Raw genomic sequence first — 72,089 nt, forward strand, 5'->3', positions numbered from 1 at the left:
GATTAGGTTTGTGGGCCACTTCTATTCAATGGGGGGCTAGCAGTCTGGCCGTGGCCTCCGAGATGTTACTAATGTAGGGGAGGGAGATACGTGTTTTTTGTAGGGGGGATTCTTCTCTTCTTTGGATATCCCAAAGGTGGGATGTTACGCTATATTGTCTGACAAATCGTATTGGGTAGCTGTTATACTGGCATATACGAAAGAGGTGCTTCCTCTCCTCATTCTTATACTCATCCGTGCTGCAGTGGGAGTCAACGCGCTTAAATAATGCTTTAATGCAGCTGATTTTATGGGGAACTAGGTGGTTGCTCTGGTAATGGAGGATCCTATCCATATGAGTCGATTTACGGAATACTTTCGTATGTAGAGATCCATCTGGTTGACGATGGATGGATATGTCTAAGAAAGCAAGGGAATTTTGTTTTTCCTCCTCTACAGTAAATTTTATATCAGAGTAGATTGAATTCAGTATTTCCATAAATACAGCTACATGTTGTTTTTTAACAACAGTGAACGTGTCGTCCACGTACCGGACCCAAAATTTGGGTCGGTATAGGGTCATTGTCTTATGTTCAAGTTGTTGAAGGACTACCTCAGCTACAATACTGGAGATGGGGGAGCCCATAGGAGTCCCCTTAATCTGTTCATGGATGGTACCCTGGAATGTGAAATAAGTCTTAAGACATATTTCTATCAGTTTCACGAGGTCCTCTGTCTGCAGGGAGTCCTGATGATGACCTCCTCCCATATGCGTCAGTCAGTCTCTCAGGACTGAGATGGCCAAGTCCTGGGGAATGGAGGTGAAGAGAGAGGTGACGTCAAATGACACCATCATCTCATCGTCTTCCACTCTAAGAGTCTTAATTTTAGCTAGGAACTCCTCTGCAGATCTGACCATCGTGGTACTGCCATCCACAAGATGGCTAATGTGGGTACTAAGCCATTTGGCTAGTCCCGAGGTGGGTGCGCCCCTGAATGATACAATGGGGCAAAGAGGGATACATTCCTTGTGGATCTTTGGTAATCCGTAAAATCGGGCAAGAGCCATATCACAAGGTTGTATCCTCCTCAGGGTATCATCTCTGATCTTCTTACTATGCTTAAAGCTGTCTAGCAATTTATTAATTTTGTTTCTGAGTGTTGTTGAGGGTTCTTTTTCAATTACTCTATAGGCTGTCCTATCACTCAGGAGTTCTAGGGCTTTAGTTGTATATAGCACTCTGTCCATAACGACAGTCACCCTACCTTTGTTTGCGGGAAGTATGACGATGGTATCGTCTCTTTTAAGTTGTGTAAGAGTTTCAATTTCTTCCCTAGACAAGCTGTGATGGTACCTGTGGCTAGTAAGTAGCCCTGTGATCTGTTGTCTTATAGAACTCCTGGTGTCTTCATCTGTCCCCATATGGTACATGACAGGCTCCAGTGCAGCTATAAAATCTAAGGGGTAGGCGTCCATAAGGACATAACGTCAGAGATGTATTCCGAACACCTGCTGATCAGCTGGGGCCAGTGACACGGTCTAAGAGCCATGTGCAAATGTCGAACAAACCCATTTAAACCATCTTTGTTAGAATGGCCTTTTAGCCCTGATGATGTTGGGAGTTCCCCAACGAAAGCTTGGCAACCTTTTTAGTAAAGTATTTTTTAGTAAAGTATTTTTACTTAAAACTCTCCCGGTGATCGTGTATTATTTATTTTATATATGTCTTTGGTTGTTCGGGTTTTCTCCCGCATAAAATTGGAAGTGTCTTGGCGACGTTTCGACAAAGTCCCATTCGTCATCTTCAGGCTGGTATTTTCAGCTTCATGCTTCGAGGAGCAGAAGCACGTGCTCCTCGAAGCACGAAGCTGAAAACACCAGCCTGAAGATGACGAATGGGATTTCATCGAAACGTCGCCAAGACACTTCCAATTTTACGTGGGAGAAAACCCGAACAACCAAAGACCTACATACAAACACCTGCGAAAACCTCAGAAAACACACCCACCCACCCACCCACCCACACACACACACACACACATCTTAAAAAGGATAAGCCCCATTTTTCTTTCTGTCTTTTTTTACAGAAGCCATATATTATTATTATTTCAATTTCTACTGACATTTTGCTTTAATTTAATGCATTCATTAATTTAATTTTAATAATTAAAATGTATTGTTTTTTGTTATATGTTCAGGATCCTGGATCCCTAGTTGAAAAATTGTGCCCTAATATAATAATTTTATCTTAGAGCTCAGATTTTTCAGCACCAGTACCTGAGCTTTCATTAGTACAGAGCAATCTCTAGTTTCATTTCATTCATTGCCTCCTTCAATTTGACAAATTGGGAATTTTCAAGTTTTGGTCTTGGTCTTTTAAAAACAGAATGATCATTTCTGATTTTCCTCTTTTGTAACAGAGAACAAATACAACTGAGCCTATAATATTTAGATTATATCAGCTCAAAAATCCCATATGTTAAATTGGTATTGAAAAGATAAAATGTGCAATTGATGAACAATAAGAATATGAAATATAGGTTTGGATTAACTGTAAATGTAGATTTGATCAACAATAAGTGAATGAATACATGTGGACTAATTGCATATGGGTGAAATAGCAACAATTTTTATAACACATTAATGTTTTTCAACATAATTATTGTAAATTAAATTGACAATATCATTCTTTTGTTTTTAAAAAGTACTTCTCACACTGTTAGTAATGTCTAAAATAATTTTCACCTCTTCACTTTTTCAATAGAAGTTTCACATATGATTGATAAATCTATATTTTCGTGTGCTCCACTCAATAGACTCTTCACATTTCATCCTATAATTGACCATATATAGAAACAGTGATTCTGACAGATATATAATCTACTGTACTTATGCCTGATCTAATTGTCCTCGTAAATGGAACCTTAATAGAAAATGATTATTTTTGCATTTTGAAAGGAGCTTCTGTTGTATTTTTATGCATTTAAATACTAATAGCTATATTCTACTAATTAATCCTTGCCTGCATTTGTAACCCTTAAACACAATACAGTTGTCACTTTTAAAACATTTTAGTTGATGTTTTCTAATGTACAGAGATTTATTTATTTATGAGACTTATATACCGCTTTAAGTGCAAGCACTCTCTAAGCGGTGTACACCAGTAAGCAATGTAAATATATATTTACATTGCCCCCAACAATCTGGGTCCTCATTTTACCTACCCCAAAAGGATGGAAGGCTGAGTCAACCTTGAGCTGGTGATGTTCTGAGGTGTGCTTTATTTGCCCTCCAGCAAATGTTGTGATCATTTTATTCACATTATAACAAAACTCTTTTGGTTCTTCCATTTTTATAGGGATAATGTGATTGGATATATTAGTGTGATCCTTGTTTAGAACAATGATAAGATACTGATTGTCTAAAGTTTCTTCTGTTCTTCTAAGTGGATCATTCTTGTTTCTCTGAACATTCTTTCATAAGTTGCCCTTGAATGTCCCCTCACAACATTCCAAAGGTTTTAATAGATATTGATCAACAGGAATTAAAATATGATTTTATCTGTTCGCTATTTGCAGAGATGGCTAAGGTTTTACCAGGTAACAGTTTTGAGGCCTCCTTACTTTCAACATTATGATTTCCTGCTTTCATGACTCCATAGCTATCAATGGTGGTGGTGGTTATATAACTACCTATTTCGTTTTTTCCCCTCTATTCTTAACTCTTCATTAAGTTGTACTTGAAGTGCTTTCAAATTTCTTCAAGACCACATGGGAATATTTTAAGTGGCTGACTGCTGTACTTTCCACTCCTTGTCTGAGAATCAATTCCCATCTTCAGCTGAATCTTCACTTTATTTATCTATCCACTTTACAAAGTAGTAATACAACTGAGTACTCCTACTATACAGTATCTTTATAGCAATCTGTCAAAATTTGCATGCAGAAATCATCTGTGTTTGCACAAATGGCCCTGAAAGGCAAAGACAATGCATCACCTCATCTTTATAACTGTTTCTGAAATGTATTGCACTATTTTCACAAAGTGGAAATTTTCTGCTCAAAAGAAAGTTGTATTTCTATATCACTACTTTAAAGATACTAGAATTTTATCCATATTTCAGGAAGATATAAATCAGTAATGAATTATTATGTCCTTGAACTACACATGATGACCCAATCATAAGAAAGATTCAAAATTCACAATTTAGTTGTCAGAAATGCAATTTCATTAGGATTTTCCATATAGCTGAAAAAAATTGACGTGCTGTGCTGATAAGGACAACATTTTTTGTTTGCCTCCCAAATGTATTTTATAATTTCCTTTTGTAATGTCTTCTTGCTCCAGGAAACTGCTGCTTTGAAGTGATGCTATCTGGCTTCTTGAATGTTCAGCTGTTTAGAAAACATAGAAATATGCTGAAGCCTTGTGAAATATTCAGTTGTGAAATATTCAGTTGTGAAGTTCTATAGCAAAGGGTAACTTCCTTTTTAAGGCTTCATACATTTTTGAATACTTCACTGTTTTCTATGTTGTTGGAGGCTCTGTGTGATGTCACTAAAGATAACAGACTATATATATAGTACATGGACTAATAAATGTCTCCTCACTTGTATGTTAATATATTTCTAGTAATCTATTTGCAGTAGTTTTCTAGCAGGTCCCAATCACTCTATTGGAGGGTTTCTGATCTTTTCTGTTAGGTTATAATCACTAGCATTGGATAGGCCAATGGTGACATACCAGGCACTTAATACTTTTTGTATTTGTATTGTTGATGTCTATATTATAATTTTAGGAGAGGTCATTCAAGACTTTGCAGTATGATATCATCAATAAGCTGATGACAACTTTGTTTTGCTCTTCATTATGTAATAAAACTCCTTCACAGATTACTGCCTTGTTGTGGCGAAGGGGCTTGCGTAACTCAATGAAGCTATGAGCTATGCCGTGCAGGGCCACCCAAGACAGACAGGTCATAGCAGAAAGTTCTGATAAAATGTGATCCACTGGAGAAGGAAATGGCAAACCACTCCAGTATCTTTGCCACGGAAACTCCATGGACAGTACCAAAAGGCAAAAAGATATGATGCTGGAAGATGAGCCCCTCAGGTCAGAAGGTGTCCAATATGGGGAAGAGCAGAGGGCTAGTACTAGTAGTGCCAGAAAGAATGAAGCGACTGGGCCAAAGCCGAAAGGACGCTCAGCTGTGGATGCATCTGGTGGTGAAAGGAAAGTCCGATGCTGTAAAGATCTTTTCTCCATAGGAACCTGTAATATAAGATCCATGAATCAAGGCAAGCTAGACGTAATCAAACAAGAGATGACAAGACTGAACATCGACATCTTAGGAATCAGTGAACTAAAATGGACAGGAATGGGTGAATTTAACTCAGATGACCATCAAGTATACTACTGTGGGCAAGAATCCTTCAGAAGAAATGGAGTAGCCTTCATAATCAATAAAAGAGTAGGTAAAGCAATACTGGGATACAATCCCCAAAATGACAGAATGATCTCAGTTTGAATCCAAGGCAAACCATTCAACATCACAGTAGTCCAAATATATGCCCCAACCACTGGTGCTGAAGAGGATGAAATTGACCGGTTCTATGAAGCCCTACAGAACCTTATAGAATTAACGCCCCAAAATGATGTCCTTATCATCATGGGGGATTGGAATGCTAAAGTAGGAAGCCAAAAGATAACCGGAATAACAGGCAAGTTTGGCCTTGGAGTACAAAATGAAGCAGGGCACAGGCTGATAGAATTTTGTCAAGAGAATACGATGGTCACAACAAACACTCTTTTCCAACAACCCAAGAGATGGCTCTACACGTGGACATCACCAGACGGTCAACACAGAAATCAGATTGACTATGTGCTCTGCAGCCAAAGATGGAGAAGCTCTATACAATCAGTAAAAACAAGACCAGGAGCTGACTGTGGCTCAGATCATGAGCTTCTCGTTGCAAAATTTAGGCTTAAATTGAAAAAAGTAGGGAAAAGCACTAGGCCACTCAGATATGAATTAAATCATATTCCTGATGAATATACAGTAGAGATGACAAATAGATTTAAGGAATTAGATCTGATAGACAGAGTTCCTGAAGAACTATGGACGGAGGTTCACAACATTGTACAAAAGGTAGCAACTAAAACCATCCCAAAGAAAAATAAATTCAACAAAGCAAAATGGCTGTCTGAGGAAACTTTGCAAATAGCTGAGGAAAGAAGGGAAGCGAAAGGCAAAGGAGAAAGAGAAAGATACACCCAATTGAATGCAGAATTCCAGAGAATAGCTAAAAGAGATAAGAATACCTTCTTAAATAAATAGTGCAAAGAAATAGAAGAAAACAATAGAATAGGGAAGACCAGAGATCTCTTCAAGAAAATTGGAGATATGAAGGGAATGTTTCACGCAAAGATGGGCAAGATAAAGGACCAAAATGGCAGAGACCTAACAGAGGCAGAAGAGATTAAGAAGAGGTGGTAAAATTACACAGAAGAACTATACAAGAACGAGCTTAACGTCCCAGATAACCATGATGGGGTGGTCACTGACCCTGAACCAGACATCCTAGAATGTGAAGTGAAATGGGCCTTAGGAAATCTGAGCAACAACAAAGCTAGTGGAGGTGACAGTATTCCAGCTGAGCTATTCAAAATCTTAAAAGATGATGCAGTAAAAGTGCTACACTCAATTTGCCAGCAACTTTGGAAAACTCAACAGTGGCCACAGGATTGGAAAAGGTCAGTTTACATTCCAATTCCAAAGAAAGGCAATGCCAAAGGATGTTCAAACTATTATACCATTGCACTCATTTCACATTCTAGTAAAGTTATGCTTAAAATCCTACAGGCTAGATTCCAACAGTATGTGGATCAAGAACTACCAGAAGTACAGGCAGGATTTTGAAGAGGCAGAGGAACTAGAGATCAAATTGCCAACATACGCTGGATCGTGGAGAAAGCTAGGGAATTCCAGAAAAACGTCTACTTCTATTTCATTGACTATGCAAAAGCCTTTGATTGTGTGGATCACAACAAATTGTGGCAAGTTCTTAAAGTGATGGGAGTACCAGACCATCTTATTTGTCTCTTGAGAAACCTATATGCGGGTCAAGAAGCAACAGTGAGAACTGGAAATGGAACTACTGAATGGTTCGAAATTGGGAAAGGGGTCCGGCAAGGCTGTATACTGTCACCCTGCCTATTTAACTTATATGCAGAACACATCATGAGAAAGGCAGGGCTAGATGATTGCCGGGAGAAATATCAACAACCTAAGATATGCAGATGATACCATTCTAATGGCAGAAAATGAAGAGGAACTAAAGAGCCTTTTGATGTGGGTGAAGAAGGAGAGTACAAAAGTTAGCTTGAAACTCAACATTAAAAAACCCAAAATCATGGCATCCGGCTCTCTCAATTCCTGGCAAATAGATAGAGGTAGTGACAGATTTTATTTTCCTAGGCTCCAAGATCACCGCAGATGGGGACTGCAGCCAAGAAATTAAAAGACGCTTGCTCCTAGGGAGGAAAGCTATGGCAAATCTAGACAGCATACTAAAAGCAGAGACATCACCCTGCCAACAAAAGTGCGTATAGTCAAGGCCATGGTTTTCCCAGTTGCAATGTATGGATGTGAAAGTTGGACCATAAGAAAGGCTGAGCGCAAAAGATTTGAGGCCTTTGAATTATGGTCCTGGAGAAGACTCCTGTGAGTCCCTTGGACTGCAAGGCATTCAAACCAGTCAGTCCTAGAAGAGATCAACCCTGACTGCTCTTTAGAAGACCAGATCCTGAAGTTAAAACTCAAATACTTTGGCCACCTAATGAGAAGGAAAGACTCACTGGAGAAGGGCCTAATGCTGGGAAAGATTGAGGGCAATAGAAGAAGGGGATGACAGAGAATGAAGTGGCTGGATGGAGTCACTGAAGCAGTAGGCGTGAGCTTAAATGGACTCCAGAAGATGGTAGAGGATAGGAAAACCTGGAGGAACATTGTTCATGGGGTTGCGATTGGTCGGACATGACTTTGCAATTAACAACAACAAATGTAATAAAAAAGAAATTATACTGGCATTTCTGTTGACTGCTTGAGTTCAGTAGCAACCTGAATGGATTGTTGTTTTAATTTATGCTAGTATTATACATTTATACTTTTTGTTTTATTATTGGACGCAGATTGATATATTATTTCTGATAATTATCTAAAACTATTTCAAATAAATAAGCACTCCAGAAACAATTTCTGTCATGTTCCTGCTGAATAAGCCAAACCAAGCAAAACATTAAAGACATGATGAACTCCAATGTTAACTTTATTAGGTAATAAACATTCCAGCAAGTCTGAAAGGACGCTAGCTCTGAAGCAATGGCAGGAAACAGATAATTAAAAGAGGAAAACTCTCCCTCTCCTCTCTGACAGTTCAGGTTACATTGTCCAATACATCTTGTAATAATTGTTATGAGAAGAAACTTTAGTTAGCCAAGATAACTCTTCAGCTCTCACAGTGATAAGAAGCACCTGTGGATTCAGATGGTTCCTGTTATGTATTAAAGCAATTTCATAAGTTCTCTTATAAAAACGATTAGCTAATTGTTTAATTTGAATCCTCGACTATCTGTCTGTATATACTGTAAGCCTTTGTTTTGGGCAGGAATGTATACTTTAAAATCACTGGCTGCCGCCTAGTGGCGGTCCGTATAAATATGAGTCAAGCAGCTGCTAGAGCTGCTTCTGTGTGAACTGAATAAATGAGCTGTTACTTCCACTCTGTGTCTTCAATGTTCCCAGTACACAACAGTGGTGACGAAGGTGGGATATGCTGCTAGGAAGAAAAGAGCTGGAAGTCTAAGAGCTAAGAGTCGCTAAGGGGTAAGACCAGACATCAGGGCCCTGGTTGGAATAGCATTCCCCCCTTCTGCCTGCCAATACGCAAATGCTGGAGGTATCACTATCCTAAGGGATCCGTCCCTAAGATTCTCACAGAAGCCCTAGCAGCATAAGGCATTGGAGATGCAGTAACAGCCAGCCATGGCCAAAGTCAGCAAACTATCCAAGTTCGACATAACGCACCCAGAACAGTGGAGTTAGTATGTCTCCAGGGTCAAAAACTACCTTAGAGTGAACCAGGTCAGAGAAGATAGTTTAAAAGCTGCAACCTTGTTGTGAGTGTGTGGCCAAGCTACTTTTGATATAGCAGAGAATCTTGTCTCTCCTGCTACTTTGGAGTCAGTTACCTTTGCTGACTTGAAACCAAGACTCAAAGAACACTTCGAACCAAGACTGCCCAACATCGCATGGAGACCTGTGTTCGAGCAGAGAGAACAGCAGCCAGGGGAGTCTGCTGCTGAATTTGTGGCTGCCCTGTGACAGGTGTCTAGGCTGTGTGAATTCCCTGATTTAGAGGATGGTATGTGGCCTGAGAAGCAGAGACGTACAGCAGAGGCTGTTTGCTAAAGAGACCCTGACATTCAGGACACACTGAAAGAAGTGAGGGCAGAAGAGGCCGCAGGTGGAGCCGTCAAGGCTTTATGTCCCTCAAAGAATTTCCCCAGCCAGATGTCTGTGCATCATGAAGAGTTGGAGAGAACAGAAGACCCAGACGGTGACATTGAGATCGACTGGGTGCAGAAGATCCCAGGAAGAAGACAGCAGCCGCTTGACAAGACAGCCTTCTTCCCTAGATGCCCTGGCTGTGGAGGATGGCACCTGTGCTCAGAATGCAGGTTTCGAATGGCTGTGGCATCTGGCAAACAGGCCACATCGCTATCATCTGTAAAAGGTCACCAGAGGGAATCTCCACCCAAAGACTTCCCCAGGAGAGGTAATGGGGCCCTGGGGCAGAATAGAGTATGATATTGCTCCAGAAGGAGGAGCATTCTCAGAACTGGAGCACATCACCCCCTAAAAGAAAAGAGTCAAGCTACAAGGAGTTCCATACTCCATGGAACTGGACACTGGGTCAGCTGTTTCTATAATGTCTTACAGGACTTTTAACTATGTCTGCAGAAATGGCAGGAAATGAGCCAGACTCAAGCCATCAGATTTAATCTTGACAGGTTTTCAAAATTCCCACGTAATGGTTAAAGGTGAAGCTACATTAAAAGTAAAGTTCAAAGAGTTTGAGGGTCCCCTTAACATTGTGGTGGTGGAAGGCCAGTGAACAAGCCTGACTGGCCCAGACTGGTTTGATGCCCTGGGCATACATGTGATTGGCATCAACAGAACCCAAACAGCGGATTTGGCAGCTGTCTGCCAGGAGTTTGCTGATGTATTCAACTTAGGAAAATACAAAGGAACACCAATTGCTCTTCACCTTGATCCAACTGTAGCCCCAATCAGAGTAAAGCCTCGTAGAGTGCCTTTTGCCCTTAAGCCCAAGATTGATGCAGAGTTAGACAAGCTCGTTCAACAGGGAGTGTTGCAACCTGTTGACAGCACTAGGTGGGAAACTCCCATAGTCACACCGGTTAAGCCTAATGGAGCGGTGTGCATCTGCACTGATTATAAGTGCACTATTAATAAGGCACTTCAGCAGCATGCGTATCCGGTACCTATATTAGCCACATCCTGGCATCCTTACAGGGAGGTTGCTTATTCACAAAGCTGGACCTGGCACAGGCTTATCAACAACTGCCTGTGAATGATGCCTCTGCTGAGGCACAAACAATAGTTACCCATGCAGGGGCATTCAAGGTTCGTCGCCTGCAGTTTGGGGTCAGTGTAGCCCCAGGGCTCTTTCAGAGCATGATGGAACGCATGCTAAAAAACATTCCAGGTGTGTGTCCTTATTTTGACGACGTTCTAATTGCTGGGGAATCAGCAGAAATACTTGCAGAATGTCTAAGGGCTGTACTTCAGTGCTTCCGCGAAGTGGGGCTGAAGTTCAAAAGAGAAAAATATCAGATAAGAGTGAACTCCACAGAGTTCCTCGGTTTCCGGATCGATGCTGCCTGAATACACCCTGTTGATTCAAAGCTTAAAGCTATTTTGCATGCTCCCCGACCTAAGTCAAAGGGGGAGCTGCAGGCATTTCTGGGGTTACTTAATTTTTACCACGTCTTTCTTCCTCACAAGACTGCATTAACAGAGCATCTACACAGGCTGCTAGATAAAAGGGCACTGTGGCAGTGGACTAGTGCCCACAAAAATAGTTTCAAAGCAGTCAAATCACTGCTGTCTTTAGACTCTGTGTTAACACACACTTTAACAAAAAACTGCCTATCAGTATTGCATGTGATGCTTCATCATATAGGATAGAAGCAGTTCTGAGCCATATAATGGCAAATGGGCAGCAAGCACCCATAGCTTATTACTCAAGGACACTTTCCCCCGCGGAAAGAAATTACACTCAAATAGATAAGGAGGCATTAGCCATAGTAGCTGGAATAAAGAAATTCTATGATTTCCTTTATGGTCGCCCATTTACAGACCACAAGCCTCTTCTAGGTCTGTTTACTGCAGACAAGCAAACCCTTCAGATCCTTTCTCCAAGGATGCTGAGGTGGTCAATCTTTATGGCAGCCTACAATTACAGGCTAATCCATAAGCCTGGCAAGGAAATGGGCCATGCTGATGCACTCAGCAGGTTGCCCCTGCCTAATTCAGAACCAACACCTGCTGCACGCATCCTGTCAATTCAGGATCTGCCAGAATCTCCCCTTCACGCAGGAGATGTGGCTGCTGAGATAGCCACTGACAAAATGTTCAGTAGTGTCTTGAACTGGGTGCTGAGGGGGTGGCCAGGAACCAGTCCTGGGACAGAATTTCAGAGTTCCTTCAGAAGACAAGATGAGCTGTCTGCATACAAAGGAAATATTCTATGGGAGAGTAGGGTTATAGTTCCACACACATTAAGGGAAAGTGTCTTAGAATCTCTGCATGAGGGACATCCTGGAATAGTCAGGATGAAGGCACTCGGGAGAAGCTACAATTAGGTATTCCTAATTGTAGTGGACAGTCACTCCAAGTGGCTCGATGTAGCACCTGTCCTACTATGACTACTGCCAGGACCATCCAGTAACTGTGCAGGATCTTTGCCACACATGGCTTACCTAATGTAATTGTATCAGATAATGGGGCACAATTTACTGCTGCTGAATTTCAGTCATTTCTAAGGTCTAATATGATTAGACATGCCACCTCTGCCCCATTTCATCTGGCCTCTAATGGTCAAGCAGAAAGGATGGTCAGGACGACCAAGGAAGCACTTAAAAGAATTACAAAGGGCAATTGGCATCACAGGTTGGCAGACTTTTTGCTCTGCCAATGCACAACTCTGTGCACTTCAACGGGCCATAGCTCAGCGGAACTCAGATGGGGACGTCGGCTGACTACGAAGCTGGACTGTCTCCATCTGGACTGAGTGGCAACTGAGACAGCGCAGCCCAAGCTCCCGAGGAATTTGCAAGTCAGCAACCGAGTTTGGGCAAGAAACTATGGTCAAGGGGCACTGTGGGTGGTAGCTGTGGTTTGCAAGGTGTCAGGACCACTGTCATACAAATTGATCAGCTATGTTGGCAGCAGGCTAATTGACCCTGGCCTTCGATCAAGAGACATGCAGGATGACTCAATCTTGGTTGAGTCACCACTATCTGGAGGAACATTGCCTTCAGAACAGAACTTGCTTGTGGATTTGTTTCCCAGCAATTCCAGAACTGCTTCACTTACAGACATGTGTACTGGTCTACCTGGACAGACCAGCCGAAAGCATACCGGTCTACCCGGCCAGAGAAGTCAAAGAGAGACAGGTCTACCTGGCCCAAGCAGTCAAATACACTCCAGTTTACCCATAGCCAGCTGAGGAACCTCCGGCAGAAATGCGGTGATCAGAACGATCGCGAAAGCTGCCTGCCTATCTAAAAGACTATGTACATTTTATGGATATGTGATTATCTAGAGGGAAGGGGTGTTATGTATCAAAGCAATTTCATAAGGTGTGTTATAAAAATGGTTAGCTAATTGTTTAATTTGAATCCTTGATTGTCTGTATATACTGTAAGCCTTTGTTTTGGGTGGAAATGTATATTTTAAAATCATTGGCTGCCGCCTAGTGGTGGTCTGTATAAATATGAGTCAAGCGGCTGTTAGAGATGCTTCTGTGTGAACTGAATAAATGAGCTGTTACTTCAACCCTGTGTCTTCAATGCCTTGCTGTTCCCACTACACAACAGTTTCCCTCTTCCCTTCCTGCACTGTTGGAAAGTTAGAAGCATGCAGTAGTCCTAAAGATAGTAGGCTTTGCAACTTGACAGGTTGCCCCCCCCCAGAGGAAAAAAGAAACCTGGGAAAACAAACAAACACACTTAAATACTTGCTAATATTTTCCCTGTACTAGCCCCGGCTTCTGGGAGTACTTTGTGTGGAATCATTTCACCAAATGATCTGCTTTTATGTGCTGAGCTTCTACCCATCTAGATTTTGACATCAGGTAACCCTTCCATTGGATTAAGTACTGCAACTTCCCCTTGTACATTCTGGAATCAATGATTTGTTTAACTTCATAATGCATTTCCCCTTCTACCAGTATTGGGACAGGGACTGCCATCCCTACTGGTCTTATTGTGGATTCCTTGTATGGCTTCAGTAAGCTGCAATGGAAAACTGTGTGCATTTTACCCAACAATCTTTGTAGTCTTAGCTGTACGGTCACTGGGTTAATGACTTTCACTATGGGTAAAGGACCTATGTACTTCAGCCTTAACCTCTGGCAACTTTGTTTCAGTTTAAGATACTTTGTAGAAGATACACTTTATAACTCACATGGGAGTCTCCTGGGGAGCTCGTTTCTTGTCTGCCTGTTTTTTCTGACTCTCGGCTGCCTTAGCTAAGGCCTTGTTTGCATTGCTCCAAAACTTTTGAAAAGAACCGACCCAGTCACTTAGGGTGGTTGAGGATGGAGTCTTCTGAGGGCACTCAGGAATGGGCACAAATTCCACCCCCGTAGCTAACCTATATGGAGTGAAACCAGTACACTGTGCACTGCATTATTATATGCCACTTCTGACCATTTTTTTTGCTGATAGTTGACATAGCAATGCAGGTACTGTTCCATATTGCATTAGCTCATTCCGTCAATCTATTAGTATTCGGATGAAAAGCAGAACTTAGGCCCCGGAAAGACCCAATCATTTTCACAAACTCCCTCCAGAACTTAGCAGTAAATTGGACCCCCCTGATCTGAGACGATGCGCTTAGATGTGCTGTAAAAGTATCTTCACTAGTTTCTGGGCTGAGGGGAGACCAGCACAGGCTTGCTTGGAAAATAAATTGAACACAGTCCAGATCACAGTGCTTCCCACACTTTCTGGCAGCTCCACTATAAAGCTAAATCTTCCCTGGGTCTGGTCGGGTCAGCCACCTGTTGCAACAGTCCCAGACTCTTCTCTGGTAGTTTTTTGCTGGCCACGCAGACACCCCAGCTCCCCAGATAGCTGTCAAGATCTTTCTTGATATTTGGCCACCAGAATTGATGATTAACGAGATGCAGTGTTTTCAGGAATCTAAAGTGGCCTGCTTGCTTAGCATCATGGTTTTGATGTAGGACTTGCAGTCGCAGGCAGTCTGGGACATACAATTTGTCCCCTTTCCACACCAACCCCTCCCTCATGGTTAACTCTTTCTGATGAGCCACAAACCACGCACTGGTTTGCAGATCTTGCTTTAATTGTTGTGCAACCACATTGATGGGAGGTGAGCTTCTCTTTTTCTCCTGTCATCTGGTCATAGCCTGCACCGCTTGCTATTTATTGGGGATAATCTCACCACCTCCTGCCAGGTGGTTTTGTATTAGGGCATGCAGGGCAGGACATCAGCCAGGAAGTTCTTCCCCCCTGGGATGTATTTTAGTTCAAAGTCAAATCTTTTAAAATACTGCGCCCATTGGACTTGCTTAGGAGAAAGTTTGTGGGGAGTTTTTAAGGCTTCTAAATTCTTATGGTCAGTCCACACTTCAAAGGGGACCTTGCTTCCCTTCAGGAACTATGTCCAAGTTAGTAGCGCCCACCACACTGCAAAGCCTCTTTCTCCCACACTACCCATCGTGGATCCATCTTATTTAGCTTGAGAGACATGTATGCACATGGCTGTAAGTTCCCCTCCCCATTTTGCTGGAGGAGGACAACTCTCACAGCCAAATCGCTGGCATCTGCCTGGATCACAAAAGGCTTTTCAGGGTTTGGGTGTTTTAACACTGGTTCAGCAGAGAATAGCCCCTTCAACTTTTCAAATACCATCTGGCATTTCATCGTTCAGTTTAAGGGCTGATTTTCCCAGGGTTTCTCCCCGCCCTTTTCTAGTTTTCAACAGTTCAGTGATTGGCAAGGCAGTTGTGACAAAAGAAGAGATAAATTGCCCGTAGAAATGTGCAAACCACAGGAAGCTCTGCAGCTGCTTGCAGGTGTGAGGGACCTGCTATTCCAGGATGGACTTCACATTCACTGGGTCCATCTCTATCCCCTCACACAACACACAGTAGCCCAAATAGTCCAGCCTAGATTTGTGAAATTCCCATTTTGACAGCTTGGCATACAGCTTAGCATCCAATAGCTTTCTCAGCACCTGTTGCACAAGTTTCATGTGCTTATCCATAGTCTCAGTGTAAATGAGGATGTCATCAAAATATACAAGGACCCCCTTATAAAGATGCTCATGCAGCATCTTGTTTATGAGTTGCATGAATATAGCAGGGGCTCCTTGTAGTCCAAAGGGCATAACTTTAAACTAGTAGCTACCAAGGGGACAATTGAAGGTAGTCTTCCATTCATGACCTTCTTTAATCCTCACCTGGTAGAATGCCTTCCTGAGGTCTAACTTCATGAAGATCTTTCCTTTATCCAAATGGCCTAGCATGTCCTTCATGAGTGGGAGGGGTACATGTTCTCCATGCACACGCCGTTAATCCCACGGAAATCCATACACAATTGCAGCGACCATCTTTCTTCTCCTTAAATAGTACTGGGGCTGCCACTTAGGACTTGGCTGCTTGGATGAACCCCCTTGCTAAATTCTTATCAATGTACTCCCTCAGCTCCTTCATCTCCTTCGGAGTCATGGAATATATCTATGGCTTGGGAAGCTTTGCCCCATGCAGGATCTCTATGGCATAGTTTGCAGAGCGGTGAGAAGGCAAGACATCACACTCTTTCTCACTAAATGCCTCCATGAGGTCCCAGTACTCTTTCAGGATGGATGGTTGCTCCTTCCTCTTCTCTAATGCTCCCTTGCTGCACTCAGGGGTCTTCGTCACCTCATCTTCCTTCTCAGGCTTCTCTTAACCTTGTCAGGAGGGCTTGGGGCTCACTTCCTCATATTCAATCACTTTGAGGCTCTCTCCCAATTGATCCAAGGCCCCCACTTGGCTAACCAAACTAGACCCAGGATGTCCTCTGCCATCTTTGGGGTGACCATAAAATGAATAGTCTTTTGGTGGTCCCTCAACTCTAGCTGCATCGGTTCCATCAGATGTGAAGCAGCTTTGCTTCCTATCAGTGAGACATTGACCTGCTCAAACTTCACAGGTCTCCTAAGCTTCCTTATGTGTAGTCCTAGCCTCTGCACAGCAGCCAGTGGTTCTCAACCTTTTTAATGCCGTGACCCCAACCGGTCGTAAGTCGAGGACTATCCAACCGGTTGTAAGTCGAGGACTTTCCCTGCCCGGGAGCGCTGCGCATGTGTGGTGCCGCTCCCTGTGCTGGCCGAGGTGTAGCTGGCAAGCGGCAGAGATGGAGCAGGCCAACCATTGGCTGGGCCACCAGCTGGCCCAGCCCAAGGGAGGTAAGGCACCTGCCGGGCCCCACGTGTGCCAGCAACCATCCCTGCGCCTGCCGGCCTCCCACCTCCCACCCCTGGCCCTCTTTTACTTACATTTTTAATAGTTGCTCAGCAGGGAGGGGTGGAAACTTCCAGACAGCTCGCCTTCCCTGCAGACAACTTGCAGCACCATTTGCAGAATGGGACTTTTGGCAGGCTCAGCAGGGCAGAGGCAGCCTGGACAATTCCTATTGGCTTTTGAAAGCCAATAGAATTAGACTCTATTCAAGAGAGTCTATTCTATTGGCTTTCAAAAGCCAATAGATTAAAAGGGAGTAGCAGAGCCAAGGAAAAGGGGAAAAAAATGGCGGACTGCATTGTTTGGCGACCCCCGTGAAATGGTCGTTTGACCCCAAATGGGGTCCCGACCCACAGGTTGAGAACCACTGAGCTTGACTAATTAGGCAACAGGAGCAGCTAAAGTCTATGAGAGCCTTAACCACCCCCTTTGCCCCTGATTGGGGTGCTTTGATGTCCACCCTAACTTCAAGATGGTTGACTGTTCCACTCACCCTTGGGACATCTTCTCCCTCATTCTTGCTGTCATAAAGGGTCATTGACGGCCCTTTTCAGTCAGAGTTCCATCCCTCCCATGCTCTGGAGGGGAGATCTCAATGATCTGGGTTGCTGCTCAGGATTTCTCCTTCCCCTTCTTCAGGGTTGCACTGTGGAAGATATCTGAGGGGTCGGTACTGGGCACATTGCTGCCCAATGGCCCTCTTGGCTACAGTGGGGTGCTGCTGGTGGTGATTTTCTCCCTAATGCATGCCTTTCTTCTTCTGCCGCAGTCCATGGCTCCCATGGTCCTTATACACCACCAGGTCTATCTCTATGGTGATGACTAGTTGGTATCAGTCATTAAGTCGATTTGGGATCCCTCAGAGTAGTCATATATGGAAGAGGTTGCAGCTCAGCCCCTCTTGGAAGTATTAGGTCAAGAGCTGCTGTGGCCAGTGCCTCAGCCCCCCTGTGATCCTCCTGAATTTTCTAATGTATCTGGCTACTGGTCTTCTTTCCTACTTGACCTTTTGAACCTCCACCTCTGCCCATTGAGTTTGTATGGGGTCTTCAAACTGGTCTCTGAGCCTAGCGAGAAATGTTTCTGGGTCTACAATTCAGGGGGACCTTCATGGTGAAGAATTGTCACCCATTCTGCTGCTTCCTCTTCAAGGTTGGCCACTATGACATTCACACAGGCTTTGTCATCAGGGTAGCTTTCTCCATTGGTCGAGGTGGGTCCAGACTTGATTGAGGAAGAATGCCAGCTTCTTGGGGTTTCCATCAAATGTAGCTCTCAGCAGTGGGGGTGAAGGTGGCCTTGGCATTGGCTTGCATCTCAGCATCCAGCCACCACTATATGGGTACATCCATAGATGAACCCCATACCTGGGACCTGGGGGTGGTCTCCAGTCTGCCCTCCCAGGCTGGAAAGCAGGCACCAGTAGTGGACTGTGGCTCTCTGCCCTGGACTGGGGCCAGGCTGATGAGGTAGCCCTGGTAGTTGGCTGGTGCCTCTCATGGTCACCATGGCTGCTGCTCCTGCTGCATGCTGAGGCAAGAAGACTGGTGCCAATTCCAAGAGCGGAGCCAAGCCTCTTCAGAGTTTTGGATCCAGCTGTGGAACTGGCTTTCCTTCATGAACCTCTAGGCTGCTAAACTTCTACCTCAGCTGCTCCACCGACTGGCTGCCACACCTGGGCAGGTAGTGTTACTTGGGGGGCCTTTGCTCCTGCCATTCCAGTTCTCTACCACACTGGGGTTGAGGGCAGTACATCACAAATTTAGCTGCCAAACTCCTCTTGCCACTTCTCCAACTTGGGCTGGTTGAATGTTGCTGCCTCACCCATCCATATCAGGGCTGGGGTCGGCTCCTCGTGTTCAACTTGCTCCTTAGGACAGGTTGAGGATGATGGGGTTATGAAAGGCTTCCAGAAAGGCGTAGGGGCTCAGGACCCTTAATTAATTTAGGAATTTTTTTGAAAGCTAGCTTAGTGTCATGTTCTGGCTGAATAAGCCCAACCAAGCAAAACACTCCAATGTTAACTTTATTAGGCAATAAACATTCCGGAAAGTTTGAAAGGAAGTTAGCTCTGAAGCAATGGTGGGAAACAGATAATTAAAAGAGTAAAATTCTCCTTTCCCTCTGTGACAATTCAGGTCACATTGTCCAATGTGAGAAGAAACTTTAGTTCACCAAAACAACTCTTCAGCTCTCATGATGATAAGAAGCACCTGTGGATTCAAAAGGTTCCCTTTTCCCCCTCCTGCATTATTGGCAAGTTAGAAGCACGCAATGGTCCTAAAGACAGTAGGCTTTGCAGCTTGACAATTCCAGCTTTTCTCGTGGTTCTGACTGGTAATCATTTTGGGGTTTTTGAATTACACTGTTTTGGGCAACAAATATTATGCACTTTAGGTTTAGATAGTATATTGCTACCCCTTAGCTTAGACAAGCTCTGGGTGACACAAAAATAATTATTTTTGCCAAAAATAGGTGGAGAAAATGATGCTCAGATAAAATACAGGATAAATAGACTAACTTATTTCAAGGACCATTTTTATTTAGCATTGAGAGGAGTTCAAAAAGGAAATATTTGTCCTTTCAATCATGGTAAAGATGATTAATGGAATCTGCAGATATCAAGATTAGATGTTTGTTAGGCCAACTCTCCCTGGTTTGCCTCTTCATTCTGAGTTACTTCTGGCAAGGCTTTGATTTCTTTGCCCAGGATAAACCTTTGCAGTTCTTCCAATTCTGCTGCTGTGAATACTTTATTTTGTATTATAAATCTATGTTGATCTGCTAGCCTCTCTTCTGTTATTTCTGATTCTGGATTTCTTCTTCTTCTTCTTCTTCTTCTTCTTCTTCTTCTTCTTCTTCTTCTTCTTCTTCTTCTTCTTCTTCTTCTTCTTCTTCTTCTTCTTCTTCTTCTTCTTCTTCTTCTTCTTATTCTTCTTCTTCTTCTTCTTCTTCTTCTTCTTCTTCTTCTTCTTCTTCTTCTTCTTCTTCTTCTTCTTCTTCTTCTTCTTCTTCTTCTTCTTCCATATTACACATAGTAGCCTTCTTTGATTTTCTCTTCTTCCAATAATATTCTCTTTTATCAACCTTAAATTTGTATATTTCTTGATAGTTTTAGAAGTTAATAAGGAAATATCGAATATCCTCCACCTCATTATTAAGCTTCTTTTCTAATTAATCATCTAGATCACCTTATCATAGATCCGGTTTTTAGATTTCTCATTTAAATTTATTTTCCCCTCAATATTCATAAGAAAACATTTTTACTTGTTAAAATTTTCTTAAAGTTAATTACACTTATATATTGAAGACTTTTTCCTGATATGAACCATCCCAACACTTACATTTTTCAGAAAGGACAGAAATAATACATTGTCTAAAAAAACCCTCCCATATCCCTCTTAAACCAGAATATTTTTATAATCAATGTTTCATTTTTTTAAAAGCATATTCAAGTCTTCAAAATCCATTATATTTAAGTATATTTAGTACATTTCCCTCATATAAATAATCCAAAACTTTTTTTTTTTGTAAAAAATTTTATTTTCAACTTTACAATACATAACAATCTTACAAATACTTCAGATAAAAAATAAAACAAATTGATACACACCACATTCGGTCTTGCCCGCCCATTTCCCCCCAAACCGCATCCCACCTCAAACCAACTTACTTCTTTCCCTCTTTTTCTTCACTCACCCCCTCTCCTCCTTCACCTCAACCTTCCTACTTACTTCTCACCTTCTTCTCCTCCCTCTTGATGCGGTCCAGGGGAAATGCCCGAGCAGTTCCTCTCTCAAAATTAAAACATTAATATTATATACAATAAGACTATTTCTACTTTATCTGAACTACTTAAACTTCAACCCATCCCCCCCCTCTCCCCTGACTTCCCAGAGCAAAATACAGGATTATGCAAACATATTAAACATAATCTATTTAAGTTTACTAATTATACAATGAACAAAATCATAAAAACCCTTAACTCTCTTCAAACTTTAACATCATAAGTTTATAAACAAAATCATTACTCATAGAATAAGTGAAACTTTGTAGTTCCATATTTCTTCTGAACATATTCTATCCATCTTCTCCATACGTTAAAATATCTCTCTTGTGAATGGTCCTTTAAATAAGCAGAAATTTTAGCCATTTCTGCTAAATTAGAAACCTTAAATACCCATTCTTCTAAAGAAGGCAGAGTATCCTTCTTCCAATATTGATCCACCAGTAATCTTGCTGCTGTTATTAAATTCAACATTAAAATAATTTCTTTAACATTAAAGTCCACAAAAATTCCCAAAAGAAACAGTTGGGGAGTCAACTTAATCTTCCTTTTAAAAACCTTTTGAATGTTCCACCAAATCATAATCCAGAAGGCTTTAATAACTTTACAAGTCCACCAAACATGAAAATAGGTTGCATCCAAGCAACCACATCTCCAACATTTAGGTTGCAGGTTCGGGTACATACAGGACAGCTTTTTAGGATCCAGATGCCATCTATAAAACATTTTATAAAAAATTTTCCCTCAAATTCTGGGCCTGCGTAAATTTAACATTTCTAGTCCAAATTACCTCCCATAAGTCCAACAGATCGGTTCTTGAATATTCTGGGCCCATTTAATCATACAATCTTTAACTAACTCTGTTTCTGAATCCAATTTTATTAACTCATTATAAATTCTTTTAATATGGGCACATTTCTGATCCTTGATCTGAATTACCAAATTTTCATCTACTAAAGTAATTCCCACTTTCTTATCCAAAATCCATCTCTGCACGATTTGCAAATATTGAAACCACGATTGTAAAATGTTTTCTTGCCTTAACACATCAGAAGACTTTAATTGCCAATCAGTACCCGACCAAATAAGTAACTCTTTATACAAAATGTTGTCAAAATTCACCCCCTTGGAAACCCCCTGGATTGCTTGTCCAGGGATCCCCCAAATAGGTATTTTATAATTTAACTTATAATAATATTTTTTCCAAACTCGAAGTAAAGCATATCTTAAAATATGTGACTTAAAGACCGAATCTACTTTCTTATCAAAAATTAAATATGCATGCCAACCATATAATAAATCCCACCCTTCAAGAACAAGAATATCTCTATTTGTTAAATTGAGCCAGTCACTTACTAAAGTTAAAGTGGCCGCATCATAATATAATTTCAAATTTGGTGCTTTAAGTCCACCTCTTTCTCGAGCATCTTGTAAAATCTTAAACTTTACCCTTGATTTCTTCCCACCCCAAATAAATTTATTAATACCCTTCTGCCACTCATCCAAATTAGCATCCTTCTTTAAAATGGGTATCATCTGAAACAAAAAAAGAAACTTTGGTAGAACATTCATCTTCACTACTGAAATTCTCCCCAATAACGATAGTTGTAGCTTTTGCCAATCATTTAAATCTTTTTAAACTTTAACCCATAAGCATTCATAATTATTCTTATACAATTTTCCATTAGATGTTGTAATATAAACTCCTAAATACTTAGCCTTATTAACTATTTCATAACCGGTTGTTTCAGCTATAAAATCTTTTCCCTTCCTAGACATATTTTTCAATAATATTTTAGTTTTACTCTTATTTACCTTAAAACCAGAGACCTGTCCATACTGTGCTAAAATTTCAACCAAATCTTTGACTGAATCTGTTGGATGGGATAATGTCACAACCAAATCATCAGCAAAAGCTCTCAGCCTATAATCAATCTTACTTATTTTTATTCCTTTTAATCTAGATGAATCTCGAATTTTAATAAGTAAAATCTCCATTGTTAATACAAATAGCAAGGGGGATAAAGGACAACCCTGTCTTGTACCTTTTCCTATTTTAAATACGTCTGTTAATTCCCCATTAATTATAATTTGTGCCAATTGTTGTTGATAAATGGCCTTGAGAGCAGACAAAACTTTATCTCCAAAATTCATTTCCTCTACAACTTTCAATAGAAAATTCCAATCTAATTGATCAAAAGCTTTCTCAGCATCTATAAATATTAAAGCAGCAGGGATTTGGTTGTTCTTATCCAAATACTCTATTAAATTAACAATTTGTCTTACATTGTTTTTCATATATCTCCCCATTATAAATCCAGATTGGTAAGTATGAATCAATTGTTTCAAAACCTGCATTAATCTATTTGCCAATATCTTTGCAAAAATCTTATAATCTGTATTTAAAAGAGATATAGGCCTATAATTTCTAGGTTGGGACAGATCCTGGTCTGGAATTAATGATATGAAGGCCGTTCTCCAATATGGAGGTAATTCTGCTCCAGATAAAATATCATTAAAAAGTACCTTTAATGGTTCTATCATTTCTTCAGATAACATCTTGTAATAAATCGCTGTTAACTCATCAGTACCTGGAGTCTTACCAACCTTCAATTGTTTAATTGCAAAAATAATATCTTCAGAAGTAATTAAACCATTAATCCCATCACATTGATCACTCATAAGTCTAGGAAAATGTGCTCCCTGTAAATATTTTTCTATATCTGAAGTTTGTATACTTTCACTAACATATAATTTAGAATAAAAATCTAAAAAAGACTTTTTAATCAAATTTTGTTGGTAGACTTCTTTACCTTTATAAATTATTTTATCTATAATCCTTGATTTCTGTTTCTTACGTAATTGATAAGCCAACCATCTACCAGGTTTATTTGCATTACAAAATGTATTATGTCTCAAATACCTCAAATTAGTTGCCATTTGATCTGCTAATAACATATTAAATTGCTCCTTCAGCAAAATAATAGAAACTTTTAACTTATTGTCCATTGGATTTGATATTAAAATCTTTTCCTTACATTTAATCTCATCTTCAAGATCTTTACATTTCTGGGTCTGTTTACATCTGTGAGCATTGTTCATAGAAATCAAAACCCCTCTGAGAGACTTCCAGTGGTTAGTGTCGATGATGGCGGCTACATTATAGCCGTCCTCCTGGGACAGCGTGAGAACCATGGAGTACAGCAGTCACCAGCTGTCCCGCGGCTCAAAATCTCCCTCCCGGGCGAAGGGAGGGGGGAGAGAACCACCCGAATAGAGGTAGAGCATCTCAAACCCCCCAAGGATTTTTTTTGGGGGGGTAGAAAGAGAGCTCCCTCGGAGTTCGGGTTGCCTCCACCTCCCAGCTGTCTTTGTTTCCTCTGGGAACAAAGTGAAACGCCGCTACCATCTCCTCGTTTAAAGGGATCGGGTGAGTGATTTTTTTTAATAAAGCAGACAGAGCTGGATAAAGGATTGGATTTATTGAGTTTTATTTGCTTTTTAGTTTAGGTTGATCTTTTTCTTTTTGTTTTTTTGTTTGTGTGGAGAGTGAAAGTAAAATGGCGATTTGAAAGTTTTTTTTTTTCGGGGAAAAAAAGTGAGTCAAACGGAATGTTATGGACTATATAGCTTTTTCTTTTTAAACTTTTTAAACTTTTCCTCTTTTTCTGAAGGTGGTTTTGTGTTTTTGAAATATCTTTTAAACTCTCCTTTGTTTTTTTTATTCTTTGAGGATTTTTTTTATAAAGAGGAAATAAGAATTTTTTTTTTTTTAAAATGGCTTCAAAAAGGCAAGCAGCTTCTACAGTTCCTAAGGTGGCTTCTTCTCCTGCGATTTTACCGGTACAACAACCTAAAGCTACACCACCATCTTCTCCTCCTCTGCCAGTAATATCTGTACAAGACATGAAAGATATAATGGGAAATGCAGTAACTCAAATCAGAGGGGAAATGAAGGGGCTTCTAGATCAGAATAAAACTGAAATTAGAGGGGAAGTGAAGAACCTGTTGGAGCAGAATAACACTATTTTGAGACAAGATATAGTTATGGCTCTATCAGGACTTGCTTCTGTGGTTGAGAAGCTTGACTCTAGAGTCGAAGAGGTTGCAGATAAGGTTGATATCTTGGAAGATAAGTTTGAAGGCATGGAAAAAAAGATGGAAATTTCACAGGATGACATTGTTATGTCTCAGTACAGAGAGATGGAATATGCTTTAAGAATCAGGGGTCTGAAAGAAGATATGCAGCAAGATCTCAGAGAGATTGTGGTAAATGACTTTGCTGTTATTTTGAATAGAGAGAAAGAGGAAATACGCAGAGAGGTTGAAAAATTATTTAGAGTTAATTCCTGGATTGCAAAACAGAGAAATTTACCAAGAGATGTGGTGATTTATTTTGGAAAGAGATCTCTGCGCAATGAAATTATACAAGCTTTTTATAATAAGAGATTTCAGATTGCTGCTCAAGATGTTATTGTTTTAAAGGAGATCCCATCTAAAATTCTAAGAAAGAGAAAAGATTTTGCTTTCTTAGCTAATGAACTTAAAAAAAGAATGATGCCATTCAGATGGGAGATTCTGATGGGTATTGTTCTGAGCCATGCGGGGACGCGCTATAGACTTAATACAGTCACTAAAGCAAAGGAGTTTTACAGTTCAGTCCTGGGAGCAGGCTCACCATCATCTATGATGCAGAAAGTTCTGGATGGCAAAGAGGTGGAACAGCAGTCTGAAGGACTAGGTGTGATGGCGGCTGGAGAGTTACAGTTGGAGTGGTCCCGACAAGCAGAGATTAAAGAGCAAAGAATGACCCATGCAGCGCATAGACGCAAGGAAAAGGAACAACAGAGGAAAGAAGTTAAAGAATCTCTTCAAGAAAGTGCTTTGTTGCCGGTGGGAGGAGCAAGACCTAAGAGTTCTGCGGCACATTCTTCAATGGCAGATCTTCAAGCAGTCTTCTCCAGGCTTCTGGTTAAGGGAGATGGTAAAGCTCCTGACTTGGAATGCTAATGGCCTTAATTCCCCTCAGAAGAGAAAGAAAATCTTTCATTATTTAAAGCAACATAATAATGATATTATTTGTTTGCAGGAAACACATATTATAGCCAAAGATCAAAAATATTTAGTCAATGCTCATTTGGGATCTCATTTTGTATCTTCTGCTCCTGGGAAAAAAGGGGGCGTAGTTATTTATGTTAAGCAAAACTTATCAGCCTGTTTGGTAGAATCTGATCTTCAAGGGAGATGTGTTATGATTGAAGTTGGCTTATATGGTAAGAAAATACTTATAGTGGGACTGTACGCACCAAACCAACAACAGGAACAATTTTATAGATAGTTACATCAGAAATTAACTTTGTTGGACTATAGATCTGTGATATTAATGGGTGACTGGAATGGTGTGTTGGATACACAAAGAGACAAAAAAGGGTCTTCTATTTCTTTTAAACAGGCTAAATTACCTAAAGCTTTTTTTGATTTGAAAGAGGACTGGGAGCTACGAGACTACTGGCGTGAACGCAATCAGGAGGAGAGAGACTTTACTTTCTTTTCAGATAGACATCAATCCTTTTCAAGAATTGACTTTTTTTTAATTACAACTGATTTATATTTTGGGGTAAAGAATGTTAAAATTTTTCCTAGGACATTGACGGATCATAGTCCAGTCTGGATGGAGTTGGTTGATGAAAGAGAGGAGAGGAGATCGTGGAGGATGAATGAAAATTTATTTAGACAAGAAAAGAATGTTCAAAAATTAAAGGAGCACTTAAAGGATTATTTTGTTTTAAATATGCACAAGGGAACTTCAATGTCAATGGTATGGGATGCAGGTAAAGCCTTCATGCGTGGGATTTTGATACAAATGAATAATGCTCATAGACAAAAGCAGATTCAGAAACGTAAGGAATTGGAAGATGAGATTAAATTAAAAGAAAAAATTTTGATCTCAAATCCCACAGATGAAAAGGTTAAAGAATCTATAAAATTGCTTAAAACACAATTTAATATGTTGATGGCTGATCAAACTGCAACTAACTTATTGTATATGAAACAAAATACATTTTGCAATGCTAATAAACCAGGGAGATGGTTGGCTTATCAATTAAGAAAGAAACAGAGACAGAGAATTATAGATAAAATAAATTATAATGGTAAATTGGTATATCATAAGGATTTGATTAAGAAATCTTTTTTAGATTATTATCAAAAATTATATAAGAGTACTAAAATACAGGTTTTAGATATAGATAATTATTTAAATGAAGCCAACTTCCCTAAATTAACAGAAGATCAGAAACAAGAAATTAATGGTTTAATTACTAGTGAGGAAATTGAGACAGTGATTAAAGAATTAAAATTAGGTAAAGCACCGGGTACGGATGGTCTGACATCTATTTATTATAAAACTTTGGTACAAGAGATGATTCAACCTTTAAGAGAGCTTTTTAATAATATACTACAGGGTTTAGAGATTCCCCCGTCATGGGGTAGAGCTTTTATATCTTTAATCCCAAAAGAAGATCAAGATCTTACTTTACCAAAGAATTATAGACCTATATCTCTTTTAAATGTAGATTATAAGATTTTTGCAAAAATCTTGGCTAATAGGCTTATGAGGGTTTTGCATCAGGTTATACATAAGGATCAAACGGGTTTTATAACTGGAAGGTACATGAAGAATAATGTCAGACAAATTATTAACATTAGAATATTTAGACAAAAATAATCAAGTTCCTGCAGGATTGATATTTCTAGATGCTGAAAAAGCTTTTGATCAACTGAATTGGCAATTTATGTTAAGATTAATTGAGAAAATGAACTTTGGAGAAAAAGTTTTACAAGCTCTTGGTGTTATTTATCAAAAACAAACGGCACAACTTATTGTTAATGGGGGTTTATCAGAGGTTTTTAAAGTAGAAAAGGGGACTAGACAGGGATGTCCATTGTCACCACTGCTGTTTGTTTTAACTTTGGAAATATTGTTGATTAAAATTCGAGAATCACAGGAAATAAAAGGAATAGAAGTTAATAAAAAAGAATATAAATTAAGAGCTTTTGCAGATGACTTGGTGGTTACCCTTTCCCAACCTACTTATTCTGTAGTAGAGTTATTACAATTGATATACCAATATGGACGGCTTTCGGGTTTTAAAATTAATAACAACAAGACTAAAATATTACCTAAAAATATGACCAATTTGGATAAGCAGACTTTGGTTAAGTTGACAGATTTTGAGGTTGTTGATAAGGTAAAATATTTGGGGGTTACTTTATCTGTTTCTAATGTAAAATTGTACAAAAATAATTATGAAATGTTATGGGTCAGGATACAAAGAGATTTGAAAAATTGGGAGAAATTGCAATTATCCCTTTTGGGAAGAATTGCGGTGATTAAAATGAATGTTCTGCCAAAGTTCCTTTTTTTATTTCAAATGATACCTATCTTAAAGAATGAGATTAATTTAAATGAATGGCAGAAAGGTATCAATAAATTTATTTGGGCGGGGAAAAAACCAAGAGTAAAGCTTAAAATAATACAAGACACTCGTGAGAGAGGTGGACTCAAGGTACCGAATTTGAAATTGTACTATGATGCGGTGGTTTTAACATTAATTAGTGATTGGGTTAATTTAACAAATGTAGAAATACTCCTCTTGGAGGGTTGGGATTTACTTTTTGGATGGCATGCCTATTTAATTTTTAATAGGGTTTTTAAATCTCATCTTATAAGGATTTCTTTATTTCGGGTTTGGAGGAAATATTATAGAAGTGATTTTAAAATCCCATTATGGGCTATACCTTGGCATGCGATAGAGGGGATAAGGAGAGGAGTTAAGATGGATGGTGTTTCTTATGCACAATTACTTAGATGGGATGGTAAAAATTGGCAGTTAAAATCTTTGGAAAATCTAGCACAAGAAAATATTATATATTCATGGTTTCAGTATAGACAAATAGTGGATAGATGGAAGTTAGATTGTAATGTGGGTTTACTTAGAGAAGATGAAAATTTTCTTAAACAAGTAAAAGACCAAAGATGAACTCATATTAAGAGAATTTATGGGGTGCTAGTAGAATTGGATTCAGAGGCAGAATTAATTAAAGAATGTATGATCAAATGGGCACAAAATTTTGGTGAGCCAGTTCTACTAGATACCTGGGAAATTATTTGGGTGAGGAATGTCAAATTTACACAAGCCCAGAATTTAAGGGAGAATTTTTATAAAATGTTTTACAGATGGCACCTTGATCCACAAAAAATGTCTCGTATGTATCTTGACTTACAGCCAAATGTTGGAGATGTGGTTGTTTGGATGCTACTTACTATCATATTTGGTGGTCGTGTAAAAATATAAAAGCCTTTTGGATTAAGATATGGTGGAATATTCAAAGAATTTTTAGAAGGAGGGTAAAATTTACCCCACAATTGTTTTTATTAGGTATTGTTACTGATTGTGATATTAAAGAGACCACATTGATGTTAAATTTAATTACAGCCACAAGGCTGCTAGTAGGGCAATGTTGGAAGAAGGAATCTTTGCCTACTTTGCAAGAGTGGTTTTTAAAAGTTTCTTATTTGGCGGAAATGGCAAAGATTTCGGCTTTCTTGAAGGATCAATCGCAGGAGAAGTATTTTGCGGTATGGAAAAAATGGATAGATTTTATACAATATAAGTTGGGTATTAAAAAATACTATTTAGTTTTTCAATAACTTATATTTAAAATTTAAAATATTTTATAGATTTTATTCCCTTTTTTATTTTTATTTTTTATTTTTATTATACTTTCTCTTATCTTCTTTTTTCTTTTTCTTTATTCTTTTTTCTTTCAAGTATTATTCTTCTGGTATTTATGTTTTTTAATACATATATTATTGTTAATTATTTTATAGTTTGTTTAATTAATGTATTTAGTATTTAGATTTATTCATGGTTTATATTTTCTTTTAGATTATTTGAAGAAATTTTAATTAAGCCTATGTTCAGCTCTGGGAAGGTCGGGGGAGGGAATGGGAGGGTTGGGGAGGTTTGGGGATGGGTTGTTTTGTTTTTGTAAAATTTTAAAAACTTAATAAATATTTACAATAAAAAAAATACAATCAATGCAATAAAACCCAAACATAACAAAAAAAAAGGAAATCAAAACCCCTCTCACATATGCTTTACAAGAATCCCATACCATTGGCATCGAAGTACCCTTATTCATATTGCAAGCAAAACATTCCTTTAAATAACCTTTACATCGCTGTATATTCTCTTCATATCTAAATAAATTCTCATTCAACCTCCAAGACCTTCTAGTTCTTTCTTCCGATGAAATTTCCAACTATACCGGACTGTGGTCTGAAATTATTCTAGGAAATATCTTGATATTCTTCACCCTAGAAAGGAAATCATTAGTAACCAAGAAAAAATAAATTCTAGAATAAGATTGGTGTCTATCCGAAAAAAAATAAAGTCTTTTTCCTCAGTATTCCATTCTCTCCAAATATCTCTAAGTTCCAAATCATCCTTTAAGTAAAAAAAAACTTTAGGAAGTCTTGCATGGTTAGAAACTTTAAAGGGACCCTTCTTATCTTTACTTGAGTCTAAAACACCATTCCAATCTCCCATCATAATAACTGACTTATAATCCAAAGAAGTTAATTTCTGGTGAATGAACTTATAAAAATGTTTTTGTTGTTGATTGGGAGCATATAAACCAACAAGAAGAGTTCTCTTATCATTTATTAGTAAATCAATAATAACATATCTTCCTTGTAAGTCAAAATCAATTAACTTCGGTGAAAGCTCCTTTCTCACATAGATAACTACTCCTCCTTTTTTCTGCAAAGCAGGAGCTATAAAATGTATCCCCAGCCGGGGATTAAACAAATATTTTTGATCTTTAGAAATAATATGAGTCTCTTGTAAACAAATAATATCATTTCTGTGTTGTTTCAAATAATGAAAGATTTTCTTTCTCTTCTGTGATGAGTTAAGCCCATTAATATTCCAGGTTAGAAGCTTTGCCATCCTTGGCAGGATGAAGCCTTTGGAACAAAGCCTCTAGATTTACAGTCGATGATCTCTTTGGCCTTATTCCTCCCACTGGCTCCGAAATAGACTGTGGTAAACTTCCATCATCTGCCTTTTGTTGTTGTTGCTGTTGTTGTTGTTGTTTTTCTCTACGTTTATAAGCAGCACATGTAATTCTCTGTTCCCTTGGGTCTTCTGTTATTTGAAAATTCTGTTGCATAGCTTCAACCAACAATTCTTCTCCCAAAGATGGCATTGAACCTACAGACAACTGTGCTTCTGCCTTGCTCTCATCTTTCTTTGATCTTGGAGATGGTGGTGGACTTGCTTTTAAAATAGTAACATAAAAATCTCTTGCTTTTGAAACTGTATTAAGACGGTATCGTGTACCAGCGTAAGTCACCACTATCCCCACAGGTATGTCCCATCTAAATTGAATTTGTCGCTTCTTAAGTTCTTCAGCCAAAAAAGCAAAGTCTTTTCTTTTTCTAAGAATTTTAGAAGGTATTTCCTTTAAAACTATCACATCAGCTGCAATCTGAAATCTTTGTTTATAGAAGGCCTGTATAATTCTTTGTTTATAGAAGGCCTGTATAATTTCATTACGAAGTGATTTTCTCGCAAAATAGACCACCACATCTCTTGGTAATTTCCTCTGTTTTGCAACCCATGAATTAACTCTAAAAATCTTTTCTATATCTTTCAACATTTCTTCGGGATCAATTTCCAAAATAGAGGCCAGTTCTGCTCTCAAGTTCGCCTTAATATTTTCCTTCAGGCCCCTTATTCTCAAAGCATAATCCATTTCTCTGTATTGTGACATTATAATTTCGTTCTGTGTAACATTCACAATTTCTTCTATTTTTTCAACTCCATCTTGTAATATTTCAACATTACCGACCACTTCATCCACCCTGTCGTCAATCTTTTCCACAAGGCCAGCAAGCCCTTGGAGTGCCAAAACAATATCTTTCCTGAGCTCATTACTTTCTTGAGCCAGAAGCTCTGCTGTTTTTTCTAGTGACTTTTCCAAAGTCTTATCTAAAGCATCTTGTAAATCCTGAAGTGTAAGTGCCTGAGGTGGGGGCGAAGGTGGAGAAGGTTTAGGTTTGGGTTGTTGTACAGTCTGAGTTACTGGAGAGGCAGTTGAAGTTTTAAAAAGAGAAGAAAGTCCAGGATGTTTTGAAGCCATTTTAAAAAAGGGAGGGGTTTCCCCCCCTTCCCTTTTTCAAAAAATAGTAATATAAGAACAAAGGAGAAGAAAAAGCAATTCCCCCTTAAAAAAAGGGAATAAGAATTTTTCCCCTTTAAAATGAACCAAGTCTATTACATTGTTAAAACTTTGTTGCCAGTTTAAAAATAATAAGTAAAAAATAGAAAGTGAAAGTTCTCAAACAAAGAACAAAGGATTCCTCCGCCATATTTCTTCACTCCAATTAGAATAGTAACAGGAGTAGATGTTAATTCAAACTGAGTTAGATTTAAAGTAAAATCATCAATTCTTCTCTTCCTGACTGCTCTGTCTGCTTTTGAGTTAACTTACTGTTCCCATCAGATAGCAGCAGTGGAGGCAGTGTCTAGCTTCTTTCTCTTCGGAGAACAAAGGAAACGGGGCAACACCCAGACTCCGAGGGAGCTCTCACTTCATCTCCCAGAAAAAAAACTGGGAAAGTTGTGAGGCTCTACTTCTATGCAGGCAGAAGCTCACCTCCCTCTCTTCACCTGGGAGGAAAGTTTCAAGCCGCAAAACAGCTGATCGTCGCTGTTTTGCCGGCTTTTACGATTTCCCGGGACGGGCAGCTGTCAAACAGCGGCCATCGGCACTGGTGCAGCCACCAGAAGCCAATCCGAAACATTTTTGTATTTCTCATATCATAGGCAAAAAATACTGTATTGCTTAAGGAGACTATTCCTCCTAAGCTAAGATTCATTTGTATTCAAAATTTTATTTCTTTAACCGTATTCAAACAAGTGCTTAGTCTTTAAGTATTCCATCAAACAAGACCCGTCATCTAATTTCTTAATTCTGGCTTTAGCCCTTTTTTTGGCCAAACATTTTTCCCAATCAGTATGTTACATTGAACCCCAAGATCTTCCCATGGTTTTCTAGATGTTGTTGTCAGTACAAAAGAAAAGTCAATTAGAGTGTTTTTGTGGGAATATTCCTCAGAGATCTTTTTCTTTTTCTCTCTCTTAGTTTCTCCCATCACCTTTTTTTTCTCAAGTTCTTGGAATCTTCACGTATAGGTTATCTTTTGCATGTCCAGTATTTCCTGGAACCTTTTCTCCATCTGGATTACATCACAGTTCCTTCCATTATTAAATTCCATTCTCTAAGTTTCTTTCCACTAGTTTATGTTCAGTTATCTCCTTTACTTGATCTCTCTCTCTTTTTGTTTTCTGATCATTTGTTTGTTGTGACGTTAAATTGAGAATGTATTCATTTAAGTTTTCAAATTTATTTTTAATTTCCTCATGGTTTGAAATTAATGTCATTTGTATTTGTTGTAACATAACATACATTTTCTCCTGGGAAGTATTTATTTTTTCTTGATATGTTCTTTCTGCAGACCTCTGATGCTCCATAATGACCAAAAATCAAAGTTTTTCTTTCTCTGACAACCACTTTAAAGTCACAGTTTAAAAAGTATTTATAATCCAGGAAGATCAATTTTTTTTCTAGGTTTTCTAGGTGTCACTTTGTAGACAGTCCACATTTTTTCTTTTCTTTTATTGCAGCTGTTCTTTGTTTTGTTAAAGCTTTGAAGGTCACAATAACAAGTCTTTTCTGGGCTGTATATTTAGGGCAGTATTTTCATCCACCACTAGATGTCAGCATCAGTTCATTTTTCAGTTTTCAAAACAAATAATTACCATTTATTTCCATCAATAATCTTTTGCCAGGAGAATCTTAACATAATCCATCGATTTCACACTTTCCAAGTTTAAGTCTTATATTGATTTCATTTTGGTATAATTCTATTTCCCATAAATTTAATTTGCCACTCCCGTTTAGAAGAGGGTGGAGCAGAACGCCCACTCACTTTCGGAGGATTTTTACTTCTGTTTTTTTCTTCTTCAATAAATCAATCAGGTAGAAGAGAGAGAATCAGTATTCTTACCCAGTTCAATCATGCTGTTTATGATCATGTTCCCTTCTCACAAGGAACATCTGGAGGGGAGTAACTTAAGGAGAAGCTGTGAGTCTTTGCCAGGAACAATTGTTTACTTTGGCTTACATTCTCCCCGGCTTTTAGTCATGCCTGTTGCTGTTTGCCTTGCCTCACTTGGAAGATTGCTCTTCGCATTTTGTTTTGAACCTATCTCTTGTGGCTATGTTTGGTCTTTGCTTTGGAACTGCTTCTTGCCCGAGACCTGTTATCTTGTCCTGAGGGCTGCCCTTGTTTTGTGCCTAGATCCTGCTGGGTGGACTTGGAACCCTGGATTTTGCGCTGTGGACTGTGTTTGGGAGTCTGAGGTAGCATGAGGATGGAGCCTTACCGGTTGTTGGAGGGCCATTGGCTGGAACATTTGCTAAGAGAAATAAAGAGCTCTCTAGAGGCCTGCCTTGCCTTGACCACCTGGTTCATAACAGTGTCAATACTTCTCATTTTTAGTTAGAGGGCTTTGTTCTTTCTAAGGGGAAGCAGAGGAGAGGTGTCTGGTTTGAAAATGGTTCAACAGCTACAGTATACTGGCTTCTTACTCCCCCTGATTTTTCTCTATAGTCTTAGTTACTTCTTGCAATGCTGTGATTGCAGTTGTACTTTTGTGTTTTTTTTTATTTTGTATTATAAATCAACATTGTTCTGCTAGCCTCCATTCTGTTATTTCTGATTCTGGATGTTGTTCTTTCCATAACTGGTGCATTCTTTCAGATAACATCTTCAATTAGAAACAAATAATTATTTCTTTGTTTTCAGCCTTTGGCTATTTTCAAGGGATAAGCAATTTTTCCTTGAGCCCAGTTGCTCAGCCAACAGTCCTGAGTTCTGTAGCCCTTTTGTCACCAGATGTCCAGGAATTTCAACATCTAGCACAGTCCTTGTTGACCTAGGCTATGATCAATATAGTATGTGTTTCTGTAAATACCATTTCACCTATTATTTATGGGAGAGATACTCCTTGTTTGGCTTCTCTGATGAGACCCATCCAATATGGTTGAACCTCTGAGAAAAGTCTCATCCTCCTTGGAGCATGCAAACCCACAACCATGTCAGTTCATTGAGGGTTGTTATTAAAATTATTATTAGGAGAAACCAACATTTTCTTTTCTTACAATTTTGGAGGCAACTGGAAAACATTATACCATCCGATGGAGTCATGTTTTTTCCGACATTTTGTGCCTTCAGTATTGGACATTTTTTTCTATTCTGCATGATTCTATAAGAGAGAAATAAATTAAACAGCTGAAAAAATGAACAACTTTAGATAAGTAGGTTCTGTCCATGAAATATGGAGCTCTGCAGATGACCAAGTTCTGCTTTTCAAAAAGAAAAAGCCATATAGAAATCAAATTCCAATAATATCTGCCACTCAATAAGATTGAGCAGGGTAGACTCTTGTTTCCCCTCACTCAGAAATTGCCATCTGCCTTCTGTTCTTTGGAACAGCATCCCACTAAACAACTAAAGCCCACTTTGGATCCGGTGTTCAGAGAATCTACAATATAGTTATTCAACAGGTCCTGGGAGTTAAATTATGATTATCCCACTACAGTGGCAATAGTTTAATTGTGCTTGATTGTGGTACATTCCTAGGGTTTTATAAGGGTTATTTTATGGATTCATATGGTAGATTTTGTTTTTTGCTTTAACCTTATTTAGAAAAAGAGAATTGTATACCACTCAGGATTGGTTTGTGATTGGAGTAGCTAAGCTCTGTCAATGAATGAATGTGTTACTTTTTTCTGAATAACCATTCTTAGAAATCAAACACGGAAAGAGAGGACCTGCCTAAGATATTATGTCTATAACTTTATTTAACAGTAAAGTTGTTGGCAAAAAAAGCAAATAAAAAGGTGCATACAGCAATAATAATAGTGCTAGCACATGATAATAGACAATAGTCATAGCACTATATTGTATGGTAATCAAGCATATTTCAGAATTTATTATACGACAAAGCTTTGTGATGCAAAATATCTGTCTGTGATGTTGACATTTAAAGCTAGAATAAATTGAATAAGCTTCAATGTATGACTCTAACAATATGCTGCAATTTCCATGTTGGCAGTAATGTTCTAGACACTGTGGCTTAAAATATCTGGACAACATCTCACTTGGAAATGAGAGGGTTCCACAAACAATATAACATAAAATATGATTTTGTAATTATTACTTTTTTTTTACAATTTTACAAATTAGAATTTTTCTTCTTAATGTTTAACTCTTTCTGACCTTCCTAAGGAAAGCAGCAAAAGTAGAGATAATTTGTTTGCTCAGCTTCACTTTTGCATTCCACATTGATACATTATGATAACAACCACTAACACAACCTCATAAATTCATCTCAGGCAAAATTCCAGGGATTGGACAAGATACATTATAGTTCATAATTCAGCTGATGGGAACTGTTGTGTCCTGGGCCTGCTGAGGCAATTCACAGGCCCAGAAATGTTGCAAATGGTCCTGGGCAACCTAAAAGCTGCCCGGGACCAGACTGGTTGGTGCTGGTCTTGTGCGCATGCGCAAGGCACGAAAAAGGGTGTTTGTGATTGGTTGGGTTTGGGAGACTATAAAAGGCCTGCGCACCTGTTTGCTTGCTGAGTGGTACAGTGGAACGAATAAAGAAAGAACTTGGTTAACAACTTGTGCCTTGTTTCAATGCCGCGAACCCCAATACATAAAAGTGGTGATAAAGGTGGGATTGCTGCAAAGAAGACAACCCGAAGAACCTAGCCTCTACAAAAAGAGCTGGAAGCCGGGAAGTTGGCGCCCAGATCTGCATTCACCTGCCAATACGCAAACACTGGAGGTGGGCTTGGCAAACAGGCCTCTTCCCAGCCAGAGTTGCAATGAGGCTAAGAGAAGCTAGCAATGTCAAAGATCAGCTGGTTGTCAGAATTCAACGTGTCTCATCCAGAGCGCTGGAACTCTTACGTGGCCTGGGTGGAAAACTACCTATGAGTTAACCAGGTTTGAGAAGACGGTTTGAAGGCAGCAACCCTGCTGTGCGTCTGTGGGCAGGACACTTTTGATGTGGCCAAAAATTTAGTAGCTCCTGCGCCGCTTGAGTCTGTAATGTACGCAGACTTGAAGACTATGCTGAAGGACCATTTTCATCCGAAGCTATCTGTAATTGCTTGGAGGCATGCTTTTGAGCAGAGGGACCAGAAGCCTGGTGAGTCTGCTGCAGAATTCATCGCTGCCTTGAGACAAGCTGCCAGGCCTTGTGAGTTCAAGGACCTGGAAGAACGCTTACGAGACCATTTTGTCTGCGGCCTTAGAAGTAGAGAACTGAAACAAAAAATCTTTGCTAAAGCTGAAGTCACATTCCAAGATGTCTTATGTGAAATTGCAGCTGACGAAGCAGCAGACGATGCTGTGAAGGCCTTGCAACTCGCCAGAAGCACTCCAGCAGTCACGTCCGTCCATCAAGAGGTCGCTCAAGAAGTGCAGGACCCAGATCCAGAAGAAGAGGTGGGCAAACTTCACCAGCCTGCAGTACAAAGGCCACGAGAGAAGCCAGTCAAGACCCTGGCAGCCCTTCAGTGTCTTGGATGTGGAGGACGCCACAAGCGCTCAGACTGCCGGTTCCGCTCTGCCATTTGCTGGGCATGTAGTAAGCAAGGCCACATTACCATTGTCTGTTTGGGTCACCAGCAGGTGCAACCTCAGTGTTATGGCTCCGGCTAATGAAATACTTCAAAGAACTTCCAGGCATTGATTTCCCTAATATCTTTTATTGCTTCAAAATGTCGGCACAGGCATAATGAAGTTTATGCTAAGATCTAAGTTCTCTTCCTCTGAGCAGTTAAATTATCAGCATGTTCCCTCCCTAAATTAGCTGTCATATATCACATTATCCAATTAGTGCGAAGGTCAAAGGTTTCCTTCCTCTTTCTCTCCCGGGCTTTACCCCCACCCCCTTCTGCTCTGTATTAACCCCCAAAATACCAGACAGTTCTGCATATTGTCAAAGCAAGAATATACAACATTTGCAGCATTGACATCTGCCCCCCCCCTTACAAGAAGGACAGATCCTGTAAAGTAAACAAAAGCATATGTTAAGGGTTATCTTTTGGTTTGTTGGGGTGTTTCACATGAAACCTTTTGACCAATCTGTCAGCTTTCACTTCACTCGATTTCACCCAGGTGGTTTCAGAAAACGGGTATCCCTTCCATTGTATTAGGTACTGCAATTTAGGTACTCTTCGGAACCATGACATCAAGCTTTCCTTCAGAAAGGTACCAGGGTCCCCAGCCAACACAGGGTGGGTTTCTGTGCATCACGCAGAAGCATTTTGCAGACAGGGACACACAAGCCCCTTAAGAAGAAGCTTCATGTTGATGTGAAGCTACAAGAGGTTCCCTTATCGATGGAGCTGGACACTGGGTCCACTCTATCAATCATTTAACATAATACCTTTAAAATGATTTGTAGCAGTAGTGGCCTTAGAGTCAAACTCAGGCCATCAAACTTAATCCTCATGGATTTTCAAAATTCAAGGGTTAAAGTACTTGGAGAAACTACGCTCAAGGTGCAGTGTAAGGCTTTCCAGGGTCTATTAGATGTGGTTGTTGGGAGTAAACGTATGAGTCTAATTGGACTTGATTGGTTCGAGGCCTTAGGAATCCAAGTAACTGGCATAAATAGTCTTCAACGAGTTTGCAGATGTGTTTAGCCCAGAGCTTGGGACCTACAAGGAGCCTCCCATTTCCCTGCGATTAAACCCAGCCATCACACCCGTTAGAATCAAGCCCAGGAGGGTGTCATTCGCCTTAAAGGGCAAGACTGATGCAGAGCTGGACAAGCTGCTCCAGCAGGGCATCTTGGCACTGGTGGACTCAAGTCCATGGGAAACCCCCATTGTGATGCCTTTAAAAGCTAACGGGGAAGTCCAAATTTGCGCGAACTACAAATGCACCCTGAACACAGCTTTGCAACAACATGCATATCCTGTACTGGTAGTGAGTCATATTCTGGCCTCCATCAAAGGGGGAAAGTTGTTTGCAAAGCTTGATTTAGCACAGGCCTATCAACAGTTACCTGTTGACGAAGCAACTGCGGAGGCCCAAACAATAGTGACCCGTTACACTGGCTCTTAGATAAGCAAGCTCTATGAAACACCCCATAAAGTCCATGACAAGAGTTTTAATGAGGTCAAGGCCTTGCTCTCATCAAATGCCATATTAGCACATTTTAATGAGCAACTGCCTGTGTGCATTGCATGTGATGCATCCCCTTATGGGGTGGGAGCAGTACTGAGTCACCTGAAGGCTGACGGGACACAAGTCCCTATAGCCTACTATTCAAGGACTTTGTCATCTGCAAAGCGTAATTATGCTCAGATTGACAGAGAGGCCTTGGCCATAGTGGCTGGTATAAAGAAATTTCATGATTTCTTATATGGCTGCCACTTCATGGTCTATACAGACCATAAGCCACTGCTGGGTTTGTTTACTACTAACAAACAAACCCCACACATCATTTCCCCATGTATGCTGAGATGGTCCATTTTCCTGTCAGCATATGACTACACACTTATTCACCAACCTGGGAAAGAAATGGGCCATGGGCCATGGGCTACCTCTCACACACATGGAGGCAGATCCTGCCCCTGCTGTTAATATTCTTTCTATTCAGGAGCTGCCTGAATCTCCTCTCAATGCTAGGGACATGGCTGCAGAAACTGCCATTGATCACACGCTTACACGTGTGCTGACATAGGTGTTGTCAGGATGGCCTGACACATGTCCAGATGCTGCGTTTCAAAGCTTCTAGCAAAGAAGACACAAACTGTCTATATTTAATGGGTGCCTGTTATGGAGTAGTAGAGTAGTTATCCCAGCCTCACTGAGGTCTAGAGCCTTGTCCTCTCTGCATGAGGGACATCTGGGCATTGTGCGCATGAAAGGTTGATAGCCTCTCTAAGTGGCTAGAGGTTGTCCCTGTCTCCTCCACTACTACTGCTCAGACCATCCAGGTGTTGAGAGGAATTTTCGCTACTCATGGACTTTCTGAGGTCCTCGTCTCTGACAATGGGCCTCAATTCACTTCTCTTGAGTTCCAGGCTTTCTTACAGGCCAACTTGATCAGGCATGCAATGTCAGCACCCTTCCACCCTTCCACCAATGGGCAAGCAGAAAGGATGGTACGCACAATGAAGGACGCACTCAAAAGACTCACGCATGGTAGCTGGCATCACAGGTTAGCAGATTTCGTTCTTGCATACCGCACCACACCATGCACTGCCACAGGGAAGAGCCCAGCGGAACTTTGCTGGGGTCGCTGCCTCATCACAAAGTTGGACAGACTGCACCCAGACCGGGTGGCTTCACAGGTGTCACAGCCACAGGCACATAGGAGACTTCAGGTGGGTGATCCGGTCTGAGCAAGAAACTACGGCCCGGGTCATCTTTGGGTCACTGCTGTTGTCTGCAAGGTCTCGGGGCCGCTATCATACAAAGTGACTTTGGGAAATGGCCACGTCCTTCAGCGCCACATTGACCAACTGCGTTGGCGACTGTCCAACCACGTCTCCGCTCTTGGTTCTGCTCTCGGGGAGGAGGGGGACCATGAACAAGCTCACACTTCAGGTCAAACTCCTGGGCAACAGTCTTACAGTGCCAGTGGATTTTCGCAGGCTGCTGTACATGTCCCATGGATGAGCAGGGGCATCCTCAAGGTTCAGCTATTGCTCCGAACAGGGAGTTCCCCAGGGGGCAGCTTGCGCATCAGCAAGTGTGCCAAACAGGAATACACAAGACAAGGGGTTTGCCATGGAGGCGGCTCCTGACTCTGGCACCTTGGGCCCTTCTATGGGGAACTGGGGCTACTGGGGCACTTCTGCATCACAGGACACATCCATTGCCGGTCGCAGGCTTGAGGGACAGTGTTCCCAAGAAGAGTCCATTGTGGACTGGGAGAGCCCACTCCATCATGGGGCTTGGGGATCTCCACCCTTCTGAGGGGAACTGGTTGGAATTCAGAGGATCCAGCCAGCCAGCAGCAGGGTGAGTCACCTAGAATGTTGAGGCATCTAAGTCCTGGTCTATCTAGCCCATCATACGGGCAGGTAGGTCAGGCACCATTAAGTAGCCGTCCTGGTCTGCCTAGCCTGGCAGGTGAACTGGCAGACCAGGCACCCTCCCTGACCTTGCAAAGGTCACAAAGGGCTAAGGGCCCTCCCAAGCATCTGGGAGACTATGTGAGGTTTCTGTCATTGCAGAGGGAACCTTGCCAGTCTGTAACAGGATGATGTTGACTAACACTCGGTATAGCGTAATATATACTATTTATGATTTTTGGGGAGCATTTGTTTAAGTTAAACCCATTATTTTATAAAAATACTCTGCCTGTGTGCAGGCCAGAGTAATTCCACTATTTTCTGCCCTTGAACAAATGTATTGTGTGTATAGTTATGTGTGCTTTATCCAGGGGGGGAAGTGTTGTGTCCTGGGCCTGCTGAGGCAATTCAGCAGGCCCAGAAATGTTGCAAATGGTCCCGGGCAACCTAAAAGCTGCCCGGGACCAGACTGGTTGTTGCCAGTCTTGTGCGCATGCACAAGGCACGAAAAAAGGTGTTTGTGATTGGTTGGGTTTGGGAGACTATAAAAGGCCTGCGTGCCTGTTTGCTTCCTGAGTGGTACGGTGGAATGAACAAAGAAAGAACTTGGTTAACAACTTGTGTCTCACTTCAATGCCATGAACCCCAATACGTAAAAAGAACTATCTAAAAACCCTGTAATCTTAGTTATTTTCATTTTCAAGGTTCTAATGTATTTTGTATGCCTTGCTGTATTGTGACCTATATTTTATTTAGTTAAGTTGGTCCTTTCCATAGTAAGTTGATATTTTCCAGAGTCCCAATTACATATAAGCATACTGCATATTCAAAAAACACTTTATGTTGTTAATGACTAGCTAAATTAAAACATTTAAATATTTTATTGGTGGATAGAAAGTACCTGACATGTGAATCTCAGCTGTTTTCTCAGTGATAAATTGATACATTCTATTAAATTATCCTCTGGTAATCCTCCATTCGCCAAGAAACGTCGCCAAGACACTTCCAATTTTACGCGGGAGAAAACCCGAATAACCAAAGACCTACATACAAACACCCGCGAAAACCTCAGAAAACATATGTATATATGTGTATACATACATACATACACACATATATATGTATATGTATACATATATGTATATGTATATGTATACATATATATGTACATATACATATGTATATGTATACATATGTATATGTTATTCGTGAGAAAACCCGAATAACCAAAGACATATATATAAAGAAAGAAGATTTCTTTCTCCCATATTTGGGCCGACAGGGTGCATCAAGAAACACTCAAGGTAAATCTCCTTCTCCTGTCTCTTCCCTCCCTGATACAGCTGACAAAGTGAGAAAGAGCCTGTGGTCTAGAGGTTAATACAGCTGCCTAACATGCACACAGTCCAGATTCAAATCTCAGAAGGGTAAGTCTGGCTGAAGAGAGTTAAGAAACTCGAAATAGTTATCCCACTTCTCCCTTTATTCTTTGTTAGCAATCTAAAAAATGTGTATATATATATGTTTTCTGAGGTTTTCGCGGGTGTTTGTATGTAGGTCTTTGGTTGTTCGGGTTTTCTCCCACGTAAAATTGGAAGTGTCTTGGCGACGTTTCGACGAAGTCCCATTCGTCATCTTCAGGCTGGTGTTTTCAGCCTGAAGATGACGAATGGGACTTCATTAAAACGTCACCAAGACACTTCCAATTTTACGCGGGAGAAAACCCGAACAACCAAAGACCTACATATATATATATATATATATATATATATATATATATATATATATATATGTATGTCTTTGGTTATTCGGGTTTTCTCCCACGTCAAATTGGAAGTGTCTTGGTGACGTTTCAATGAAGTCTTATTCGTCATCTTCAGGATATGAATTCATATCCCCTCTGGCAGTTAAAAGGATGAAACAGCTACGATCACACATTGCTACTAGAAGCACGAAGCCGAAAACACCAGTCTGAAGATGACGAATGAGACTTCATCGAAACGTCACCAAGACACTTCCAATTTGACATGGGAGAAAATCCGAATAACCAAAGACCTACATATAAACACCCGCAAAAAATTTGGATTGCCAGCAAAGAAATAAGGGAGAACTGGAATAGCTATTTCAAACTCTTTAGCTCTTTTCAACCAGACATACACTTCTGAGATTCGAACCTGGGCTGCCTGCGTGTTAGGCAGCTGTATTAACCTCTAGGCCACAGGCTCTGTCTCACTTTTGCCAGCTGTGTTAGGGAGGGAAGAAACAGGGGAGGAACTGGGGTTCCAGCTGAATTCTCCCCAGGACGGGTGTCCAAAACCCATCTTGGGTAGGGATGACAGTGATCAGCAGATAGAACAGCGGAAGACAGTGGACATAGGGAATGCCAGGGTGGGGGATGGGAGTATGGGTGCCTGAGCATACAATGTCTGTATAAATACTATCCATAGGAGTAAGGAGGAGAGAAAAGAGGGCATAGAACAGAGGAAAAACATCGATCCACAGTCAAAGGGGGTGCGAAGAAACAACTGGAACCCCAGTGAGATTGATGGCAGTGTTAGAAGAGAACCAGATACCCCCGAAGTAGATAGTAGAAAGAAGAATGAGGTGGGAGTTAATACCATTAGAAGGAAGGAGGACGAAAGGGTGTTAACAAATTTGAGTGTTAGCAATGAAATAGTAGGAGGGGTGATCTGGAAGAATAATAGAAGGAAACACAATGGGAGTAACAAAGAAATATCTGGAACACAAATTGACCGGCCAGGGCCAGTGACGCGGTCCAGGAGCCGGGTGCAAATGTCAGCCAAACCTATTTGAGTCATCGTTGTTAACTGGCTTTTAGCCCTGACAATGTTGGGAGTTCCCAAGACCCTTCCAATTTTACGTGGGAGAAAACCCAAACAACCAAAGACCTACATACAAACACCCGCGAAAACCTCAGAAAACATATATATATATATATATATATATATATATATATATATATATATATATATTAGAAAACATATATATACCTCATATATATAACCTCAGAAAACACACACACACACACACACACACACACACACACACACACACATATATATATATAGAGAGAGATGGGATTTTTATTCAAAACTTATCTATTAAAGACATATTAATTTTAATTTTATGTTGCCCTCTTATGACTACACCTACATTATTTTAGTTTAACAAACTACAACACTTAAATTAATTATTTACAAATATATTAAACTTATTAAACAGTTACAGAATAATTGGATAAAAATATATTTCAAGTTAGCTGTTCAGGGATCTTTGGATGTTGTGTAGTGTTTCTCACTTTGAAAAGACAGCTATTTAACATCACTTCATAACTCTCAAGTTTCTAGCTTTTGGAACAGCTTTCCTTCTTCTCCCCCTCACTTCTTTGTTCTTTCAATTTGTAATATATAGTTAAATGAAGGATGGTACCATGATAATGAGTGCATTCTTAGTAGACCTGAAGAGATGAATTGGGGGTAGATCATCAGAGAAAGTCTATTTATGTAGCCAATAAAATTGGCACCTACACAACAAAAGGTATAGAACTACATGATATCATATACTTCATTAATTGTAGATAAATCAAAATAATGCAATTAAAGTATTCTTTAATAAAAAAAGCTTAAATTGAAAAAAAAGTAATATCCTTTTTAAACCAAGCTATTGCTAATGCCAATAAATACAATTAATATCATTATTTTCTTTCCATACTGTGATTTTAAGAAGTTACATGAAAAGTTTTTTCCCCCTCTGTGTTATGGTATTCATGGTTTTCCCCCCAGGTAAATAATTTGGTGTGGACCTGCAACGAGGTAACTTCATCCATAAGAAACCATGCTGTTTGCCAGCAGGAACACCAATGCTGTTTTCATGCTTGAGTGACAAAGATTTGTACCTTAAATGTTCTCTCATTTGCAGCTATTGAACAGAACAGCATTCTTTTACCGAACAACATGAAATGCATTGATTTCTCATAAATGATAACAGGAATTTTTGTTGGCAGGGAGAAAGAAATACACTGCAATAGTCAAATTCATTTGCAAGACAGGAAGAAGCTAATTAAGTATATAATTGGGGAAAATTCTTAAGCAACAAATAATCAACTTGTAAACCTGAAGGATAAAAGCAGTTAATATTTCTTGGAAAGAAAAGCAATTTAAAGTATCTTTCACACTATAGATCTAGTCCTATCATCTAGGAATATGTTAGGTGATTATTATCTAATAATAATAGGGTTTCCAAAACATAGTCTTTTGAGCTTAATTATAAAATCAGCAAAGTCATATATGTTTTAATTAAAATATACACATCCTAACCACTATATGTCCTTTTTGTTAATTGAAATATAAACTTGATGATTTTATTTATTTAATTCAGTTTTGATGCCATCTGACTCCCACTGCTTCTGGGCAGCTTACAAAATAAAATTTAGTTTTATGTATGCATGTGTATGTGTCTACCGGTCAGTGTGCTGGTGGGTGGGGAGAATAATTTGCTTTATTATGATTTGGAAAACATAATGTTACAGAATTCTGGGAAAATTAAAAGGGAAATAGCTTCTGATGTTCTTGAAGAATATGATGATATAAGCAGATATTTGACTTCCAAACATCTTCTAATGAAATATTTGTTTGCTAAAATTCAGTCTCCCCATTAAACTGCAATTATCTCCAGAAGCTTGCTGATATTTGAAATATCAGGAACTAGAATTTTATAAGAAAATAATGTACAAAGTGCAACAAGGTGAAATCAGACTAGGCAAATAGGACAGTTATTACCATTGTTACCACAAATGTTTCATAAATATTTATTAAACATAAAATCACATGGATATTTTTACATTGACAGGTAGAATAGCAATAGCAGTCTAAGTAGCACTTAGACTTATATATCACTTCACAGTGCTTTACAGCTCTCCCTAAGCAGTTTACAGAGGCAACATATTGCCCCCAACAATCTGGGTCCTCATTTTACCAACCTCAGAAGGATGGAAAGCTGAGTCAACCCTGAGCCAGTGAAACACAAATCAGCAATCAGCAGAAGTAACTGCAGTATTGCATTCTAACCACTACACCACCTCAGCTCTTATGATGATCAGCTTAGAATGATGAAGAAGAAGACATTTCTGGGAGAGGAGAAGCTAAAATCAGTTTGTACAATTAGTTTGTATGTTTAGTAGCTGTAGTTTCCTTGAGGCAGACCTAGGTGAAAACAAGGATGTCTATAGGAAGGGAAAGGAACACATAAAATGTGTGTCATGATACCATCACCTACATATTTGCATCTGACATCATGATGCAAATACATAATCACAGATGACATTATTTTCTGATGTTATAATCCTGAAGATGTCATCATAGTTATTATTGACATCCATAGATATTGTTTCTTCTTTTTATGATTCTGTAATCCCTTTTGTCAAGGTGGATCGGGGTGACTAAATGGAGCTGAGCATTTACTAGCCAGATGCCTGTTCTGACACCTATGTGGAGTTTGCAGCAGATATTTTCTCTTTGTGCCCTGATAGAGAAACATCCATTGCTGCCTCCCAACCTCAGGAGTGTGAGGTGATTGTCTTCACCTCTAGGCCACCACACTGGTCACTGACATCCATAGGTATAATAGATAAAAATAGTTTGGTAGAGGAAGATTGAAATGGCAATTGTTTAAAGCAGGGAGTTTGATGCTGATTCCACACAAGGGCATGGATTTACTTATTGGTTGATACAGAATATTACAGAAGCTAATAGGTAAGAAAACCAGTTTGATGTAGTGGTTAAAGCATCAGGGTAAAAACTGGGAAATCTTAAATTATATTTCTGTCTTACAAATTCAGCTGGATGTCCTTGGGCCAGTCACTCTCTCTCATCCTTAAGTGGAGGCAATTGGAAACCAGTTCTCAAAACTTGCCAAGAAAATTGCAGGTATTTGTACAGCAATCAACAGCAATCAACACTGATTTAAAGGCACATGCACACACAAAAGAAAACAGAGGTTAACTATACATTATGAACCATAAGAGTGGGGTGGATACCTAATGAAAGAAGAGGGAGGAATAATTAATTGGAATATCAAGGAAACAAGAAAAATACAAATGAACCAGGTTAGGATGGAATATGCCCAGATACAACAACTTAATTTAATAGAATAGAATAGAATAGGATAGAAACATTAAAATAATAATAAAAATAAAAGAGTTGGAAGGGACCCTGGAGGTCTTTTAGTCCAGCCCCCTGCTCAAGCAGGAGAACCTATACCATCTCAGACAAGCCACTGTCTAGCCTCTTTTTAAAAATCTCCAGTAATGGAGCACTCACAATTTCTGGGGGCAAGCTATTCCACTGGTTAATTGTCCTCACTGTCAGGAAGTTTCTCCTTAATTCCAGGTTGCTTCTCTCTTTGATCAATTTCCATCCATTGTTTCTTGTCCTGCCCTCTGGTGCTTTGGTGAATAACGTGCCCCCCTCTTCTTTGTGGCGGTCCCTTAAATACTGGAATTCTGCTATCATGTCTCCCCTATTTCTTCTTTTCTTTAGACTAGCCAAACCCAAGTCCTGCAGTCGTTCTTCATATGTTTTAATCTCCAGGCCTTTGGGCATCTTAGTTCCTCTTCTCTGAATTTTTTCCAAACTCTCAACATCTTTTTTGTGATATAGTGACCAAAATTGGCTGCAGTATTCCAGATGTGGTCTTACTAGGGTTTTATAAAGCAGTACTAATACTTCATGTGATCTGATTCTATGCCTCTGTTTATACAACCAAGGATTGTATTAGCTTTTCTGGCTGCTGCTGCACATTGCTGATTCATGGTTAAGTGATCATCCACTAGGACTCCAAGGTCCCTCTCATAGTTACTGTTTTTAAGCCAGGTCAAAGAAGTAGGGTAAGATTGGAAGATGTAGAAAGACCTGGCCCATAGAATTGCCAAGACTTGGACATGACTGATATCACCACCACCACCATCACCAACACCATCATCATCACCATCACCATTCCTAGATGTTTTGGGGCTATCTACTAATGTTAAGGGGTTTTTGAAATAACTAAAACTGTCAAACTAATGAGAAATCTCTGAAGCAGCAGCCATTGAACTGCAAAAATGACTGACAGAAACTGAGGAGGAGGAAGAAAGAAGCTGACCTTTATTCCTTGATGCAGATAAACTATATTTCCTTTCCTTTTTTCTTCCTGCCCTAGAGAAAGACCGAATACTTATTCCTACACAGGAAGTCTTAAGTAGTTTTTAGAATCCTTTTCTTTTTCCTATGAAAAATATATGATATGTAATATGTGATTGTGGCTAAAAATGTACAGTTGGCAGAGGATTGAATAAAAAACAGAAAAATCGGCTTTCACATCTCTTTAGTTGATGCTACAGTAGCAAGTAAGAAGAAGTAGCTAAGGCTATATAAGTGGGACAGATTTCTGAAGAAATCTAATGGACATGGTATCCACATAATTAGAACCAGTGAATTTAGCAAGCAGATAAGAAGCCATGGGAGTCATTCTCAAACTTCTTTTAATACCTTACCTAGGAGACTCTTCATTCAACTATGGCTTGTGTTTGGTAGCTGAGTTGATTTATTTTGGCAAAGCTGCACTATATTCCAAACTAAAAACAGGGATAACACTGTAGAGTTGTCAGGTAATCTGTTTTCCCATAATATCTCTCTCTCTCTCTCTCTCTCTCTCTCTCTCTCATATTTATTAATATGCACCACTATCAGCTGGCTGGTCAGCCATTCTTTCTCTTTTCCTCTTCTCTTCCTCCTCCCTGCCTTCTGGGATCTTCTGCCACAATGTGGTAAGAATGCAACCCCCCCAGTCCCTTCACTGTACCCTTAAAGACACAGAAATCAAGCACAAAGCAAGAAAGGCTCACAAAAGCCTCCCAGAATAAAGAAACACTAAACTCCATTTTTTTCCCTTTAAGCTGCCTCAGATATGTTACAAAGTTGCAACCGGAGCCTGAAAGGCTCCGGCAATTGCCAAAAGCAGTAACCTTAAATTAAGCCTGTTTACCTACAAAGAAAACTTGCTAAAAGCCATAGACAGACTCAAGATAATGGGATAAAACTAATTACATTCATTTAAAGGGATGTTTAAACCCATGGAAGCCAACACTTTGGACTCATTGCTAGCCTTTGTGAAACAGATTAAAATATTCCAATAACCAAAGCACACAAACTGAGCCTCTGAATTACAAAATGCTGTAAAAACTGTATAAAAATCCATATGGTAATCCATTCAAGCTGCCAGCTGATCTGGAACCCACTGGCTTCCAAAATAAACCAACCTCCTTTCTGACATGCTTGTCTCCTGGCTTTTTATTTCATCAGCGCTGATTGCATTCTTCTGGATGGAGAAAATGAACCAGGGGACCTTTTCTTCCCTGTCTCTTTTTCCTCCCTGCCTGCTAAGTTCTCCTTTCACAGCTTCTTCTCCATCCCCTTTCCCACCAAAACCACCTCCTTTTATATCCTCTCCTCTCCCCTCCTTTTCTCTTCAGTTCATCTCCAGCTATGTGCTGCTTCTGGAAATGCCAATCAGCTCAGCCCTGTGGAGCTTCTGGGGCTTCGAGCCCTGCAGCTCCAGCTGCCTCTCCCTCAGACTTGGGTCACTTCAGCTCATTCCCTTCCACCGCTACACTTGTCTAGAGGGTTACACACCACATGCCGAAGTACTACTAGTGGTAGTGTATCACCGGTTGAAAAGCTCTGTTCTAGATCCCTGGTCCTTTTGGTTGCCTATTTCTGGACTTGTTTTCAGCTCTATTATATCCTTTTTCAAAATGTGGCAACTTTGTGCACATTGTTGATTAGCTTAACTCTTCAGAAATTAGTGATTTTGATTAACTTTAGAAGTGGGCACTGAAATGTTGGTTGGCAAATTCCATTGGTAATGGATGTCGTTAGTGGTTACATTTCTTTTTTTTATACACATTTTATTGGTTTTTTAAATTTTAACATCGAAGTGCTCAGAAAAACATCATGGTGAAAGGGTACTCAATCATAGCAAAACAAGTCATATATATATAATTAAAATTAATAACTTAAAAATTCCCCCCTCTATTTCCTCACATGATATAACAAATTTAGTTTAATCTATTTCTTCTTAAAATTCAATCAATCCACAGAATCATCCCTACTATTACATCTACATAAATCACTCCTGCTTTTAAGCTCCACTAATTTCAATTAAAATATTCCAATTGCTCTTAAACAAACATATTAATAAAATTTTGGGTACTCCTTCTACAACACACATAATATTCCAAGAATAACATTCTAATATTTTCACATATATTCCATCTCTTAATTTAATACATCATTAATTAATACCCTTTCTTCTCTTATCATAGATCTCTCTAATTCTTCTGCTATTACAAAATAGTTTTCTATATAAACAGAGTAAAAAAAACAAAAAAGAATCATTTCTACCTGTTAAGTAAAATTTAACTCTCAACCAAATTAACTATCGTATCTAAGACAAACATATTATTACACCAATTATTATCTTACTGCTTTTAGATTGTCAAATCAGTCCAAATTTCTAAAGCCTTTTTGACCAAATAATTAAAATTTTAAATCACATTTTTAAATCTAACTCTGGCTTTTTTCTATACCAAGCTGGTTTCTGTAATGCCGCATCTATGTCATCAAATCTCAGTATTTGAGTACTAATGTTTATCAACAAATCAATCTGATCAAAATTGTTTTCCCCTTCTTCCAGTATCATATAAGCAATGTAGTCCATTTTATTCCATATTATAATTTCAGCTTGCTTATCCAAGTTGTCATAACTTTCAATTGATCGCGTCTGGCTATCAATTCCTGTTAATTTTGACAATGGGAAAACTTCACTTATAGTCATTTTTTGATCTTCAAAGTTCTGGATTTGTACATAGATTTGTGAAATATCCTCCTCTGTAGTAGTTAGTTGATTTATAGAGTACTTATTTAAAGTCTCAATCTGGGATTTGGGGTCCAGAATTTTTCTAAAGTTCAATTGCTCAGTGAGTTCTTCCATCTCAAATTATGTACACTATTACATATAAGCTTCTTCTTGGCCTGTAGATTGGTCTTTTAAGATTTGGGGCTTAGCTTGTGATTCTAGAAGATGGTCTTTAGTTTTTCTCCATGTCTTCATCTCCTCTGTCATTTCCAATATTTTTTCCAATATCAGCTCATAATCCAGTCCAGAATTCAATTGATCAGTAACTTCTTCTTCCATCTCAGATTGTGTATACTGTTGCATATAGGCTTCTTCTTGGCCTATAGGTTGATCTTTTAAAGTTTGAGGCTCAGCTTGTGGTTCTGCAAAATAACCTTTAGTTTTTCTCCATAACTTCATCTCCTCTGTCATTTCCAATATTTTTTCCAATATCAGCTCATAGTCAAGCTGTGGGTAAAAGTCTTCTATTTCCATAGTAAAAGAGTCTTTTAATCTTTTTGTGGAAACTATATTTATTAAGAGTCCATATACATTCGCCTCCACAATTTTTAAATCAGAAACACAACCCACAGCTGTTTCCAAGCCTTTATCTTTTCCTCTTATTAATTCCTGAAGTAGTGTTCTCCAAACACCAAAGACATTAGAATTGCAGTAAATATTTTCGCCACAAGATGGTCTCAGTAAGCTATAGAAAGCTTTTTCTTTGTACATTAAAAGCCTTTATCTCATTAAGAAAGACAACGAAGGAGACAGAAAAAAGCAAATATCTTCAATATAGTAAGTAAAATAATGCTCTAAATTAGGAATCTTTCCAGAGATGCCCAATATTCAAAATATAATAAGTGCTAATCTGTAGTTTTGTTTAAAGTATTTTCCCCCCCAAACAGACAGAAGCTGCTTTCTTAGAACAGGGAAGTCATCCAAAAAGCAAGCTCTTTGCAGGAAAAATAGTTCAGAATGGAGAGAGGGAGGAAAGGTCTCACCCAGATTCACCCCAGTGGTTCTTTATGCTTAGATGATTTTCTGACTTCAGCTAGCACAGCGAAGTGATCGGCTATTTTACTGACCGATCCTCTTCTCCATCGGCCCTACAGAGTTAGCTCGGACTGTAGGGGGAGCCGCCAATCCACTGCAGCTGAGCTAAAGCCTCCTCGACGGTGGTCACCCCTCCAGGGTGATTTAAGACCCGTATAAGGTTCTACCAGTAGAGAGAAAACAGCCAACGAAGAGTGACAGCTCCTTGTATGGTTGAAGGTGCCATAATCCAGAAGCAGAAGTTGTTAGTGGTTACATTTCTAACCTTACAAGGTATGCTTCTAGACAGATGATTTCTATTTCTCTCATTCAAAAAAAAAGAAAGAAAAAAAGAAAAAGAAAATCACTTTGTACAGCAGTTCCAATTTTTGTTCTCAACAGATTTCTAATTGCTTAAGAAAAAAAAAAGTGAGGGAGAAATAATAGGGAGATCTGCCATGATTGTAGAAGGTATCATTGCTTTGATCATTTTACTGCACAGATAAATAGTAACTTCTGCTTTATTGTGAGCTGCGTACTGTGTGCCTGGGGTTATTCTTGGTGAAAGGTTACAATCCTTTTGATGCTGACTCAGAAATAGAAAGTTAGCATTCAAACTGGTTTTTTAATGAATAATATTTAAGTCCAAGTAGGCAGGACTGAACTGCATTTCAAACCTGATTAAGAGATTAGCTAATATGTTTAGATTATTATTATAAGAATTTTGTTGTTATTTTACAGTCATGAAATTATAATAAGTGGCTACACCTAGCCGGCCTTGGCTGAAGTCAAAATATTTAAGCAAGTTTGGAATTGATTAATAGTTGGAAAGGAGACAAATAAGAAATAGAAAGACCCTTATGAAAAAGGCTCCATATCATTGCCAAGACAACTACATGGTCATATCCATATGGTCACCAGGAGATAAACTCAGATTGAGATTTTACAGTTGAAAAATGCTATACATTTGTATAGGAAATGTCCTTAGTTTGGTAGCCTCGAAAGGTATTGTGGGACTTCCGGTTCCGGATTGCAGCATGGGCAGTCGCTCAGAGAAACTCCTCTCTTCGCTGGCTGCTTTCCCTCTGCCAGTAGACCCTTAATCGGGTCAAAAAGTCGCCCTGGAGGGGCAACTACCATTGAGGAGGCCCTCTTCGACTGTGGAAGGGTGGCAGCTCCTTCCGCGGTCCAAGATTGCTCCTTAGGACCAACGGAGAAAAGATCGGCCAGAAGAACACCTAAGCATAAAGAACCACCATGGTTGATCCGGGTGAGACCTTTTCTTTCCTCTCTTAGCCCTTTTTTTCCTGTAAAAAGCATTTTTGGAATTATTTCTCTTCTTTGAGAGAGTGGCGTTTGTCAATGTGGGAAGAGAAGCTTTGCAAAAAGAAATAAAATTAATTTCATTGACTAATTTTTACTTCTATTTACTTTGGGGTCTTGAAAAAATTCTTATTATTGAATTTCATTACTGGATTTAGTTTATATGTGAAGAATACTATTTTTTCCTGATTTTCTTAATGTTATTTTTGGTGTCTGGGAAGAAATTTTATAATCTACTGAGAACACCTTGTGGAGAAATTTAAAACTGCAACTTTTTTTTTCTTGTTTGATGCTGAGGTTGGTTTTGACCTTCAGATCATCATAAAAGGGAAAAGACAAAGAAGTTCAACAGCTGTTAAATCTGTGGGGGTGGACACTGGCTAACTGTTATTAAATATAACCTCCACTAAAAGATAACAGGATTGTCTCTAGTTACTACTGAAATGGAGAAACCCTATTTACAACTCAACTGTAAACTTATATTGGAAAATATCTAAGAAGCCACTGAGAAAGTATGCGTTAAAATAAAAGAGATTGCTACAGAAATAGAAAACAGAAACTCTGCTTTGAATTTACAAACTGACCTCCAGACCTCATTTGACTATTCTACAGACCAAAAAAAAAGAGAAGAGGAATCAATCAATACTAAAGAAGATTCTATGCCATTCTATATACAACCTATTGATCCTGATGATCAAAAAGTGACTTTAACTAAACCATATACAATTTCAAACGTAACAGGAATGGACAAGCAAATACAATTTATTGAGAACTATAACAATTTTGAAAACCAACTACTAACCACAAAATTAGACATAATTGAATGTCTTACTCAGCAGAATCAAATGTCGAGATTTGAGTTTTTAAAGCAACAAGGGATCAATTACAAAGGAGTCAGGTTCCTAAAACAGAGGATGGGACTTTTTTTTTTTTACTCAAATGATACCACAAGGAATAAAGAGAGATTTATTTGTTGATATAGAGGCTCTGTTATGGAAACCTGCTTGACACAAAAAGAAAGCTAGAATAAGACTTAAGAGTGTGACCTAAAATTGTATGCAATGGGTTAAAAAGGCTTTTTAGACATGGATTGACTTAAGGTTTAAGATTTAGAATTATAAGTGGGAGGAAAATTTTTGGTTAGTAGAATATATATCTGAGATATAGACTGTATTTTTTGAATTAATGTGTCTACTTTATGTATGATAATTATTTTGTATTGGAAAGAGAATAAGAAAATGGATTGTGTTAATAGAAGATATGGTATTAGTAAATGAGGAGATATTAGAACAAGAATAGAATATGTTTAGGAAATATAAGAATGTAATTGTGGGAATAATATGCTTTTCCCCCTCTTTTTTAGATATTATAATTATTATGTTATGAATAGAGGGAAATTACGGATACCCAAAGTTTAAATAATAAGTTTAGTAATGGCTAATTGAAATATGTTAATTGGAATTTTGTAAAGCTTAAATACAGGATTGGGATTTTTACAATTAATGGCTTTTCATAAATTTTGTTGATTGATGGATTTGTACTAGAAATGTATTAATCTGAATATGTTACATGATTGGAGGGAACTAGAGAGGGATTTTTTAATGAGTTAATTTGAATTATACATAAATGTGTTGGTTTTTGGATAATTGATTACTCCATCACCACGCTGTTTCCTAAGCGCTTTGTTGTAAAAACTGAAAAACTTAATAAAACTTGTATTAATAAAAAAAGGTATTGTGGGAAATTTTATTCAATTGTAGATCTACATGGCTATTTGTAAACTCTAAGAATGAAAATGGTCTTTTCCAACTGAATTGTGAACTTTATTCAGTCACTGACTTTATAATCTTCTCATATAATGACTATTTGTTTCCATTTGGTTATTGTTCCCTCACTCGTTGAATTTTTACTAATTTATTTTGTAAACTATAGAATTTTATTTTCAGCGTTGTTGTTCCTTATTAGAGTTTGAGCGATTGTCTTTCCTGATAATCTACATCAGACCACGATCCTTATCATTCAGAGGCCACATGTCATTAATCATGTCATCTTGAGGCAGTGGGATTTGCACCCCAGTAGAGGCCAATTGTTTCCTACATAAATTTTATGAACATTATGAACATTGCCCTCTTTCTTTCCATTTGAGATTTGTCCTAAAGTGAACATTTGAAAATGAAAATGTCTCAGTGATTTCCTTTAATACAGTATTTATCTATTGATCCTTTTGATCAGACTTTCTTCATAATTCACCTTGCATAGATACAAATTTAGCTGTTCTAAACCTAATTCCGTAATTAAATTTCCAAACCTAGTTAGCTCTTAGATCTTGTTTGATAGGGTTTGGGGGAGATGACAGCTATCACATCAAGAGTCATTAGGTTGGAAGCAAGTTTTTATAATGAGAGATGCTCTTCCTCTGATAAAGCACATTAACATGAGGCCATGAGTCTCTTTTTCCTAAAAATTAAGGCAATAAATTATGTGGTATATCTTACTAAACTTCTTTGTAGATTTATTTGCTTTGAAAATAGTATTTAAATACAATTATTAAAAACAAATTAATTGACAGATTAGAATTTTTAAAAAGAAATTGCAAATGTATATTTTCAATGGGAAAGTAACCTATATAACTGCAGTTTATTGCAGTATTCTGTTTTCATTGCCTTTTTAAAGATTTCATAGCATGACTCACAATTTAAAGTATAGTTCTTCATATTTTAATTTATGCTATGAATATAAAATTGAAAACAATTGCCCCCAAACCTATGCATAAATATCGTGTAACTATTCAAGCCTTACAGAAACTGGCATAATGGAGCTAATACTGATAAAATGATAGGTCTTGAAATAATAGGTCCTCCCCATCCCCAATCTTGTAATAAGTTACTAATTACCCAGTCTAAAACAGCTAAAATCTGCAATTAATTTTCTATATAGTGAACAAAAAAAATGACTGGCTTTTGATTCCTTTAAAGAATTAGCAAAAATATCTAACTTGGTCCAATATTTTATTCTGCCATCTTTTATCTTTTTTTTTTATTAAAAAGTTTTTATTTTCCATTTATTCATACAAAATAAAATAAATTCCTAACCATTGGTACCGCCTGCCCATTCCCCCCAGGCTGCGTCCACCCTCTCTAATCCTTCCCTACTTCCCTCCTCTTTCTCTCTTCCCCTCCTACTCTCTTCCCCTCCCCTTCTACACTAACCATCCTACTTCCTCCCTACTCCTTCCTCCCCACTCATCCCTCTCACACACATGAACGCAGCAAAGGGGAAATGCCCAAGCATTTACCCTGACTATATTATCATTACCCACCCACCCACTCACCCACCCACCCACCCTCAACCCTCCCCCCCCTCACTTCCCAGAACAGAGTACAGGGTTATTAATAAGAAAGTTAACAATAATAACAAAAAGAAAAGAAGAAAGAAAAAAGAAAAAAAATCATACTTAACCTTTAACTCCCCTTAAATTAAGTCATCTTTTATCTTTATATTTTCATTGTTTTAAAATTTCCTTTGTTTGATTGTTATGAGCTACCCAGAATTGTTCAGTCAGTTGGCATATACATTCATTCATTCATTCAATCAATCAATTAATAATAAAGTAAATAAATAATTATCATCTTTTGCTCATTTTACATTAATATGTCTTTTTTTGTGGACAATTAAGTTCCATAATTGAAAATAGCAATCTAAGTTTTCAGACAAAATACTTTCAGCTCTCTAGTATCCTTAGGAGATATTGGAATTCAACTTGAAATGCATGTAGTGCATTTTTTGGCTATGGCATCTGGTGAAACCTTGTAAGACTTTACCCTCTTATACATTTTGACTGTAATAATGTAACAGTGAAGTTCTAAGGTACTGATAAACAAATTAAGGTTAATATTATTGGCCAATTCCCTTCATCTTTCTTTGATTTGCATAATCACTTAAAGATTAGTTCTAAGCACCAATCATTTGGTGAATAAGTAGTGACAGTCTATCACAATATTAATGAGAAGTGGTTAGTAATCACAGTTTGATAGAAACCTGAGATTTATTTTTTATTATTAAGATGAAACCCTGCTAAGGTTGAAATAGCTCATTAAAATAGTTGATGTGTTCTATTTGATGGAAATTATTGTTCAGTTGCAATGAATGACAGTACTTAAGTGGGCTCTGTCAGAACTTGATAGTTAATTAAATTGATTTTATTGAAAGAGTCAACCCTATAAAATGCAAACTATTAAAGAGCTTATTTGACAAGAAAATAAATCAATCACAGGAAGTCGAAGCTGATTCAGTGTTACACTGCTACTGTTTAAAACAGTAATAATAAATGTTTGATATGCATACATGATTAGTCAGGGTTTTAAGTACTACTTTGAAAAGGGACAGAAAAGCAATCCTATCAGAAGATTAATTTCTTTGCATAGCAAGCCAAATGAAAAAGCATCCTTTTGCTTTTCAGAGCAAAACCAAGAGGACAATTATAATTTTTCAGTTGTTGAACTGCAAGGTTAAGATCTGCTCTTAGAGGAAACCTATTGGCTCCATTAAATTTTCACACAAACAGTTCACAGAAATATACACTGCGACACGAAAGGGATGCCAGTGTTAAAAAACATATATTCAATATTTTAAATCCTTGGCTTTTTTCTCAATTTATTAGAGTTCAAATAGGAGATTTCTGTGCTCAATGCTATATTGGATATATATCTGAGCTGAAGGTGATATTTGGTCTAAAGAAAGAATACTTAGTAGAAGGAACAAAACAAATAAGCAAAGAAAGAAATTTGGTTATTTTTATTAAATGTTATCTACTAGCAAATTAGTTGTTTAGTTAACTTAAAAATAAATTAATTTTGTATGTGATATAAATTTGCTTTAATTTACTATTGATTTGTGATACTTGCTTTAAACAACTGTAGTAGTACAAAACTCAAATGTTGTGGGACATGTGGCTGAATTTTGTTGCAATACTTGCAAAGAATCAAAAATTTTTATGAGTACCTTTAAACAGCTTCCTAGTTCCTCACAGGATATGGACACAGATCAAAAGGAATACACCCAATATTTGTTGCCATCCTCCTTTTGACATAATGTATTGCTTTATCAAAGAGTAGCACTGGCCCTCTTAGCATCCCAGAACGTCTGAGTCTTGTTTGTTTTAACTTGGGCTTCCTTCACATCAATCTCTATCAAATCATTATTTTTCTGCTGCTATTAAGATGAAGTCTTGGGTATGTTGTATGAGAAAGAGATATTGACCATCACCAGACATAATCTTGCTTTGTTTATATGTTGTCTACAAAGACAAAAATGAATGCATCGCATATAGAGTATGATTGAATGACTGGAAACATTAAAATCCTTTTGATTTCACTTGGAGAGCTTTAAAAGATTCTTAATATAACATAATCCATCAAACCTTAAAATCACTTAATGTTTATAGGACTTTGTGTCCCAGTGTGTGTGTGCTTAGGCTAAGTTGATACAGCTAGTAGGTTTAGAACAGTGATGGGCAACCTTTTCGGCGTGGTGTGTCAAAATTCGGCAAAAAATCGAGCATAACTCGTGTGGTGTGTCACTTCAACAAAAAAAACATAATTTTGCGCAATTTATAGTTTAAACTACAAAAATGTATAATTGCAATATATAATTATTATAATTATTATAATTAACAAATTATTTAACATACCTGCTTAGTAACTTCTTTGTTCATCAATCTGTCGATTTCGTATGTTGCCCTTGATATTATTGAACTTGTTTGGGGTGCCGTGAACTGAGATAAGTGAGGGGGAGGGCGAATTCTTTAACTAACCTGCATATTAGTGACTTTTTTGTTGCTGAATTTCATTGGCTAAATCTTCAATTGAAGGTTGGTATTTTGTACACTTCAGGCCCAAGCAAGCGCTACTAACCTCATCTGTCAATCTGTTTCTTTTGTTGGTTTTGATATTATTTAATGCTGAGAATAAGGTCTCACAAAAGTACGTAGAAGGAAAAATTGTGAGTAAAGCTGTTGCTATATTTTTCAGGGTGCTAAAAGTGTCTGGTAGTCTGTTCCAGGCACTCCAAATTTCCTGTTCGTAGTGGCACTCATCTTGATTCTCCAAGCGGCCCCTTTCCAGATTCTCAAGCTTTGACCTCAAGTCGGCAAACACCTGAGCCCAGATGCTGTCTTGAAATTCTGCAGGCTGCATCTCCAAATCATCTATTTGCATCCATTGGAAACCATTTAATTCCAAACTATTGTAGACTACTACATCAGGATACTTAATTATTCTCATGGTCTGTTCTAGGCTTCTAAATTGACTAAATCTATCAGTAAACTGGTCAAGTAACGAGTCTAAAACATGCTGGCACTTCATATGCAAGAGTTCCACTTCATTTCGTACAGCTGCACTGGCCTTCTCAAAATGCTTTTGTACTCGAGGAAAATACTTATACGTTTTAGTTTCTACATCTCGCTTGAAAATTTTTACTTTACTTTCAAAAGCTTTTATGTATCCAAACATAACATCAATACTTTTGCCAAAACCTTGTAACTTTAAGTTCAGTTCATTAACATGAACAGAGAGATCTGTAAAAAACATCAGGGTGTTGACCCACTTATCATCATTGAGCTGAGGAAAGTTTCCCAGATCCTTATCTTCAAGAAATACCTTAATTTCTTCAAAGCACTCCACAAAGCGCTCAAGAACCTTGCCTCTGCTTAGCCATCTTACATTATTGTACATCAGCAGTCCACTGTAGGTGGAATCAACCTCCAGTAAAAGTGCTGAAAATTCTCGCTTGTGAAGGGGGCGAGCAGCTATTAAATTAACTATTTTTGTAACAACTGACATTAAGTCATTTAAGTCAGTGAATCCTGCCTTGGCACATAAAGCCTCCTGATGGATAATACAATGAAAAAGGCACAATTGGATGTCCAATAGCTTCTGTAAACAATTTCACAAATCCAACTTTTTTCCCCACCATGTTTGGGGCACCATCTGTCGTCACTGACACAACTTTAGAGATATCAATGCTTAGGTCACAGAATGTTTGCATAACAACCTTACATATTTCGCTTCCTGATGTACTTGTTGGAACTGATACTAACTTTATCAACTCTTCTCTCATTGTGTGACTATCAGAATATCGACCAATAATGGCCAACTGAGCATGTGACATGACATCAGTAGTTTCATCAAGACAGATGGAAAAATATTTACAATTCCTTATGTCTCTCTTTAATTGATGTTGTACGTTTGTGTTCAGTCTCATTATTCGGTCTTTTATGATATTTCTACTGAATGGTAACTCAGATATTCTCTTAATAATTGCATCTTTATTCTGCATATCGTGAAATAGAAGTGGCGCACATCTTAGGAGAGTTTCTTTAATAAATTCTCCCTCATTAAGTGCTTTTGCATGCTGAGCTATGGAGTGAGCAATGCTCAAACTTGCAGATGTTAAATTTGTACAGCCTTTTATAAATTTAAGGATGGAGTTAGATTGGCTCTTATAAAGGTGTAGCTTCCTGGAAATGTATTCCTTCCTTTCATCCTCACTTTTTTCCAAGAGCTGGGAATGATTAGTTTCAAAATGTCTATTTATATTCCACGTTCTGCTTACTACCGTTTCAGTACATAGAATGCAAAATGATCTGCCATTTTTTTCTATAATACCATACATCTCGCTCCATGTCTCCTGAAAGGGTCGGCCACTGCTACTACCACTCCCTTTACTTAACCTTTGTTTTTTACTTTTTGGGTGCTCCATCAGTGGGCCAGTGACAGCAGATAGAATTATAGATAGCTTGTTAGCCAATTAGGGGTTAACTAGCCTAACACAGCCTCCCCCTCACTTATCTCAGTTATTGTGGGCAATTACAAGTCCATGGCACCCCAGGAGTAGACTCTCTGTGCCTGGAGTTCAGGCCTACAGATAAAAGGAGATTGAAATTTTTATTATTGAAGGGGCTTATTGACATTCATTTTTTTTAAAGATTTTATTCACTATATTTACTCCCTATGGGGGACTATTACATGTAATCATTCAATTACATACACTGATCAATGCTGTGCTATAGCAAAGTATTGATCAGTGTAATGTAATTGGTGGCACAATAAGCTTCTTGTTTCTGTGGCACATACATTATTATATTTTATATGCTCAAATTTATGTCAGGGAATGCTGGAAGTTGTAGTTAGTTGCTACAACTCCCAGCATGTTGCACTTGACTATATAGTAGTATAGGTTATGGTGCAACATGCTGGGAGTTGTAGTTTTGGCTCAGCTGCACTGCTGCAGAGCCATAGGCTGTATGAGGGCATGCTGAGCATTGTAGTTACTAACTGCACCTCCCAGCATGCTCTTATACAGCCTCTGCAGCAGACCCCAAACCTAAGTCGCATTATTGCTAATAATTTCCCAACTTTCCTCCCCCTTACTGTGTGGCACTAATTGCGGCCTGACTGGAAAAAGTTACCCACAATAACCTGGTGACCTAGTTTATTTCTCTGCGCTTCTTCCTGTACAAATGGTGGCTTAGACTTTGCTTCTGCCCCAAGAGTTACGTGTATCTTTCTTGATTTACCACGTTAAAATTGCCCGAAGGAACAAGAGATTCATCTCTTTGGATTCGTCTCCAGAGTTGGTTAAAATATGGGCGTTTTATTATTGAACGTTTCTTATTTAAGCGTTTTAAAAAATATATATTAAAATTTTTATACCTTATCCTTGAACTACTCTAGCTCGTTCCTGAAAGGCTTTTCAATGAGAGTTGAATGTTACATAAAAATCTTTCGCTTAAGACTTTGCTGGGTTGCTTTCTGGTTTCTGCTTTCTGCTTTCTGAAGAACGGATTACTTTGCCGCCTTAGCTGCGCAATTTTTTTCTCTTCCACCAAAAATCTCCTGTTTCCCATAGCAAAAGGAGGGTCATTGGTCTCAGCCAATCACTGATTATGAGCTCACAGATGGACGTGGAGGTTGGCCCAATGGCAACCGCGTAATGAGTTCATTATACTAAATACATGTAAGGCCAGCTTCCCCCTCCAGCCTGAGAGGAGTGAGATGTGATATAAAAGCAGCGGGGCGGCCCCTTCCTCTTCTATTCTGTTACTTACATCGACTCTTAGCTTGTCGGGAGAAGTAACAACTGAGGCTTTTCATTTAATCCCCTTCTCCTGTTTCTTGCCATTCCTTCGTCAGCATCATGGAAAGTGGAGGAGAAAGAGGAGAGGGAGAGATGGGTCAGGAGAGAATAGATGCTGATCCAAGAGAACCTCCAGGGTGGAAGGGTGCTGCAAGGGATGGGACGGGTTGCGGAGGAGGAGGAGGTGGCGGCGGCGAAAAGAACGCGGAGGCTGGGCGGAATTCTGGGAAAGCCAGAGAAAAAATCCAGCAGGGCAGGGGAGATGCACTTATTAGCTCCCCTCAGCCACGAGACCTCCAGATGGTGGTAACAGAACCCGCAAAACCTTAAGATAAACGGAGAGAGGAAGGAAAGACCATAGATCGTTAATTCCTAGAAAGGAGTTCTGGTTTGGCTGTCCCGAATGGAACAGAAAGGCACCCAAGGAAAGAGGCGGTGAGGAGAACTCAGGCAGTTCATCCTGCGCGTGTCACCCCAAATGGCTACGCGTGTCAGCACTGACACGCGTGTCATAGGTTCGCCATCACTGGTTTAGAAATTAGCCCCACCGAAGTAAGGCTTAGATCCTTCAAAAGCATTTGCATATTAGATTAAAATGTCAAGTTAAAGTATCAGAAGAGTTTCAGTTGAGATACTCTCAACTGAAATTAGTAAAATTATAAATGTATAGTTATAAAGGATAGTGATAATGTATGTAGAATAAGACTAAGCCACATGTGAACTCATATAGAAAATTACATAATTTATTTCTTTTCTAATATATAAACAAAGATCCTTGCCACCATATAGTATCTATAATAATGCTACATATCTAATCTCACTATTCAAAAACAGTATTCCTTGTACAATCACTGCTAGATGGCTTGTTGGGAGAAGAAGGCATAAAATTTTCCTTCTTTGAAGTTCTTCAGAATAACTTTGATTCAGATCTAAATCTTTCTGTTGACTTATGGCTACTCTGTTGTAGGCCAACAGATGACCTGTACTTAGTCGGTATTATATAAATAATTCTTATTATTAATTTCTCTGTGCATGATCTATAATAGTTTTTGGTACTGTTCTATTTTTATTAGTGAAAAAAGAGGATGAGAACAATGTGGTAGAAGATAGCTTTTTCCCTCAAAATAATAAAAAGCAAACTTACTTGGCAAAACCTATTGGCATTAATTGCAAAATAAATGATTATTATATTATAGTTGTAAAGAAACAGGAATGTCTATCTAATCTATCCAGTGAAGGGAAAGGGAAGATTTTAAATTAGAACTCAGCTGAATTTTTCAGCCATATGAATGATAAATTTATTGGACAGTATTAGTCATGCTATCAAAATGAAATCAACATTCTTGGAAGGCAGGAAGGACCAGCCACTGAAGAATGACATTTCTAACATACTCTGCTTGAATACATTAAATAAACACTTGATAGAGAATTCTTAAAAATATAATATTAGGCTGCAAGGACTTCTGGCCCATCCTACCCAGTATCATAAGATATTAAACTTAGAGGTCTGCTATCTAGCAGGTAAAGAAAGTAGCAGCCTTTTCAATGGAAAGTTTAATTTGTTTAGGTCAGCGATAGGCAAACTTGTATGCTCTTGAAGTTCTGGTTATAACTTTTAGAAATCTCAGTCAGTCTAGCTTAGAATAGGAGGTTAGTCCAACACATCCAGTGGAAAAGCTTTCCTACCATTGACGTATGGCACAGCTTTAATACTCCTAATTGCTTTTAGCTCAGATGAAGATATTTCTTTTTATTATTGTTACTGTCATGTTTTGAATTTTAGACTTTATAATTGTTTGTGAAATATAAATACCTAAATGAAATAGATGAAGAGAAAAACAGATCTTGTTTGAGGTGATTTTAAAGTTGAAATCAACAATCAGATTTTGGAGGAAGATGGGCCTCGTGCAGTTAGTTCAACAAATGTTGCATTCTCTCAACTGCGCAAGCAGATTCCACATAGAATATTTTATTCATCTTTTGCAACTATTTTTCTTTAGTTACAAAAGCACAACACTGTATTGATTATGTTTTTTTCTTGAAGTCTAACACACTTTGATATATTACTAAAATTGTCAGAAAGTAAAAGTGAATCATGGGAGAATACAGTAAAAAATAATTTTAAAAACAACCCAGTTCCCAAAACATTTTAAGAGACAGGAAAACTTCTTTCACCACGGAAATGGACTTCAGCTGAATGTCTCAGTGTTTCAGTCCTGGGATCGATATGGTATATAGTCTTTTGAATGATACAGTATTTAAAATCTGGAATACATGCAAAAATTGATATTCCAGAAGTGAATGCCACTTGCTATTAATTATGAATGCATAATCTCTTTTCTCCTCAAGCAGATAGAGTATTGTATCATCTATTTTCAGCCAAACTGCATCTAAATAAAGGGTCTACATTCTAGACATTTGTTAAAACAGTAGTATCCATCAGAGAAAGATACTATGTTCAATATTGTTCAGATAACATCTAAATTTTGGGATTAACCTGGATTAGATGTTAGTTGCCAAGTCTAAAGGAATTAGAGTTGCAAAACAAGATTATATTTAAGGAACCACTTAAAGGTGAAAAATTCAGCTGGGGAGGTAGGGGGTAACTGTAAAAGGGATACAGATCTGATCATTAAGCTGAGATCCTTGATATTCAGGAGAAAACAGATGACACCAAAGTTTAGTATAGTCAATCCCCAGACCTCTTCTTTTAATTCTGAGAGTATAAGGAAAAGAGAGATTCAAGACTGAGCAGAGGCACTGAAGAAGGGAATTAGAGATTGATTAGGGTGCAAAAAGGAGAGGAGAGGACAGGAAAGTTAATTTCAAGTGGTATGTCTTGGAGATCATCTAAGCTATTTTCCCCGTGTGTAAAAAAGACACAAGTCTTTGCCAGCTCTTTCCAGTAACATTTCATCCTTGTGCATTTTCTCCTTTGCAGATCCATGACCTAGCCCTTTTTATTCACATGCATTTTAAAAAAACACACATAAGAAATTCACTTCTCTTTTTAAAATGCCTATGGGAAAATTAATTTTCTTTGAAAAATATACTAATGCTAATTCATCACAGAGTATTCATAAAGTACCATTTGGTTGTTTCTAATTATAAGCATTTATCCGGTTCTCCTAATGTTTAACCTTGTTCTACATGAATGTGTAGCCAAGCTGAGATGTCCAGGTGGCTGGGAACATCATACTTTGTCAGTGGGGGACCTCCCCAAACCATGCTGTTTTTGTAATTAGAGGTACAATGGACCTTTCTGCCCCAGCATGTATTTTGTGCTATATCTAAGCACAGCTGTAGCAGGTACCTCAGAAACACCATATGTTCTTTTTTTTTATTTTAAAAAAATACAGAGTAGGCATCATTGCTGGAATTTACACACTTGTAAATGTAGATGTGCCATCTACATTTTTAAAATGCCTTCTATTGGCACAAAGGCTTTCCTGCGTTTAACAAAGGGAATTAATAAAGAAAGATGGGAAATTATCTATCTATCTATCTATCTATCTATCTATCTATCTATCTATCTATCTATCTATCATCTATATACACATACATACATGCAACTAAATATTAAAGATATTCTAAATATATATTTTAATAACATTTTTCCTCCCGGACAATACAATGATATAACAATTTAATAGACTCATGGGTCTGGAAGGGACCCTGAAGGTCTTCTGGTACAACACCTGCCCAAGGCAGGAGACCTTATATCATCCTGGATAAATAGTGTTCAGTCCTTTCTAGAAAACTTGCAACAATGCAGCACTCACAACTCTGGGAGGCAAAATGTTCCTCTGATTAATTGTTCTCACTGTCAGAAAAGTTTTCTTTAGTTTCAGATTGTCTCTTTAAAGAACTTCACTCATAGCTTCATATCCTTCCATCAGGTGCTTTGGAGAATAAGTCAACCCCCATATCTTTGCCCCTCAAATACCAGAAGACAGTTGTGTCACATCTAATCCTTCTCTTCCTTAGGCTAGCCATGCCTAGGTTACCTAACTGCTCATCATGCATTTACCCTCTTATCCCCTTATCACCTTTGTTTATTTATTTATTTATGAGACTTAAGTGCGAGCACTCTCTAAGCGGTGTACACCATAAGCAATGTATATATATATATATATATACATTGCCCCCAACAATCTGGGTCCTCATTTTACCTACCCCGGAAGGATGGAAGGCTGAGTCAACCTTGAGCCGGTGAGATTTGAACCGCTGACCTGCTGAACACAGTCAGCTAAAGTGGCCTGCAGTACTGCACCCTAACTGCTGCGCCACCTAAGCTTTGTTGTTCTTCTCTGTACTCTTTCTACGGTCTGAGCATCTGTTTTATATTGGGATGGCCAGAACTGGATGCAGTATTACAAGTGTGGTCTCATAAGTGCAGTATAGACTTGTACTATCACATCTCATGATCTTTATGCTATTTCTCTGTTGATGCAACCTAAGATTGCCTTGGCTTTTTTGGCAGCTGCAGCACACTGCTGGCTTATACTTAAGTGATGGTTTGCTATGACATAAGATCCTTCTTAGAGTTACTACTGCTGAGCCAGATACTGCCTGTTCTATACCTGTGCATTTGATTTTTCCTGCCTAAGTGCAGAACTTTGATTTTCTCACTACTTTTTGGAATGGGGCCCAATGCTCAAGTCTGCCAAGAGTACTTCTGAATCATGAATGCATCTTCCAAAGTATTGGGAGTTTGGTTTTCTCTGCAAATTTGATAAGTTCTCTTTCTATCCTCTCATCTAGATTATTTATAAAGATGTTGAAGAGCACTGGACCCAAGACAGAACCTTGAGGTGCCCCACTGCATGCTCCATGGAGATGTAGTTCCATTAAGGACTACACACTGAGTGTAGTTGGTGAGCCAACTGAAAATTTATCTGGTGATGGTTCTGTCTAGTTTACAAAGAAGTAAAGTATGGTCTATTTTGTCAAATGCCTTACTTTGTTATCTCTCTCTCTCTCTCCCTCTCTCTCTCCCTCCCTCCCTCTCCCTCTCCCTCTCCCTCTTACTTTGTTAACTCTCTCTCTCTCCCTCCATCCCTCTCTCTCCCTCCCTCTCTCTCATCCCCTCTCTCTTCTATCAGTTTGCAATTTTAAACACTTACAATGGTTTCAACCAAATCAAGACTGCCATGTAGAATGTCATTTGGGTAGGAAATAAGTGGAGATTAACAACCATATGAATGTAGACTTCACCAATATGAACAAATGTGCAGTCCATAAATTTGAAATGTGGCAGTTCATTTGCTTTGTTTGATGTAGCTAATGTCTTTATCTGCTTGATTATTGTGGTATATTAAGAATAACAGTTCCATTTACCCATAATACAGCAGCTAATGGAAAAAGAATTAAATTTCTTCACAGGAAGCAATGCCATTCAAGTTGTACATTTTAAACAGCAATCAGTAAATGAAAGAAACATACATTATAATAATAATATTTTAGTTCAAATGCTTTCATTATAGTGGAGAGAATCTGTCTGTGTATGACAGTGTTTGAATTATATGGTTAAGCTCTTTTTAATGAATGATATAACATGCTTTTTACAGTTTATGCTTGGAAATAATTTAGCTAACAATATTTATTAACTGCTGATATAACAACTTTTTTTGTTTAATGTTCAGCAACTGAGATATCTTTTTTAGGAGGTGGGGAGAGATTGGGGTTCTTCTGCACAAACAACTTCAAAAGTTACTCATATCAAGTATCTTGCAAATACCTCTATTAATATCAGAAGAAATGTATGCTAACCATATTGACATAATGTCATATTTGGATAATAAAATTTGAAATGTAAATGCCTGCTAAATAGAAAGAAGGGCTTATATTCTCTTTTCATATCATTTTTCTAATGGCTCAAAGTAGAAACAGATAAATGTGAAACACAAAACTGAAGGTAATCAAGAAAAAGAAGCATCCAGCATAAAACTCAAATGCTATTCCTGTTTCAGCATGGTAGGTTTAATTTCATTTGGTTTTAAGTGTGCAGTTGTGGATACAGTAAATCATTTATACTCATTGCATTTTATAAATGTGGTGAAGGAATGATAAAATATTTTAAACATTTATCTAGTTTTGCACGTTTAAACCAATACATGAACTGAACTCAGTTATTCTCTGAAAATTACATTCTCCCAAATATTGTATTGCAGTTTCCAATTTTAAAAAAAGATTACAAAATTCCTTTAAGGGCCATATGTGTCCTCTAGACAGGAATCTATTCTGTATAGTTCACCTCTTGGGAAAAATGAGAAGAGGGAGCACTAAGTATGCTACTGACTGCTCCTCGGAGTAGTCAACAGAATAAAGATTTGAAATGTAAATGCCTGCTAAATAGAAAGGAGGGCTTTCCAAAGATGGGATATTTTGTATACTCCTACTTTTAATGCGGGTATGCATTTGAATGGAAACAGAACAGAGTATTTGAAGCTTTGATATGAAGGTGAGTCAATTGAATAATTCCTTTACACAAGTATGTATTTTCATGTGCATCCATAACACCTTTTATCGTATTGAACTGACAATCTGAGTTAACTCAAGTGATCTGGCTCAAGTCATCAAAGTGACTTGACACTCAAATGGAATTAATTTTATTTGTTGAACTGAACAAATGATTCACAATAAATTTGGGATGATTCACATTCTCAGGAAAAAATTATGTTCAGTCCATTCATTAAAATTAAAATATTTATTCCTTATAACTTTTAATATATCTAACAAGTAATACATTTAAATAAAACATAATAATTTGTTTGTTGGGAAACACACAGCCTGGCAATGGGGAGACCTCAAGTGTGGAATCCTTGTGCAGCCACAAGAGATCCAGAATTGCCTCCCCCGAAACAAGACAATAAAAAAATCAGGTCTTGCAAAGTTAATGATAAAATTCTGCTCCTGAAATCCTAACGCATATTATAGGAAAACGCTCTTAATGTGCCTGAAAAATCACAGAATGGAACAAAACAAGACATTTTTCCTGTAGAAGGAAACCCAGAGTCAAGGCATAGGCATAGAGAAACACTTGCTAGGTATTTTTTAATAAACTATATTAATGTTTTATTTTATTGCTTTTTATTTTTATATTATTATTTTAAAAGCAATAAAATGTATTAAAATATTTTTAAAAATAATAAAAAAGGCAAAGCATTAGAGAAAGTTTTGTTTCAAATGGCAGAAGCAATAATTTAAGAAGAACAAAATCACCATAGTAGATGATCTAATGTCTGTGGCATCTCAATTAGGAATAAGCTATTTTAAGCTATTCACAACCAAGGTGCTTCCATATCTGCTGATAACCTGACCAGAACACTGATGGGAGTTACAAATGGATTTTTCAAATGATTAAGATATTAGAAAGTTTAAGAATATGTATCTATATTCTATTTTGTTGATCCACACTATTGGACAAAAATTGAGTGGTAAAAGATCAATTCCACCTTCTTTCCTCCTTTACTAAGGCAAGGACAATTCTGTAACTCCAAATAGGTCAGGTTAGAGTTCTGCCATAAAGAGATGTTTTAAAAGGGGGATCATGTTTATATAATGCCTTCTTATCTTGTAGCTGACCACAATTTGAATTGCAGTTTCCCCCCAGTGTCTTGGCTACAGTTCAGAAAACAAATGAGCAGAAGAAAACTGCCATTTTTATTTTAGCAGAAGCACTTAAAATTCTAGCAGGCTTGAACTAGTAAGAAGAGATCAGAAATGAATCTAATTCCTTCTCTGATATCTTTGAAAGGAGTAAAGATGTTGCTACTTTTTTTTAGTGGGATTCATGATGAGTTGGAGGAGATTTGGCATGGGAATTTCACTAATTTGTATTGAGAGAAATTTTAAGCACGAAATCAAATCAGGTTCAGTCTTAAATAATTCCAGATTAATTTGGTCCTTTTCTTTCCCTTTTAAGCACTGTTGACTTTTCACCAAAACTTAGTAGGCAGTCCTTAGGGACCTGCAAAAGTTATTATCAAACTGTAACATTAAAATTACCAGAAGGGAGGAAACTGTTCAAGGTTTTCATGAAAATTTTTTTTGCTTAACTAAAGTTAATATTTTATTTTTTGCCTTAGCTACCCTATTGTTTTTTGGAGTGTGCTCTTTACCACAACTCAAAGATTGATCTTCAACTGGAAAATCTGATGCTCTTGCATTAGAGGTGTGAGTGGACACAATCCATGATTAACAAACCACAAAGGGTTCTTTCCTACTACAATGCCAAGCTAACCTGGAATGGCAGCTAATCTCAAAAAGAGATTGGGTTTGCCTTTCATACTGAGCCAAAACAAACTAACCTGCATTATGGTTTGCAGTAATGTGTATATTCAATCCTGGAGATTTTTTGTATGTTGAAATTAGGAAGATTAAACAGGGAAAATGTGAGGTAGTTTAGCAGTCTGACCAAATGAAGCTCAATATCAATTTTGCACTCTGTTTTAATCTGCTGAAACAGAAATATTTCTCCATACAAGTTATTAAAAAAAGAGAGTTCTTCATTTCCTTACTATTACCACTGGAGGTCACTATTACTGTGCATAAGTTTTGTTCTCCTGTTACAAGCTGCTTTGCTGCAGTTTGTTAGGCATAATTTAAAAGAAAAGGCATATGCAGGATTAATATGTTTCAAACAACTGCTTTCTGTTTATGTTAGAGGGAGATATAGCAGAGATATAATAAATATTTGATTTCTCAGGTAAGCTTCCCCTGTGGTAAAGGTAGAAAAAATATGTTTTTTGTTCAATAAGGAAGGAAAAGTGTTACTTGCATAATGTAATGCATATTTACTGAGCCAACACAGAAAATATTAGTATGCAGTTCTCTCCTTCAGATTTCAAAAGGAATTGGGTGAATGCTCCTTGGGTAAATGGCTTAATCTTCCTTCCTGCATTTATTTTCTTCATCTCTGTCCTTTAATAAGAGAAATATTGCTAATTTGCCTTAGTTTTTGTAATGATATTTTTCTATTTCATAAATTCAAATTTTATTCTAAGAAAAAGTAAAAATGAGGTAGATAGAAAATTGCCATTAAGAAAAATGATAAAGTACTTTTGAATTATATTTTAATTAACAGAGGTGATGTTTTGAAAGCATTAACTAATACTATAAACTGGCTGAGTGTGATGACCTGTGTGTAATTCTATGAAGAAACATTTTTACAAGAAGTGTCAACTGAAAGTCACAGATGGTGTAAGATATTACCCGTGTAGAGAGGTGTGGTAAGACAACTGTTTGTGTGAACTTCTCCTTTTTCCTGTGTAGCCTCAAGATATAAACTTCTCTGTTTTAGTGTGTTAAAGGTAGATAAGAAGTCATCCATTAGGTTAAGCGTGGGCGGCAAGCTGTATAAAAATGACACCTTGGGAGTAACTCAGGGTTCAGAATTTGTCATGCGAATGCTCTGAACCATTGTGCACAAATAAAGCCTGTTTTCTCCAGCCCTTCGTGGTCTTGTCTTCTGATGTAAGTATTGTGGTTTTTCCACAACAATTATCTGGCAACCGCGGCAGGACGGCAAGGAGTCTTGGGGCTCTCTGGAGGGCACACCCTGGTGCCAGGGGCCTGTAGTGTTAGGGGGAACATTCCAGGCACCATCGGACCTTTTATTCCGAGGGACTTCCCTGTGACACAGGGCTCCAGCATCAGCGGTCGGCCACTCCAAGAGCCACAGATGAAGGGTAAGGAGACCAGGCAACTTTCCAGCCGGCTAGAGGACAAAGGATTTGCCTGCAGGCAAGTATTGAGGGAAATAAGGAATCCCTCCCTGTAA

Source organism: Crotalus tigris, unplaced genomic scaffold (assembly GCF_016545835.1).
Source record: "Crotalus tigris isolate CLP2741 ecotype Arizona unplaced genomic scaffold, ASM1654583v1 scf7180000017589.2436309, whole genome shotgun sequence".
In the NCBI taxonomy this organism is placed as follows: Eukaryota; Metazoa; Chordata; class Lepidosauria; order Squamata; family Viperidae; genus Crotalus; species Crotalus tigris.